Here is a 71,510-nt window from a genome sequence, read left to right as displayed (position 1 = left end):
ATGGCTTCAGCATCATTAATTGTTTTTTTCCCGATCCATCGTAAAAATCTTGCATCGAAGTAATGTAGTTCCATAGAATTTTATTGAGGTAGAAGGATTCAAGGCTTCTTTTGAGTTTTCATGATCTCATAACAGCTCTTTGATTTTTTTGAGTCGTTTTTCGCAACAATTGAAATTGAATAGTGAAATTCTGAGAGAGTTGCTTTTCTCGACCCTGAAAAATGATTTTGAATTTCATCTGAATCACAACTAAAAATAGAAAGCAACTTCACTTCTGTGACAATGAAAGCAACTTCACTTTTGAACAGCAAAAATATAAACGTCACTAAATTGCTATCGACTTCTAGCTTAGAAAATTGATTTCCTCGTTCAGGTTTCCTTGCAAAAAAAAGACTTTACCTGATAATCCAGCTAATTTAAATTGGATTTTTGTTATCACAAAAGTATCAATCATAAGTTTTTCGTAAAATTCAAGAACTTTAAAGACTTATATTTTTTCTTTAATATTCGAAAGTTGATTTTTTCAAAAGTCAAGTAATGTTTTTTCTGTTTCCTTGCGTACATTATTTTTTTCCAATTGTGAGTTGGCTATCTTTACTTTTGCCATTAGCAGAAGTATTGTGACCAATTCTTTTTATTATGAACAACGTTTTATTATGAACAAGGAATGTTTGTTTACATTCAGGAAAAATTCAATTGTTTGTTCACGTTCAAGTTTGTGATAGTTTTCGCGATCTGAATCTAGATTTTTATTTGAAGGTTTATTAGTTTGGAAGCAGTAGCATCACTAGCTCGAAGCAGTGTAAGTTAATTGTCAAAACATTTCTTTCGGAGAATGTAGTTCAATAAATGCTGTGTTTTCAAAAAAAATTGGTTCTTTTTCTTCCTATTTTTTAATTGCTTTTTATGAAATTTACGACCCAAAAATTGCGTTAAAAGCAATTGGAAATGAAAACTACAATTCTTTGAATAAGAATCAATTCAAAAAATTTATTTTTTTTTTGGTTGTTTGTCAGTTAAATTTTAATTCCCCCTCTGGGAGTGACTGTCCGGTTAACTTCTCCAAAACATCAAAAGTTCTCAAAACCCTTTTTTCTCAATACAATGGTAAATGATACACAACTTTCCGTTGCAGTCCCAAGTAGAATTAAATTAGTTTTGCTTTGATATGACCATTGGCGTGTGCTGGAGTTTTTTGGTTGGGCCCAGTTTTTTTTGGAAAAAATTGTCGCAACTTTTGGTCCACCAAACTTATTTTTTGAGCTCTTCCGATGAAAAACTGCGCCTCATGCAAATTTTTCAGGAACTGTTGCAACGAAGGTTTCAAGCCTTTATTGTTTGAAAATCATGTTTGGCCCGCTCTCAAAATTAGAATACATTGGCCCCAAACGTCCTGTTAGAAGTCGGCCTGAATCAAATGCCGTGAAATAGTACCCAATGAAGAACCCGTTGTGGCGAGAGTCGCCTAGCGCAAAATTACGCATTTGCTGACAGTTTTCAATAAGAGACCGCAAGTTTATATTGTTTGTGAAATTAAAAAGAAATTACAGTAAGAGAAAAACATAAAACGACAAATGGTTGAGGTTATTTGTTAGCTTTCTTAAAAACAAAGTCTACAAAAAACGTGAAAGGGATAAAGAAAGCTAACAAATAACCTCAACCATTTGTCGTTTTTGTTTTTCTCTTACTGTAATTTCTTTTTAATTTCACAATCTTGCCTAAATATTTTCAAGTACTGTTAGGCAACCTGCTGCCTCTTTAGTTTTTCAATTTTCGAAGAAGCTAGGCAAATCATAGACTCAAGGTTTTTTTTCTGGACAAAATTCGATTTAATGAAAGTTTTTATACAGCCTGGAATATTTTGATGCTCTGAATTCAATATTGAAAGGATAATTTTACCTGTGATCATTTTTCCCGATTAATTTGTGTGTAAGTCAAGCACGATATTTTACAATTTTTTCATCGCATCGCATGAGCTGTATTTTACTCTGGCTCATAAATCGTTACAAATTAAAAAAAGGAAACTTCATTGTTCCAAAAACCAAGTTGCTAGAAAAAAAATTTGCAAAAAAAAATGAAATTGGCGATTTGCAAAAAACAATGAAAATGGTCAATATTTGCAAATGAAAAATCTGAAATACAAAATTGATCGTTTTTAGCCAAAATCACTTCAGATACTTCAACGGTTTTGTTCTGATTCGAGGAGTCTTGTTTGAATCGTTGCTTCTTAAAACATAGCAAATTTACAGCTGGAAAATAGTCATGAACACAAACAAAAAAACTGCAATTTTTTGCAACATTTATTTTTTGAAATATCAACTTGCGCTTTTCCAAAATTTTGAATGACTTTTAAATGAATTTCAATAAGCAATTATGACTGACACTTATTGAAAAAAAACCCAATTTGTAAAAACTTGATCAATAGTTAGTTTTCATTCTTCTGGGAGAAGTGAAAATTAAATTTCAATTTTTTTTATAAAATAGAAGTCGATCACGTTTTTCTTGACTTTTACACTTTTGCTGTTCGATAGTGTAGTTTTCCTTTGCTTACAAAAGAAAGAAAGTGAACTTGAAAAATCTTGTCAAATCATGGAAAATCAAATTCCAGCCTCAACAAATTTTAAGCTATTCCTAAAAAAATCATCACGACATATATAATAGTCTTCACTACGTTCATCGACTCTTAAACATTTGGCTGCATGCTTTGAAGCCTTTTCCTTCCAGTGAAAACAATTTTGAAGTAATATAACTCAGTTGAATTCTTCGTTTGTGATTTTTGAACATATAAAACAACAAAAGCAAGAAATCTTTTCAAAGTAACGAACTTAAACTTGAAAACACAATTAATAAAGTAGAACTAGCTACCTAAATGTGTCCGATTCTGCTTAATAATTAAAATTGACTGATTTAAACCCCTTCAATTAGCTTAGACTTCATTTGAAAGAGTAGGAAACAACCAAATAAAAATATCGCAACAAAATTCAAATATTATGACATTTAAACTACACAGCACCAAAGAGAGAGTTTTCAAAACTGCGTCAATTTGAGAGCATTTAACAGTACATCACGTCTCTGAGAGCTTTTAAACTGGTTATGAGACAAAATTTTTGAAATAAAACATTCAAAAAAAAATTTCAAAAAATTTTTGTAGGAAAAATGCTTATCTTACAACTTTCTTGTAGGAAAAGTCACTATCCACAACTTTTTTTTATAAAAAAGTGGGTCTTATGCACAAAATGGCCCTAACATAGAATTTTTACATCTTGAACTAAAATTTATGTAGTTGAATCTGATTGGCTTATTCAACAATGCGTGCGTCATTTCAAATAAAATTTCACTCTGATAAAACTGCGAGCCGAAATTACCAAAAGCTAAAAAAAATTTCTGTTGAAGCCATTTAACAATTTGTTTTTGTCTTCGCGAAGTTTCAAAATTGACGTGAAATAAGTTTTATTATTCGACTAAGTTCCACATTTTCATTAATTCTTGCTTATATTTTTATCTGCTGGAAACGTTGACTGAAACGCCTGACTTGCTTGAGTTTGATTGGACCAATCAGATTCGACCTCATAACTTTCAGTTGTAGATATAGAAATTTTGCATAAGATCCAAAAAATTTCTTATTTTGTAGCATTCTTTGAGCCTAATTTTGTAAGAAATTGTAAGGTTCTTATAACAAAAGTTCTAGGATAGCGACTTTTGGTCAACCCGGGATATACTTCGATGATTGATATGTATTATGCTTGATTGAGTATATACGTGAATATTTTAACTTCGTTCATGTCCAGGTATAAGCAGCTTCAAAGTTTTTAACAAATTCGTAGTGAGAAGAACAATTACATAAGAATAAATATATTTGGTTTTGATTGCCCCAAATGGACAATTTTTAAACCCCCATAACATAACAAAAGTTGATCACAGGTAAAGCCATTTCCAAATTTGAGATCAGGACGCCAATATTTTGCAGTTCATGTACAATTTTTTGCCGGAAGAGTGTAGCTAAGATGTCCAATCCTGCTTGAAGAGAAGAACAAGAGAGTTCAGCTTGTATATTAGGGCAAAGTTTTAAGTGATTTGAGTGCACTCTATGTCGCGAACAGTTTTTGATATGGAAAAATTACAATAACTATGAATGTTCGACTGTCAATATCAAATTTTAAATAACGAGCTTTGAGTCATAAAGGGAAATAATACGACCAATCAAATGGCCTCAATTGCAATTTAAAAGGATTTCAAAGGGTTTTTCAGCATCTCGAATAAGATCTATATTATACAAACTTTGAACGTTCCATCGCACAGCTACACATCTCGATGCAATATCAAGCTCTGGATATTGTCGCGATCTCCAAAAATCACCACCCTTTCTGGATTTTCAAAGCCGCTATCGAAGACGCGAAAATTTTCGTGTTGCTTTGGTACTTCAAAATGTCTGTCGACAATGGGAGGCAATGTGGGTCTCTCATTTACCTTCTGTCGATTGAGGGCCCGATTAATCGCCGACCGGCAAGGAAGAGCTAATGTTTCCATTCTTTGTTTCCTGTTTTTTTTTGTAAACTCGTGGCCACCGATTACAAGCGTTCTCCGATTCTGTTGAAATAGACCCCAAGAAATTTGACTCATTTTGGTAAATGTTTTTCCAAGGAAAATTGATATAATGATGTAGTTTTGATTTCATTTTTGTACTTGATTTTGAAAATTGGGGATTAAAACGTGTTAATTGAGACAAATTTCAGATTTTGAGGCTTAAGTTGCGATTTAGTCTTTAGAGCAATATCCTTAATGGAAAGACTCACATTGAGTCCGAAAATTTAGACTCAAATGAATTAACACGTGCTGTTATCTTTCCGATTCTAATTAGGACTTTGAAAGATTACATTAATTATGCGCCAAATTGACACAGGTTAAACTGGTATATAGGGCAGATTAGTATAGGGTATATTAGTAAAGGGTAGATTAGTATAGGGTAGATTGGTATAGTGTAGATTGGTATGTAGGTTATAATGGCATAGGGTAGAATGGTATAGGGTAGTTTGGAATAGGTTAGACTGTCCTGCCACCGAATAAAAACACTACATCATAAATTTTCTGTCGTTTTTTCAAAAGTTGGAACAATAAAAATATATTCAGGAGTAAATATGCGTTTTCACAGATGAAAACAAAATTAGATGTGAAGACATTTCCATTGACGAGAACCATGAATTCAAACTTTTTGTTTGCTCATTCTAAAATTTTTCGAAGTTATGTTTTTGCTAGAAATAGTATGTTTTTTGGACCACATACCAAAAACGGCAAAGTTTTCCATATCTAACTTTGTTTATGATATATTTCTAAAAAAAAATGCTCAATAATGTGTGGTTAACACCGAAATTTTTATATGCCATGAAGGCGCAACTACACTGCACACAAGCAAAAAACCTTAAACAATTTGGTGGGCAGAGTTGCTGTGCAAAAACCAGAAGTTTTTGTCCCAGTCGAATCTCGAAAAAAGTTTTTTTGTCAAAGATGGCTTCAGCATCATTAATTGTTTTTTTTTCCGATCCATCGTAAAAATCTTGCATCGAAGTAATGTAGTTCCATAGAATTTTATTGAGGTAGAAGGATTCAAGGCTTCTTTTGAGTTTTCATGATCTCATAACAGCTCTTTGATTTTTTTGAGTCGTTTTTCGCAACAATTGAAATTGAATAGTGAAATTCTGAGAGAGTTGCTTTTCTCGGCCCTGAAAAATGATTTTGAATTTCATCTGAATCACAACTAAAAAGCTTTTTATACAAAAATAGACCTGACACTTACCTTTCTGTGAGGTAATTGAATTCAGCTGAAAAAAAATTCACCCTGTTTTTTTCCAAAGCATTCAGATCATTACTAAACTCTACCAAGGTACACATAAACTTGCGAAGTTCAAATTTAAATAGTTTTTTCTGCGCTAAAAACTTTTTATTTTGAATTGGGATGAATCATAATTTGTTTAAAAAATTTTTGCACAAATTTTGTCAATTAGTTATTGACATTACTGGCAAGTTAGGGAAAATCAAAATCTTTTCTGTTTGATTTTTTTTGAAAACTTTGTAATGTTTTTTTTTCAAACAGGTTCAAAAGTCATGCATCGAAATAATGATTTTACGAGCTTTCAATTATTGAGGTAGAAGGATATAAGACTTGGCTTAGAATCAAAATGGTTTCAACATTACCTCTCATTAGAAAAAAACACAAAAAATTTATTTAAACTGGTATATCATGCTCTTGGAGTAAGTATGATCGCAGTGTGGTCTAGAAGTACGAAACTATATCTACAAAAAAAATAATATTTGCATTCACAGATGTAGAATTGAATGCTGCCACTGCTTTGCTACTTTTTCGTGTTTGTACTGTTTGATTGGTTTGTTAGTTTGGAAGCTCGCCGCAGTGTAAGTTATGGGTCATTTCGGAGAATGCAGTTCAATAAGTGCTTTTTTACAAAACAAAATCGCCATTTTTAAACCTACTTTTTATTTTTTACAATTGCGCTTGCTGAGAGTTTATTTTAGATTTGTCTTCAATTTTGTCCTAACCCTGTCTTAAAATTTGATTTAAAAATTCATAAAATTTGTTTACGCTCAATTTTGATTTTTCGCGGTTTGACATTTTCTTTATTTTAATTCTTTACTTCTATTATAATGAAAGCAACTTCACTTTTGAACAGCAAAAATATAAACGTCACTAAAATGCAATCGACTTCTAGCTTAGAAAATGGATTTCCTCGTTCAGGTTTCCCTGCAAAAAAAAGACTTTACCTGATAATCCAGCTAATTTAAATTGGATTTTTGTTATCACAAAAGCATCAATCATAAGTTTTTCGTAAAATTCAAGAACTTTAAAGACTTATATTTTTTCTTTAATATTCGAAAGTTGATTTTTTCAAAAGTCAAGTAATGTTTTTTCTAATTCCTTGCGTACATTATTTTTTTCCAATTGTGAGTTGGCTATCTTTACTTTTGCCATTAGCAGAAGTATTGTGATCGATTCTTTTTATTATGAACAACGTTGTCCACAGAACTCTTTGGCTTAAGGTTCACTTTTTTTGAAGCTCTAGTAAAAAAAAATTTTTTTCCTAAATGAGATAAGTATGAAATCTATTGCTTTCTAATTTTATTACTCGTACGGATTTATGTATCAAAACAAAATATTTAAGCATCAGTGATGAGTAACGTGGCTTATGGGCAATATTTCGTTATTCAAGTCAAGGAGTTAGAGATTTTTTTTACTTTTAAAGAAATGTAAGAAATTTATATATTTTTAAGTATCTTTTATAACATTTGATTTTTTTTTTCAAAATACCTATTTTTGTTTGCGCTTAGGAATGCTAATGGCTTAGTTTTTTCGGGTTCTACTATTCTTTTTAATTTCAATTTAGGTTATATTTCTAACGGAGGGCAAAGTATGCTCTCCAATTAAAAATGCAAACGGAGCGAACAATGTTATGATTTCTAGTTTTTAAAGAGGGTTCTTTCTCCGATTTTCTAGTTAAAAATTGCTCATTGAACCAGTTTTCTCTAATTGGTTTGTATTATGTCAAATGCGACAAATATAGAAAATTCTTGTTTTCCCGAAAATTTATTTAAACTGGTATATCATGCTCTTGGAGTAAGTATGATCGCAGTGTGGTCTAGAAGTACGAAACTATATCTACAAAAAAAACTAATATTTCAATTCACAGATGTAGAATTGAATGCTGCCACTGCTCTGCTACTTTTTTCGTGTTTGTACCGTTTGATTGGTTTGTTAGTTTGGAAGCTCGCCGCAGTGTAAGTTATGGGTCATTTCGGAGAATGCAGTTCAATAAGTGCTTTTTTACAAAACAAAATCGCCATTTTTAAACCTACTTTTTAATTTTTACAATTGCGCTTGCTGAGAGTTTATTTTAGATTTGTCTTCAATTTTGTCCTAACCCTGTCTTAAAATTTGATTTAAAAAGTCATAAAATTTGTTTACGCTCAATTTTGATTTTTCGCGGTTTGACATTTTTTTTATTTTAATTCTTTACTTCTGTTATAATGAAAGCAACTTCACTTTTGAACAGCAAAAATATAAACGTCACTAAAATGAGATCGACATCTAGCTTGAAAAATAGATTTCCTCGTTCAAGTTTCCCTGCAAAAAAAAAAGACTTTACCTGATAATCCAGCTAATTTAAATTGGATTTTTGTTATCACAAAAACATCAATCATAAGTTTTTCGTAAAATTCAAGAACTTTAAGGACTTATATTTTTTCTTTAATATTCGAAAGTTGATTTTTTCAAAAGTCAAGTAATGTTTTTTCTAATTCCTTGCGTACATTATTTTTTTCCAATTGTGAGTTGGCTATCTTTACTTTTGCCATTAGCAGAAGTATTGTACTCGTACGGATTTATGTATCAAAAAAAAATATTTAAGCATCAGTGATGAGTAACGTGGCTTATGGGCAATATTTCGTTATTCAAGTCAAGGAGTTAGAGATTTTTTTTACTTTTAAAGAAATGTAAGAAATTTATATATTTTGAAGTATCTTTTATAACATTTGATTTTTTTTTTCTTCAAAATACCTATTTTTGTTTGCGCTTAGGAATGCTAATGGCTTAGTTTTTTCGGGTTCTACTATTCTTTTTAATTTCAATTTAGGTTATATTTCTAACGGAGGGCAAAGTATGCTCTCCAATTAAAAATGCAAACGGAGCGAACAATGTTATGATTTCTAGTTTTTAAAGAGGGTTCTTTCTCCGATTTTCTAGTTAAAAATTGCTCATTGAACCAGTTTTCTCTAATTGGTTTGTATTATGTCAAATGCGACAAATATAGAAAATTCTTGTTTTCCCGAAAATTTATTTAAACTGGTATATCATGCTCTTGGAGTAAGTATGATCGCAGTGTGGTCTAGAAGTACGAAACTATATCTACAAAAAAAACTAATATTTCAATTCACAGATGTAGAATTGAATGCTGCCACTGCTTTGCTACTTTTTTCGTGTTTGTACCGTTTGATTGGTTTGTTAGTTTGGAAGCTCGCCGCAGTGTAAGTTATGGGTCATTTCGGAGAATGCAGTTCAATAAGTGCTTTTTTACAAAACAAAATCGCCATTTTTAAACCTACTTTTTAATTTTTACAATTGCGCTTGCTGAGAGTTTATTTTAGATTTGTCTTCAATTTTGTCCTAACCCTGTCTTAAAATTTGATTTAAAAAGTCATAAAATTTGTTTACGCTCAATTTTGATTTTTCGCGGTTTGACATTTTTTTTATTTTAATTCTTTACTTCTGTTATAATGAAAGCAACTTCACTTTTGAACAGCAAAAATATAAACGTCACTAAAATGAAATCGACTTCTAGCTTGGAAAATGGATTTCCTCGTTCAAGTTTCCCTGCAAAAAAAAGACTTTACCTGATAATCCAGCTAATTTAAATTGGATTTTTGTTATCACAAAAACATCAATCATAAGTTTTTCGTAAAATTCAAGAACTTTAAAGACTTATATTTTTTCTTTAATATTCGAAAGTTGATTTTTTCAAAAGTCAAGTAATGTTTTTTATAATTCCTTGCGTACATTATTTTTTTCCAATTGTGAGTTGGCTATCTTTACTTTTGCCATTAGCAGAAGTATAGTACTCGTACGGATTTATGTATCAAAAAAAATATTTAAGCATCAGTGATGAGTAACGTGGCTTATGGGCAATATTTCGTTATTCAAGTCAAGGAGTTAGAGATTTTTTTTACTTTTAAAGAAATGTAAGAAATTTATATATTTTTAAGTATCTTTTATAACATTTGATTTTTTTTTTCAAATTACCTATTTTTGTTTGCGCTTAGGAATGCTAATGGCTTAGTTTTTTCGGGTTCTACTATTCTTTTTAATTTCAATTTAGGTTATATTTCTAATGAGGGCAAAGTATGCTCTCCAATTAAAAATGCAAACGGAGCGAACAATGTTATGATTTCTAGTTTTTAAAGAGGGTTCTTTCTCCGATTTTCTAGTTAAAAATTGCTCATTGAACCAGTTTTTTCTAATTGGTTTGTATTATGTCAAATGCGACAAATATAGAAAATTCTTGTTTTCCCGAAAATTTATTTAAACTGGTATATCATGCTCTTGGAGTAATTATGATCGCAGTGTGGTCTAGAAGTACGAAACTATATCTACAAAAAAAACTAATATTTCAATTCACAGATGTAGAATTGAATGCTGCCACTGCTTTGCTACTTTTTCGTGTTTGTACCGTTTGATTGGTTTGTTAGTTTGGAAGCTCGCCGCAGTGTAAGTTATGGGTCATTTAGGAGAATGCAGTTCAATAAGTGCTTTTTTACAAAACAAAATCGCCATTTTTAAACCTACTTTTTAATTTTTACAATTGCGCTTGCTGAGAGTTTATTTTAGATTTGTCTTCAATTTTGTCCTAACCCTGTCTTAAAATTTGATTTAAAAAGTCATAAAATTTGTTTACGCTCAATTTTGATTTTTCGCGGTTTGACATTTTTTTTATTTTAATTCTTTACTTCTGTTATAATGAAAGCAACTTCACTTTTGAACAGCAAAAATATAAACGTCACTAAAATGAGATCGACTTCTAGCTTGGAAAATGGATTTCCTCGTTCAAGTTTCCCTGCAAAAAAAAGACTTTACCTGATAATCCAGCTAATTTAAATTGGATTTTTGTTATCACAAAAGCATCAATCATAAGTTTTTCGTAAAACTCAAGAACTTTAAAGACTTATATTTTTTCTTTAATATTCGAAAGTTGATTTTTTCAAAAGTCAAGTAATGTTTTTTCTAATTCCTTGCGTACATTATTTTTTTCCAATTGTGAGTTGGCTATCTTTACTTTTGCCATTAGCAGAAGTATTGTGATCAATTCTTTTTATTATGAACAAAACGTTGTCCACAGAACTCTTTGGCTTAAGGTTCACTTTTTTTGAAGCTCTAGTAAAAAAAAAATTTTTTTTCCTAAATGAGATAAGTATGAAATCTATTGCTTTCTAATTTTATTACTCGTACGGATTTATGTATCAAAACAAAATATTTAAGCATCAGTGATGAGTAACGTGGCTTATGGGCAATATTTCGTTATTCAAGTCAAGGAGTTAGAGATTTTTTTTTACTTTTAAAGAAATGTAAGAAATTTATATATTTTTAAGTATCTTTTATAACATTTGATTTTTTTTTTCAAAATACCTATTTTTGTTTGCGCTTAGGAATGCTAATGGCTTAGTTTTTTTCGGGTTCTACTATTCTTTTTAATTTCAATTTAGGTTATATTTCTAACGGAGGGCAAAGTATGCTCTCCAATTAAAAATGCAAACGGAGCGAACAATGTTATGATTTCTAGTTTTTAAAGAGGGTTCTTTCTCCGATTTTCTAGTTAAAAATTGCTCATTGAACCAGTTTTCTCTAATTGGTTTGTATTATGTCAAATGCGACAAATATAAAAAATTCTTGTTTTCCCGAAAACTTGCTTTAACGTGATGTACTATTTTTTCGAAAGTTAAAAATTTTCAAAAAAAGCCGTTAACATTTTTCCAACTTTCCGTTGGTTATGTTTATTACGGTTTTAATTAGAACAAGAAACTTTAGAAGAAGTCCAGTTTGTAATAATGCTTAAGGCTTTTGAGAGAGTAACTTGTCTGACATAACGTTCTTACTCACACTGAGAACATTTTTAAGCTAAATATAAGCAAACTGAACATTAAGAAATCGCGTAATAGAAAAACATTTTCAATACATTGTTCCCACTTGCTCTACAATAAATTAAACAAAATTTGCGAATCGCTCAACTAAAAACGAAATTGCTCGCTAGCTATACAGACAACAAAGAAACTTTTGACTACAGTAACGCTGAAACATAAATGAAAAAAAACCTAACTTTTTTACTTATAACGTAAAACTTTCATTCATTTTGTAATATTTTGGCCAATTTTTTGCGCATTGGAAAAACTGATGATGAATTTCAAAACAAAAGATGAAATAAGAAAAAAAAAATTGGTAAATCATTTATTTAAATTCTTTTTTCAAAGTTATAATTTCTTCGCAAAAAAGGAATGTTTGTTTACATTCAGGAAAAATTCAATTGTTTGTTCACGTTCAAGTTTGTGATAGTTTTCGCGATCTGAATCTAGATTTTTATTGGAAGGTTTATTAGTTTGGAAGCAGTAGCATCACTAGCTCGAAGCAGTGTAAGTTAATTGTCAAAACATTTCTTTCGGAGAATGTAGTTCAATAAATGCTGTGTTTTCAAAAAAAATTGGTTCTTTTTCTTCCTATTTTTTAATTGCTTTTTTTGAAATTTACGACCCAAAAATTGCATTAAAAGCAATTGGAAATGAAAACTACAATTCTTCGAATAAGAATCAATTCAAAAAATTTATTTTTTTTTGGTTGTTTGTCAGTTAAATTTTAATTCCCCCTCTGGGAGTGACTGTCCGGTTAACTTCTCCAAAACATCAAAAGTTCTCAAAACCCTTTTTTCTCAATACAATGGTAAATGATACACAACTTTCCGTTGCAGTCCCAAGTAGAATTAAATTAGTTTTGCTTTGATATGACCATTGGCGTGTGCTGGAGTTTTTTGGTTGGGCCCAGTTTTTTTTGGAAAAAATTGTCGCAACTTTTGGTCCACCAAACTTATTTTTTGAGCTCTTCCGATGAAAAACTGCGCCTCATGCAAATTTTTCAGGAACTGTTGCAACGAAGGTTTCAAGCCTTTATTGTTTGAAAATCATGTTTGGCCCGCTCTCAAAATTAGAATACATTGGCCCCAAACGTCCTGTTAGAAGTCGGCCTGAATCAAATGCCGTGAAATAGTACCCAATGAAGAACCCGTTGTGGCGAGAGTCGCCTAGCGCAAAATTACGCATTTGCTGACAGTTTTCAATAAGAGACCGCAAGTTTATATTGTTTGTGAAATTAAAAAGAAATTACAGTAAGAGAAAAACATAAAACGACAAATGGTTGAGGTTATTTGTTAGCTTTCTTAAAAACAAAGTCTACAAAAAACGTGAAAGGGATAAAGAAAGCTAACAAATAACCTCAACCATTTGTCGTTTTTGTTTTTCTCTTACTGTAATTTCTTTTTAATTTCACAACCCTTGCCTAAATATTTTCAAGTACTGTTAGGCAACCTGCTGCCTCCTTAGTTTTTCAATTTTCGAAGAAGCTAGGCAAATCATAGACTCAAGGTTTTTTTCTGGACAAATTTCGATTTAATTAAAGTTTTTTATACAGCCTGGAATATTTTGATGCTCTGAACTCAATATTGAAAGGATAATTTTACCTGTGATCATTTTTCCCGATTAATTTGTGTGTAAGTCAAGCACGATATTTTACAATTTTTTCATCGCATCGCATGAGCTGTATTTTACTCTGGCTCATAAATCGTTACAAATTAAAAAGAGGAAACTTCATTGTTCCAAAAACCAAGTTGCTAGATAAAAAATTTGCAAAAAAAAATGAAATTGGCGATTTGCAAAAAAAAAAATGAAAATGGTCAATATTTGCAAATGAAAAATCTGAAATACAAAATTGATCGTTTTTAGCCAAAATCACTTCAGATACTTCAACGATTTTGTTCTGATTCGAGCAGTCTTGTTTGAATCGTTGCTTCTTAAAACATAGCAAACATACAGCTGGAAAATAGTCATGAACACAAACAAAAAACTTGCAATTTTTTGCAACATTAATTTTTTGAAATATCAACTTGCGCTTTTCCAAAATTTTGAATGACCTTTAAATGAATTTCAATAACAAATTATGACTGACACTTATTAAAAAAACCCAATTTGTAAAAACTGGATCAATAGTTAGTTTTCATTCTTCTGGGAGAAGTGAAAATTAAATTTCAATTTTTTTTATAAAATAGAAGTCGATCACGTTTTTCTTGACTTTTACACTTTTGCTGTTCGATAGTGTAGTTTTCCTTTGCTTACAAAAGAAAGAAAGTGAACTTGAAAAATCTTGTCAAATCATGGAAAATCAAATTCCAGCCTCAACAAATTTTAAGCTATTCCTAAAAAAAATCATCACGACATATATAAGAGTCTTCACTACGTTCATCGACTCTTAAACATTTGGCTGCATGCTTTGAAGCCTTTTCCTTCCAGTGAAAACAATTTTGAAGTAACATAACTCAGTTGAATTCTTCGTTTGTGATTTTTGAACATATAAAACAACAAAAGCAAGAAATCTTTTCAAAGTAACGAACTTAAACTTGAAAACACAATTAATAAAGTAGAACTAGCTACCTAAATGTGCCCGATTCTGCTTATTAATTAAAATTGACTGATTTAAACCCCTTCAATTAGTTTAGACTTCATTTGAAAGAGTAGGAAACAACCAAATAAAAATATCGCAACAAAATTCAAATATTATGACATTTAAACTACACAGCACCAAAGAGAGAGTTTTCAAAACTGCGTCAATTTAAGTACTGGCTATGGAAGTTAATTAATCGATTACTAACAATCGATATTTTTGAACGTCAAACATTTACCTGGGCAGTGTTAAAACTAGCCCAGTCATTTTTAAGTTTGAACAACAAAAACAAATAGAACATGTCATGACTCTTTTCTGCAAATCATAAACATCATGGTAGTTTAATGTCATGTTTAGTACTCATTAAAAAATGCTTCAAATAAATGTTTCCTGCAGCTTTCATATGCTAGCTCAAGCATTATAGATTTTTTCTAGAAAAGAGCCAGCATCATAGAGATGATAACTTAAATAGTAGACTCAGCTTTGTGAATTCGAGGTAGATGATTTTAGCCCAGTCAATTTTTTTTTCATATATACCCATGATTGTCCACAAACATCTCTATTAATCGAAACTTCAAAATTTAACAAATTTTTGGAAATTTGACTTGGCGACCGATAATAATTTCTGTGAATTGATAGATAGACATAATCTTATTTGTTGTACAAAGCGCAGCAAATGAACAACTTTCCAATAGGTATTTTATACTTAAATGTTGAAAATAGGACAAAGGTCCCCTTTGAAAAGAACATAGAAATTGACTTTATCAAACAATGAGGCAGTAAATAGAAGACATTTGTAAACATATCAAAACATAAATTTTACTTTGCATTCAAAATTTAGGACCTTAACAAAGTTCTACTGTAGAACCAATTTTCAATACCAGTTTCTGAACTAATACTGAGTTACTATCTAACGAATAGTATAAAAAGGTGAGTTATATCAATAACAAGTTTTAGTTTTCGCATTTGTTTTGAGTGTAATTTTTACACAATTATTTATTTTGGCTGCCGTCAAGTCTTACCATTCTTCTGACTATGTTATGACATTTTGTGGTACCGTTGTTGCCGTCAACAACACAGGGTTAAAACTGTTCTGCGCTACTGCTGACAACGTGTTAGGTGAAGTGACCATCGTCGCGCCGTTCATTTGACCCGCTAAACTCACGCCATTCACACTTTGAACTCCTGTCAAGTTCGGGGGTGGCGACAAATCCGAACCTGCGCCGTTACCTTCAGAGAACACGCCCGACGTAGCGCCGGCTGTGATTCCTCCGTTTCCGACTCCACCGACAAATGCTCCTCGATTGTCGACAGGACTATTGTCGGTGCTACTTTTGCGAGTGGCTTGAAGCATTTCGGATATTAAACTGTTACTCGGTATTTCGGCCGAGTTCTGTTTGAACACCAAGTACTCCTCAAAAGCACCGGCAAGAGCAGACAGTTCTTTCAGCTGCAGAATGAGGAACTGGAACCGTTCTGGTGACTCCGGATGTGTTTGTAAGCAGTAGTCCATTAAGCAGGAATTGATGTGCTGTTGGCTTCTCTCAACGTACATTTTGTCCGAGAGGTTGGCAACATCTAAAAACAAGAAGCAAAACTGAATCCTGCTTAAGCTTAAGAACTCTTATATTGATTCTTGAGTAGTTTGTACTTTAATTCACGAATCAAACAAAAAAGAAGCAGAAAAAATGGACTGGTCAAAGAATGATGAATTGAAGTACAAATAATGATGAATTGCATCGTCTATTTTAAGAAATGGAATCAAAACAGTAAATTTTTAGTATGAGTGTAACAGCAATCAGAAATGTCCTTTTCAATTGAAATACAAAAATTCAACAATTAAAATGAGAACAAAACTACTTTATTATATTAGTTTCATTGTCAAAATTAAACGCATGAGCAGTTAAGCTAACGATACTCAACAGAACACTTAAAAAAGCAGACACAAAGAAATTTATTTTGCTGAAAAAAATCTTGATTTGAAGCGCGGTTATATCATTTCCGCTTGCGAAATGTAACATCTCTGCCTTAATACGATGAGTAAATTGCTGACCGAATTGAAGAAGGATTAAATGAATGACATATTCCTTTATTTTTTAACTACTAAAAAAATAGTTGTATGAAGCACTAAATTTCAAGGCAAACGATAGCACTTTCAAGAGTTAGAATAATAAAGTACCCCGCCAACTTGTAACAGAAGTCTTTCAATAAGAGTTGGGTATTACGGAAAATTAACTAGCCGCGAAATTAGGAATTCCAAATTCCGTTAGGAACCCTTTTAGTACAGTTGCGAATGAAACTTTTTTGACCAAGTGATTAACCAACTTGGTTAACCAAGAGGTGATTAGCCAATTTTTAAATTTATTAGAACAAACTTAATCGAATTTGAAATAATTAATTGTCAAAGTTTTTTGTTACAACCTTCATTTAAAACAGCCTGAGAATAGGCCCTATAAGTTTTTTTTCTGCAGTAACTTAATAAAAAAAAATCAAATAAATTGAGCTGATAAAAGATCAGGAAATTTTCCTTCGTTTCATACATTTCTTATACAAAAATTAATAGGAGATTCATATCAGCGAACTTAAAATACTAACTGGGGTTGAGTAGAAGCAGGAATTTGATGGCTACATATTCATAGAACTCCAAGTCTATGTTTCTTAAGAAGTCAGCTAGCGCAATGAACTTCTCAGCAGCCTCGTGGAGTCCATGCAGCTGCAGAATCCTCACATCTAACACGTGACCTAGAACAGAGGAAGATCATTTAGAAAAACTTTCTAAAATGGAAAACTAGAGGTTTGAGTATCCGGAGAGTATATTGACTGACTAAGGAGTACGACGAAGTTTTTCAAACAGCATATATATTCCGAGCCAAATTTCTAACAGAGAGGCGAAGCCAAATTTCCGAACACGACAAAAAGCAGCTCTACAAGGTTCAAAAATACAAAATTAGAAATAGGCCTCGAATTAGTTAAAACTCGGCTACCTCTGAAATTCCAACCAGCGACCTAGTGATTACGAGCTGACACATTAACCACTCAGCCACGGAAGCTTGATTGGCACCAAAAACTAGCCACAAATAAAGAAGAGTTTAGATGCTATGCAATTTCCTATACTACAGTGAAATTTTCAAATAATAAAACACTTTTGATGAACATTTTTAATTGTGAGTAAGTTCGAAAGAAGGTTCTCAAGAAACTGATCGCAAGTGAAAATAACACAACCTTATGCTTTCTCAACAAAGTCAAACACACGTGTACTTCTGCTTTTTTTTATTTAAACTTGAAAAGTTTTTAAATTTGACAATTAAATTTTTTACAATTTATATTTCATATTTTCCAAAAAGAACATAGCCAATTGAAGATTGGAAAAGAGTAAGGAACACAAGTAAACATTAAAAGAACACTTTCCTTAAAAATCTCAACTTTCGAATTTCAAAAAAAAATAGATGCCCTTTAAGCTCTTTGAATGTCTAGAACAATTTATGACTGGCACTTTTTTGTTAATATGAACCCAACTTGAGAAAACTGGATCAATAGGTAAAACTTTTATTCCGCTGGGAAATCTTAAAAATTAATTCCACTTTCGAAACTAGAAGCTGTTCACGTTTTTTTGCGCCAATTCCATGTTCGTATTTGGAGAGTGCTTTTTACGTCAATTTCATCAAATGAATTACAATTGAGCTCAAAACGTGCATTATACCTAATGGCATCAATGTTTTAAGACTTTTTCCTGAAAAAATTTTTAAAAAAATCAGCAAGACCTATAAAAGAGTCTTCACTATGTTCATTACTCTTAATCAAATATCACCAGATCAAGAACGACCCAGCCATTATTTAACCCTTCCATGATTATTAAAAGCACATTTGCCAAAGTCAAACCAGGCCATGGAACCATGAGAAAAATGAAAAATCTGTTTTTTTATTTGCTTTCAAACATCTTGAGTATGGAAACTAGCAAGCCTAAGATATTTGAGAAAAGGCTCTATCAATTGCTTTTTTGTGACTAAGAAGAAAGAATGCAAAAACAAAAACATAGCCAACCGACAGTTGGAAAATAGTCAATGACAGAAAGTGAACAAGAAAAATACTGACTTGTTTTTTGAAAAAAACCTCAACTTTTGAATTTCAAAAAAAGATAGCCTTAAAGCTCTTTGAATTTCTAGATCAATATATGTCTAACTTTTTGATAAAAATGACCCAATTTGAGTAAACTGCATCAATTACAAATGTTTTTTAGCACTGGGAATTGTGCAAATTAAAATTCACTTTCGAAACTAGAAGTCGATCATGTTTTTCGTGACATTAACACTTTTGCTGTTCGAAAATGAAGCTTGCCTTCCTTTAAGCAAAAGAAATGAACTGATTTAAAGAGTCAAAACTCAAAAAAGTAAAATTTGAGCCTAAAACAAAAATCATCACGACCTATAAAAGAGTCTGTACTACGTCCATCGACTCTTTATAAAGTTTTTTGAAAAAATGTTTAAAAATTATAATAAAAATTTTGTAGTCAAAGCTGTGACAACTAAGTCGACAAAAGCGAACAAACGATAGGCCGATAAAAATTCTTTTCAAGTCGAAAAATTTCAGTTTTACAAAGACTAGCTCGGATTCGAACTCTAGACCTTCATCGCTTCAGGCACCGATATTATATCCGCGTCAAAAGTGCAAAATATCACACTTAAGTTGCATTTTTTTCAATCAAGCTATCAAATGATTCAGTGATTGTGTTAGACAAGTTGTTAACAGGAAAAAGTCTCAGGTGTAATAATCTCTGAAACCTAGCTAAAAGTAAGTTTGACTCACCTGTGATGAGAACAATTCTTGGCGCGTGAGAGCTTGGCGAATGTTTTAGCTGGCGGTAGATGTGGTCAAAAAGAACTAGATTTGACCAGCTGCTCTGAAGTAGCTTCATCTGATCTTCCACCTAAAATGAAAAAAAAAACTATCTTTACTGTCGTGAAAAGCTAAACCTTATTTAAAAAACCCAGATATTCACCTATGAATTTTCAGGAACTTTTTATTAGCTTAGAGCTTATTTTATGATTTTGGCTTTTTAAACACAACTTTATGAAAAAAATGCTGTGAAATAACTGTTTCGAGAAACTCGGATACATTCATAAAACAACAGATTGATTAGCAAAAGACTTGCTACAATGTTGAACATTTTAAGAGAAAACCATCGGTAGTATTTTGTGATGAGCTTTTCATTCAGATGGCAAAATGAACGAACTGTACCTGTAGTTCCTTGAAGAAGCATGAAGACCTTGCCCAGTCCACAAAGCAAAAGAGAAGCTGTTCAAGACCCCTCACGAACATCGAAAACGGACTTCCAGACTCCATGTAGTAATGCCAGGAAGACATCACGCGCGCTCTTATAGTTTCAGTAAGCGGCTCACTGGTCGACAACTCAAGCAGCAGTTTCGGTGGATTAACATTCAAAGCTACTTGCCTCATCCTCGGAATCTGAGAATACTTGTCGCCATTTTCGAAAAACTGATTTTTGCCTTCTTTCATGGGTGGCGATGGTGACATTTTCTGCTTGGAAAAGTCATTGCTTCCGTTTAGAAAAGCAGTACTGCAAGTAAGTGTGTTCGGCGTGGCGCCGTTTAGAGAATTGGCAAAGAATCCGGCTTTGATTTGATGCGTGCTAAGAGGTACTGAGTTGTTGTTCATTGATCCTGTGTGCAAGAACGCAAAGTTCTGTGACATTGAACTGGCCGCTAGCTCCTGTTGCTGTTGGGAAGCCAGAGCAGCTGATTGGATGTAATGCTGGTACTCTGTTGGAGATATTAAAGTGGGAGCTGACGTTTGTGTTTGCAGATTGACTTGCTGCAGGTTTGACATCGAGTAGACATTGCTGTACATTCCATGATTTGCTGCACTGGCGTGATTTGCGGATATTGATGAAATGACTGCATTATGCATGTGGGGTTCCAACTTTATAGCACCCAGCGACTCGGTTGAATCATTGGATCCCATCATTGCTACGGATGTCGGACAGTACCCGGATAGATGTCCAGACACTGGGGCCACTGGCGGGCAAGGGACCACTACTTGTTGGGATGTCTCCATAGTGCCTCCTTGTGTTTGAATTTTGGAACCTGATAATGAAACTATGGAAATAAGACCATTAAAAAGGCAACTAGATAAGGATTTCAAATATATTCATAAATGCTTTTCTTCCACAACACGTCTGAGGATTTTGGAAAAAAATTAATTTACATCGCTTTTTACACCGAAATACAACTCAAAACTTTAAAAATATATATATATATATATATATATATATATATATATATATATTCATCAAACTGTGTAACATTCAGAGTTATTAATTAGGAACTCTGCTAAGACGTTCCCATCAAAATTAAGGACCTTAGAAAAATTATGAAAATTAGAAAATTAAATGGAACTTTGGATTCCGGTGTTTTTTTCGCACGTAAAATCATTTCTACAAAAGAGCGCCAGATCGGATCGAGTTAAAAGTGATATTTCATTTTGAAACTATTATCTAGAAAATCTAGAGCTGCAATAAAAAAATGCCGAAATACACTGCTGAAGATTGAGCTAAGACACTATCGAAACTTAATTTGTAACTTACACACTCTCAGTCAATGACGAAAAAAGTTCGCTACAAATTCCGGAAAAAAAGATCAATATCTGGAATATATTCTTTTTTGAAACATGACAGCGATCGGAACATTCTGTGAAACTTGCACAGATATTCTTTACACCTGTTCCATTTTGAAAAGGTTCGTACAATTTCATTTAACTTATCATTTGAGCAACCTTGTGATAAAGCGGCTTGTATTTGTGCTTGTGCATTGGCGTGATGATGGTGGTGGTGGTGCATGGCTGGACTGTGCATGGCCACTTGTATCATCTGCTGTCGGATGGCTTTCTGTTGCTGTTTGATGGCTCTGTCCCGCTTGTACATGGGCCCGAACTTATTCCTTCCTCCTCTCATTCTATCAGCACGGACAGCTAAAAATGAAAGATTTTAATCAAGATTTATTATGTCATTTCAGACTATCATTTCAAATGATATATTACCGTATTAACGAACTATAAAACTCTTTATCAATGAGACAAGGACCTAACTTGTTTAGAAGTTCATGTAATTGGATGTATTATGAGCAGAGAATTTTTGCCTTAAAATTATGAACATTGCCTCAGATTCGAATTTAGCATCTACTGATTGAAGGCAATATATACGCGTTCGAATAATTTAAATCAGTACTGTACTCGCCAATGAAAAATTCGACAAGTGGAGAAAAATCTTCTGCAGCCATAACACCATAGCCAAGAACTAAACGCAGATTTTGCACTAGTTCAAAAACAATGAAGAGCACACCGAGCGAAAGAGCACAGAACACCCTGCTAAATTAAGACTAAGGAATACGATTTTAAAAAATCTAAAAGCCAACATTTATTGTTTTCCAGAGGGAAGGCGATGGAATTTGAACAAAGCGACAAGTCAATGCTGGGACTTAATTAGATGAGCACTTGGAAATATTCTGTCAATGTTTTGGCAACTCAAGATCACCAATTGAAGAAGCTACTTAAAAACATCCACTCCTTAGAGTACTACCCAGCGGCTAAACAATCAAACTGATTTGAGCGCAACAAAGTACAGCCCAGAGCATACTTTTTAATTACTAGCCATATTCAACTGTTTTTTTTTTCGTTTTTCACGATGCAACAGCTCATTAAAACTGATTTAAAATGTCAGCAACATCAAAACCTAATAGGAACAACGCTAGGACAAAAACTAACAAAAAACTAACTTAAAATGGGATTTATTGAAGATCATAATTCGTGAATTTTGATTCCTGAAACGCTAAACTTTAACTATAAGTTACAAATACGATTTTGATACAATGAATTATACACGATGCAGTTTTAGGATCTGGGATAAGTCTCAAAAAAACTGTTAAACCTTTTAGATAGAGACCAAGTTGTTTTTCCTGAAAAGACTCAAAATTTGCAGTAAGCTATCAGGGTGGTAAGTAAGGTGAAGGTGATGAAGTCCTTGATGAACTCCGCTCTCTTACCCAAAATCACTAATGCTTCAAATAAGACTTGAGTGAATCAAGATCATGCACATCACTACGATTAATTTGAAACCATCCCTTCCATTTTCCTTTTATTATCCAACTGTAGAAATCTACATAACGTTGTACAAAAAAAAAACAATTTACAACCTTTTCAGCTAGGGAAACAGATTATTATTTTTTGGCGAAGGTGTGAAAAGTCAGCAGGTGTTCCTTCACATTACACTTGTAAGACAGCCAGAATTAGCATTCTACGTCTCTTTGAATGACAGTCCTTTATTCTAAACTTCATTTCTCAGTCTAGTCAAGTAGAATGTAACTGATTAAGAGTCTAGGCAATTACAACTCACTCGATTGTTTTTCTGACTTGCAAAGGGCACTTGTTAGATATCCTTCTCATCACTCAAGTATCAGTTATCTGTCTATCAATTATTGTTGCTTTTATTGTACAAATCAAAGTAATCGAGCGCTACTAAAATGTAAACTCATCCTCTTTCAAACAAAAGTAAAGATAAAACATTTGAAAACTATATAACCCATATTTAATCTTGTTTTCTGCAAAAATTCAATGAAAATTTACAGGAATTTAAGGAGCAAAAAATTGTTCCTGGTTACTTCAAAAATAAGGCGAACCCGATTTTTTTAAACCGAGCTCCAAAAATTAACTTAAGATTGAATAATGCTAGCAATAAACTAATCCTCTCTACAACCATTCGTATTTTCCCCGTGTTTAATCAGATCAAAACTACTTTCTAATTAAAACTCTTTAGAAAATGTTTAATTTCTTATTATATAGTGACTAAATACGTTAAGGAAGATGAACTCGGTTATGGCTCTCTGATTAAAGAGCGCTAAATAGAGAGTAATTTGAATAAAGGGGTAGAGCTTAGCGCTTTTAGCACAGAATTTAATTTCTCATCCAATATTAATACATATTTTTATTAACACCTATTTTCAATCTAATAACTTTCTCCTAATTCAACTATCTTATTTCTCCTTACTGACTTTTTTAAATGGACCCAGGGGAAATTCCATAACAAAGATATCATGATACTGTTCTGAAGAGCAGTTAATTTTTGATATTAGATATTATTCCAAACAAACGCAAACACAAAGGGATAGATTCAGTTTCTCCAGTACCGCAACAAGGGGTATTAATGCACATAAAACTGATTCATTGATGTTGGAAGATCATCAAACAGATTGGGTTGATGTTTATCCAGAAAAACTCTGATTGGAGCGTAAAATTGATTGTTTTTTTTCGATTGTGTCTTTTATAAGTTAAATTCAATCACTTCAAAACAAGGTTTTTATATGATTGACACAAAAAACTAACCCAATTTGAGACAACTTGATTCATGTGTAATTTTTAATTTTTCACTATGAAAAAAAATCTAAGCTAAAACTATCTCAACTTTACAGCCAAACACCAAAATTTTTACTAAACCACCAAAACATAAATTTGAATGTGAAGAAAAATGAGACCTTTTTGAACGAAAATAAACAAAAAAATCAAACTGTGAAAAATAAATTCAGCAAGAACAATTTCGCGACAAACCATCATGAACACTAGTTTTTCTAAAGCAATTGACAAAGCATAGCCAGCAAACAGTTGGAAAAGAAGAATGAACAAAAAAATAGCAGAAAAAAACTGAGTTATGTTTTGAAAAACCTATAACTTTCGAAGTTCAAAGAAAAAACTACCTTAAAGCTCTTTCAATTTCAAAAAGAATTTGTCTTGGACACTTTTTTGATAAAATTAATCCAATTTGACTGCGGTTTTTGACTCTTGATACTTTTTTGAAACTTTCGACAAAAAATCAATCACGCTGAAGCGCACTAAAACTCCTATGTCAAACACCACAATTAATTTTCATCCCACAAAAACAGCATTGCAAGATAGCAGAGAGGAAAGAAAAGGAGACCCACTAAGTCCCAAGAAAACAGAAACATTTAGGAAGAAACGACAATTAAAAAAAACACATCAAAATGTAGTCTCGAGCGGCGTTTAATGAAAACTCAAAAACAATTATCAAGCGAAAATAAAAATTTTGTCATGAAAAAATTTGAACTAAAAATTAGAATTTGAGATTTGTAATATTTTGTGCGATGTGGAGAAACGTATACGTATTATGATTCGCTCTAGCGACCCAAAATTAGGTTAGTAGGCTGATAAAATCTAATATGAAATTATTTAAGCCGAAAAAAACTTCTTCTAAGCGAAAAAAAAAGGAAAATATACGAAGCCAAGGTTGGTATAATTACAAATTACTAGAGTAAATGAAAACAAAAAAAAGCAATTACAATGAAAATTGCATACGGCAATAAATCTAAGATGTGGCAACTAAGCCAACAATATATAAGCAGACAAATAATTAGCCGACAACTTTTTCAGCGGAACATTTACAGTTTGAATAAAAATTAATCTAGTCAGATTCGAACCCAGGACCTTTGCCGTCCAAGGCATACTCGTTACCTTGAGCCAAAGTGTGCCTGAGACGCTTAGAAATTTGAATTCAATATGAAATAACATACCAAGTGATTCAAGCTATTCTGTTAAACAAGTTGTTAACCCGAAAAAAGTCTAGATTCCGATCTGACAATGCTTGCTATTCGCAACAGTAGAGAAAAAAATTTTTTCACAACTTTTTTCCTAAAACTAATTCAACTTGAAAAAACTGGATCAAAAAATATTTCATAATCCACTGAAAAACCTATAAACAAAAATTATAGAAACTGTAGAAATCTACATAACGTTTGAAAAACTCTGATTGGAAATCTGTAGAAATCTACATAACGTTGTACAAAAAAAAAACAATTTACAACCTTTTCAGCTAGGGAAACAGATTATTATTTTTTGGCGAAGGTGTGAAAAGTCAGCAGGTGTTCCTTCACATTACACTTGTAAGACAGCCAGAATTAGCATTCTACGTCTCTTTGAATGACAGTCCTTTATTCTAAACTTCATTTCTCAGTCTAGTCAAGTAGAATGTAACTGATTAAGAGTCTAGGCAATTACAACTCACTCGATTGTTTTTCTGACTTGCAAAGGGCACTTGTTAGATATCCTTCTCATCACTCAAGTATCAGTTATCTGTCTATCAATTATTGTTGCTTTTATTGTACAAATCAAAGTAATCGAGCGCTACTAAAATGTAAACTCATCCTCTTTCAAACAAAAGTAAAGATAAAACATTTGAAAACTATATAACCCATATTTAATCTTGTTTTCTGCAAAAATTCAATGAAAATTTACAGGAATTTAAGGAGCAAAAAATTGTTCCTGGTTACTTCAAAAATAAGGCGAACCCGATTTTTTTAAACCGAGCTCCAAAAATTAACTTAAGATTGAATAATGCTAGCAATAAACTAATCCTCTCTACAACCATTCGTATTTTCCCCGTGTTTAATCAGATCAAAACTACTTTCTAATTAAAACTCTTTAGAAAATGTTTAATTTCTTATTATATAGTGACTAAATACGTTAAGGAAGATGAACTCGGTTATGGCTCTCTGATTAAAGAGCGCTAAATAGAGAGTAATTTGAATAAAGGGGTAGAGCTTAGCGCTTTTAGCACAGAATTTAATTTCTCATCCAATATTAATACATATTTTTATTAACACCTATTTTCAATCTAATAACTTTCTCCTAATTCAACTATCTTATTTCTCCTTACTGACTTTTTTAAATGGACCCAGGGGAAATTCCATAACAAAGATATCATGATACTGTTCTGAAGAGCAGTTAATTTTTGATATTAGATATTATTCCAAACAAACGCAAACACAAAGGGATAGATTCAGTTTCTCCAGTACCGCAACAAGGGGTATTAATGCACATAAAACTGATTCATTGATGTTGGAAGATCATCAAACAGATTGGGTTGATGTTTATCCAGAAAAACTCTGATTGGAGCGTAAAATTGATTGTTTTTTTTCGATTGTGTCTTTTATAAGTTAAATTCAATCACTTCAAAACAAGGTTTTTATATGATTGACACAAAAAACTAACCCAATTTGAGACAACTTGATTCATGCGTAATTTTTAATTTTTCACTATGAAAAAAAATCTAAGCTAAAACTATCTCAACTTTACAGCCAAACACCAAAATTTTTACTAAACCACCAAAACATAAATTTGAATGTGAAGAAAAATGAGACCTTTTTGAACGAAAATAAACAAAAAAATCAAACTGTGAAAAATAAATTCAGCAAGAACAATTTCGCGACAAACCATCATGAACACTAGTTTTTCTAAAGCAATTGACAAAGCATAGCCAGCAAACAGTTGGAAAAGAAGAATGAACAAAAAAATAGCAGAAAAAAACTGAGTTATGTTTTGAAAAACCTATAACTTTCGAAGTTCAAAGAAAAAACTACCTTAAAGCTCTTTCAATTTCAAAAAGAATTTGTCTTGGACACTTTTTTGATAAAATTAATCCAATTTGACTGCGGTTTTTGACTCTTGATACTTTTTTGAAACTTTCGACAAAAAATCAATCACGCTGAAGCGCACTAAAACTCCTATGTCAAACACCACAATTAATTTTCATCCCACAAAAACAGCATTGCAAGATAGCAGAGAGGAAAGAAAAGGAGACCCACTAAGTCCCAAGAAAACAGAAACATTTAGGAAGAAACGACAATTAAAAAAAACACATCAAAATGTAGTCTCGAGCGGCGTTTAATGAAAACTCAAAAACAATTATCAAGCGAAAATAAAAATTTTGTCATGAAAAAATTTGAACTAAAAATTAGAATTTGAGATTTGTAATATTTTGTGCGATGTGGAGAAACGTATACGTATTATGATTCGCTCTAGCGACCCAAAATTAGGTTAGTAGGCTGATAAAATCTAAGATGAAATTATTTAAGCCGAAAAAAACTTCTTCTAAGCGAAAAAAAAAGGAAAATATACGAAGCCAAGGTTGGTATAATTACAAATTACTAGAGTAAATGAAAACAAAAAAAAGCAATTACAATGAAAATTGCATACGGCAATAAATCTAAGATGTGGCAACTAAGCCAACAATATATAAGCAGACAAATAATTAGCCGACAACTTTTTCAGCGGAACATTTACAGTTTGAATAAAAATTAATCTAGTCAGATTCGAACCCAGGACCTTTGCCGTCCAAGGCATACTCGTTACCTTGAGCCAAAGTGTGCCTGAGACGCTTAGAAATTTGAATTCAATATGAAATAACATACCAAGTGATTCAAGCTATTCTGTTAAACAAGTTGTTAACCCGAAAAAAGTCTAGATTCCGATCTGACAATGCTTGCTAATCGCAACAGTAGAGAAAAATTTTTTTTCACAACTTTTTTCCTAAAACTAATTCAACTTGAAAAAACTGGATCAAAAAATATTTCATAATCCACTGAAAAACCTATAAACAAAAATCAATTTTCTTAATTTGAGAGTTATTTTCCAGTTTTTTTAGCGAATGAATTTGAGTTGAACTTAAGAAATCAAAAATCAAATAGCCAGAAGTCAAATTTGAGCGTGAAAAAAAAATCATCATGACATATTTAAGTTTCTTCACTACGTCTGAAAAAAAAATAAAACGACTTTCGAAAAATCTGAAGTAATCGCTCTACACAGAAGAAAATGCCAAACTAGCCAACAGGCAGTTATAAACTAAACAAGAAAAAGAGCAACTTCTTTAAAAATGTTTTTCAATTTTCAAATTAAAAAACGAAAAGCCTAAAACATATCATAAAACGAAAAGGGTTTAGACACAGAGGCGAAGCTGCGTTTCGCAAACACTAGCAAGAAACCGACAAAAAAGCAGCTCTATAAAACGAAATAAGAAAACAAAAGGTAACAATAAGCCATAAAAATTCAAACTTTTGCTATTAGGATTGGACGCTACGACCACAGGATTAAGACTCCTTGTCCTCGCATCTGCGATCTGAGCCAAATTATGTATAAATTATGTATTTGAAAAATATTGCGAGATGAATTAAAATGCGAAATTTCTGAAATTGATTTTTATTTTTGTACTGTTACTTGGAACAGCTTTTTTCGGTTCATTTGATGAATTAAAAATGCATCAATTGTGTTAACTTATTACTAATCGAACGTCAAAACACATGTTATCACAAAGCGGTAGAGGAGCCCCAAAAGTGGCACCAATATTGGCGACTGAGGTTGAAAAAAAAAACTGTCGTACCATTACACTACGCTCGCTAAAACTCGCGAAAGATCAGAAATCTTTTTGCTAACATAGGCAACAGACAGTACGAAAGAGTTACTGAAGAAGAAAACCAGCATAAAACTACTCACTTCTGAGAAGCAGTTTTTCAATTTTCGACTCTCTTAAAATAAATAAAACATAGGACACTGGCTGTCACAAGTGTAATCACCATACGGATGGTTGAATTTTTAATAACAGACACAATTTTAACAGCAACAAAGCGTGTAATCTTACCTTCTAGCTTCATACCGACGGAGAGACATTTCTGAAAGCGACAGTAGGGACACCTCTTTCTCTGAGACTTGTCAATGCGACAGTCTTTGTTCTCTATACACTGGTACACTTTGTTGTTCTGCACAGTCCGCTTGAAGAATCCTGAAAACATTTGTCATTAGGTCAAATCATAACATTAACATCATAAACCCAGGGATTCAATTTCTACCAGTAACCGTTAAGTCAGAGGAGATAAAAGGCTCAATAAACATAGTAAACATCAAAAAGACAACTAGAAAAGAGTTACTGAACGTTACTGAACTCAGGTGAAAGAGTTAGGTGTTGGATTTGTTCAAATTAACCCAAATGTAAAGCCAACCTTTGCAGCTTTCGCACGTCATGAGCCCATAGTGATATCCTGACACTTTGTCTCCACAGACAGGACAGCTCTCTTCTACCTCCAATCCATTGCTACCCTGTGAGCCAGCAGCGCCAGTGCCGGCACCACTTCCCCCGCCCGCAACCACTCTGTGGTCCAGTCCCCCAGAGACCGCTATTCCAACCTGAAAGACAAATTTGTATTTTCTATTCATGTTTTCAAAAATGCACTTGCCGAAAACAGAAGACGCTCTTGCTAAAGTAAATAAAAACAAAAAGTAGCATTTCAATTTTGAGCATTTCTTAGGTATTTCAAAAGTAAGTCAAACCTGCATTCCATTGGCGTCCAGAATTGCAGTTGTTGCCGACCCCGGAGCTGATATGCCGTAGTGGGCCATTCCCGACATCAACCCAGTCGGGTCTACCGTGCTGCCGGGTGGAAACGCCAGGAACTCCATGTTTGACGATGAGTTTGTCGTCTGGTCACGAGCAGTTGACTCGGTCGACGACGGACTTCGATGGTGATCAGGTGTTTCGACTTCGCAGTTTTTGTCCGGAGTCAGATCCGATTTCCGTCTACGTTTCTTCTGATTCTGGGAGTTATCTTGAGTGTCTGGTGTATCAATTGACAGTTGTTGCGGGTGTCTGTTGGCACTGGTCTGATCTGGTGATGATGATGAAAGTTGAGGCGAGGTAGATATACTTAAATTAGACGACACGGAACTTAGCCGACTAGTGTTACTGTGAGGTGAATTTGTGTTCTGCTCCTCCTCTTGCAGTATGGAGACTATTTGTGCGTTGGAACTCGTCGTAACAGCAGTCAATGAGTTTGAACGCTGGCTGAACTGGTCGGCAATATTATTCCTCTGATTTTGACTACTGTTGTCCAAAGTACTTGGCGCATCTAAAATTTTATTTTTTTTTCAACTTCAAAATTTTTTTCGAGGAAATCAATCAAAATCGGGGAACTGTTTGCAAATTTAGCTTGCCGAAATGAAAATTGAAGAAGATTAAATTTTTTGTTGGATCGCAATCAGTATGAAGATGAGAGAATTAGTGCTATATAATTGGCCCAGACTTCAGCCAATAGGAGAACTCTTAAACTAATGACAGGACAGGGAAGGTAGGGAAAATCAGTAGTTTTCTTTGAGCAGGAAATCATTGTTGTTTTCATTTGACAAAGGGAATATAATTCAGGGAAGGACTATATTCAAGTACCCATGTAAGGGCATTATTAGACAATTAAGTCGCTATCCCATTTGAATAATGCACAAATTACTTTGAATCGTTTCTTTTTTGTTTTGATTGCCTAAATTAAACGAATGAAAGATTGTCAAGGAATTCCGTTTCATCGTGAAATTGAATAATGGCCTAATCGACATCATTTTAATCGACATACAACTTTCACAGCGACAGACAAATCAACATCTTCATATGAGCTTGTTCTTGTTCCAATTTTATTTTCTAATTCTGTTGACCGGAAACATGTCAACAATAATCGCGTTTATTTAAGCACGTTTATTCATATCAAAACCCATTGATTAAAAGCAATGTCATACATTTCATTATTTATTCTAATACCAAAAAAAAATAGAAAAAATATTTTACTTTTTCTCGTTCGTGGGGCGCGGGGGGGGGGGGGGGGGGGAGTCGACCAAATTGATTCTCTGCGCTCTCACGAAACCTAATTACATCATTACATCAATTTAAGTTAATACTACTCGCTTCAGTTCATAATATTTAAGCAAAAGTGCGCCCTCTTGTTTTTCTTGAGCTTGAGCGCTCATTGCCCCATTAGGATGACAAAAAAAAACTAAAAGTAAATTACTGAAAAATACTTTCTTTCAGAATCTTCAAGAGCTGATATTTCGAAAAACATTTTTTTGAAAAGCCACTCTCAAAGAAACATCAAGATTGTGATCCAGTTTTTAGTCTTCTTTTGCTAACCCTGCGATTAATGTATATTACCTTAAAATTCTATCATCAGAAAAGTTCCAAAAACAGACATTTGAAAATCGAATGATTTTGATATTTAACTAACCATTATTTGGAGATCCTACATGTTCTCGTGGTGACCTGCGGCATGTCTCCGTTTTGGCCGTATCAAACTCGTTTCTCGGTAGCTGTGGCGATGAAGAGAACTCATTTAGAACTTCATAATCACTCGTTTCGTCACCCGACTCGAAATCAAACGTCGGAGTTTGGTCTTTCTCGCCCCCGATAGAGTTGTCGTCGAACACTGGGTCTTCGAATGATATTCCTGAGGTGGAGCTGATATTATTTTGGGAAATGTTTGTCTGATTTGGTCTTTGGCGAAAGGGAGAGTCAAGTAGCTCTGAGCAACCCTGACTATAACTAGAGGTTGGGGTAACTTGGTTGCTCTCGTTGCTAGCCAACCCTGACGTATCCATGAGAAGTGAACTTTCGCTGAAGCAACTTTTAGTCTGCTTGCTTTGTTCGTCTTTAACTTGAACCATAATTTATTATAGACCAGCTATATATTGTAATATAGACCAGCTATAAATGAGGCGAGCGGATAGAATAGTTAAATAGAGACGCTCAGCGCTTTTCCGATTACGACTTTAAGGTAGTGAATAAATATGGGAACGAATAGTCTTGGCGCTAAGTTAAGGCCGCGTCGCATTTGAAGAAAGAAGATTTGATAGAGATATTTGAGATAAAGGTCATTTTAATCGATCAGATCGAATTAATATACGTCCCAGCGCTTAGTTTCAGCACTATGTTTGGAATATATACATTAAAATCTGAAAAAAAAAACAAATTTGTTATTCATTGAATCATTCCGCTGATCAAATAAGTTGAATGATCTCAGAAAGGGAGTTCAAATCCCAAATTGAAGCTAGACAACAAAGCATTTCTAGCTAAGAATTTCCAAAAAAATTCCAACGAATTAGCTTGATGAATTAATATTGAATTCAAGTGTTCCCTTCTATATAAATATGTAATGTGACCTTGCATAGAAAACAGCGTAGAAAAAGTGGGTTTTTATTGGCTCGAAAAAAGACTAAAACTTAGCTAAGAAATTGAAACAACACAGCATGTCAAAACTCCGTTTGATTCAACATTCACTCGCCTTTCCCGATTTAATTATCGATACTAGGTTTCTTTGGTGGGTAAATTTCAATGTTTATATTTAACTGAATAAAACGCTTTTTCCTATCAGTTTTCTCCAAGTTTCAGAAAAATAAAGGTTGGCTTTATGCTTAGCTGTCAAAACGAAGTAACTGAACAAACACAATTTTCAATCCCATGAACAAATTAATTAAGTTCAAACTCTGATCTGGAAGCAAACTTCGACATTACGAACCAGCCAGGGGTCCATCTTAATAATGATCACGAAGCATCTTTATTGGCACTAATTTGACCTTTCACTGTAACTTTGGAAGTCAACCATTTCTGATCTCCGATTTTAGCGAAACCCTGATGAGCGCTTTGCTTTCTTTTCTCGTTAATCAACTTCAGATTTTTGACAAAAAAAGCTTTTAGTCGTTTATCGTAGCTTCTGATTTTCAACTCTCACAAAACTCCTTCCATTGATATCTAAGTATCCGTTGTTTCTTGGTGATTGTTACCGGTCGAATGTAAAATACTGAGCTTCAACTTGTAAATTTGCCTCAACACTTTGAACGCTGACAAACTAGAGTAGGGCTGTTGAGTCAATGGGTCAAAATATCTCGCAGGCTGGCGTGTCACTGGGCAAATAAGTCTACCGCCATTACGTCCAGTTAATTTACCGCTCGAATCGGAACTGGATTGTAAGTTTGGGGCAGGAAAGTTCGCTTTCAACGTTTTCGCATCTGGAAAAATGATGACATTTCGAGATGTTTTGGAATCGTTTCTGAAACATAACCGGTGATCAAAGAAAGGTGTTCTGTTAACGAACAAATAGACAAACAAAACCACACTATTGACTGTCAAAAGTTTATTAGATTTTTGTATATTTAGTTTTCCTTATTATAACGCCATATTAACCCACCAAAACTCCATTAAACTGAATACCAAGGACATTTGGGTTTGTTTTAACTGTTCTAACCTTAATGGGTTATGGAGATCATTAACTTCAATTGCACTTAGAGCTACGAAGCTTTTAGGTTCCATTGAGGCATCGTCTTTGCACGAGTAAGATTTGAAAGTTATTTGAGGTCCCTTGTCAACTTTTTTCACACGTCGCTTCTCCTTTTTCTCTTCCTCTAGTTTGAGAAATTTTTCTAAAAGAAAGCTTGAGAACTTTATTTCAAAATCAAAACTTGCAAAAAGCAATAGCGAAACCCAGAAACTTTAAAAATCCATATCTATTTAATGTAGAAAAAAATAATAATTTTAAACCCACACCAAACTTTGAAAAAAAATACATATCTCGCATTCGCATAGAAATTCAAAATTGCAAGCATATCGCGTGATTCAAACGCCTGATGTAAACATTGAGAGCTTATATTGCTAACAACTAAGCAGCTGCATCAATACAATCTCCTAGAAGCGGCTATGTTTCAGGCTGTAAGCAGAACATTTTGTTTCAATAACTATCCAGATGATGTTTACTCGGACCATTTGAAAAATGTGGAGGAATTATGTTTTCGGGTGTTTTAGTTTTTTCTTTTTTTTTACAAGCGAAACTAGGCACCAAAAATAAACATCGGAATGGGTCGAGTGATATATCATGTTAAGCCTCTCAGTAACTACATTCGAAAATGTTGAAAAATTTTCTCGATGTTGAGAAAAACCAGTTTGAAATTTCCTATTTTTGGTCTAATTTCAAGCTAATAAGGTATTGAATAGCTTATTTGTGCTTAATTTAAGCCGTAAAAACTTCAATTTATTCGAGTAAGTCAGTTTTCGGAGTCTTTTTAGCGCCAATTTGGGAATCAATAACTTTCTGCAAAAAATGAAACAATTTTTGAAAACTTCTTTTCTGATTGGCCTAGTTTATTAAGAATGTCGAATATTCCTAAGTTATGATTTTCTTTTCAATTTTTTATCACACCATACAGAAAAAAAACATACTAACCTGCAAAAACTTTTTTGTAGTTTTTTAACGACTTTGGTCGGAACATTCTGTGCTATTGCTCAATAACCGGATAACCTTGTTTAATTTTGCAATTATCAAAACTGAACATCAAAACAGTCAGGAGGACTTAAAAACCGCAAAAAAGAATAGTTTTTTGAAACTGAATTTGGAAAAAAAATTAATATCACCTTCGAGCACTTTCAATTTCAAGAATCTTTCAAGATCGACGCATTTTTTGATAAAACTGATCCTATTCGCGAAAACTGAATCAGTAGATAATTTTTTCATTCCTCCGGGAATTCTAAAATTAAAATCTATTTTGAAAATGGGCAGTCGCGCTCTTTCAACTTTTGCTACCCGAGAGCAAAAGTTGTTTTCCTTTCATCAAGAGAAACTAAATCGAAATTGAAAAATCAAGTTAAGTCAAATCAAAACTGAGTGTATGCAAGTTTCAAGACTTTTTCTTACCTATAAAAAAAAACAAAGCCTACTTGAGTGTTTTCACTACGTTCATGGACACTTAATACCACTCGAAACACGACGGAGATGACTTTTCTATGGTATATATAATTCAACACATCTGACACTTATTTGTGGCAACTGTCATTGCAGTGGTTTGCGTAGGATTTTTTGACATGGCGATCTTTTGAAACTTTTTCCTGTCGAAACTCTAGAATGACTGTACAAGTCAAAAATCTCGGCTCAATCTTTTGGTGAAATTAGGCTAACAACACAGAGGAGAAGCTGAGCTTCGCACGAATTGCGATACAAAAAAAAAGACCGCGAATAAAATCAAAGGAAAAGAGAAATCAAAGGTCTGAAAAAAAATTACCCGCCCCATTAAGTATTTTACAAAGAACTATCTGAATGCAAGAAAAAAGCCTAACTTTCGAAAAAAAAATCTTTTCTGCGGGACCTAAGTTTACAAAAATAAGCCGACAGACGGACAAAAATCCAATTTAACCAAAAAATTTCAGTTTGCAAAAAAAGCAAGTCCCGATTGGAAAACCCGGGATTTGACGCCAAGCACGAGTGTTACAACAACTTAGAAGATCAATGAAAATCCATTAAAAAAATAACAAGCGGCAACTGCTCTGACAAAACTTAAATAATCTCCCGTAGATCCGGAACGAAGCATAACAAACACATGCTTCCCTTGAAACTACCCCAAATTAGGTCCCTAACCCGATAAAATATGAGCCGAAACCTTTAATTCTAATAAATAGTTTAGAAAAAAACAGCAAAATATACGAAGTAAAATTACAAATTGCAGGAGTAATTCATAGCCTCAAAAGTAACTACATTGAAAAGCCGATAAAACTATAGCAGACAATAGGTCAACATATAGGTCGACAAACAAGAGGTCAACATTCATGGAAAGGCATATTTCCAGTTTCTAAAAAAACGAATCCACAAACTTTGCCGTCCCATGCGTATTCTTCCCCTCCATGCTAAGTGCTCGAGACGAATAATAGTTTGAATTCATTATGCACCAAGATACAAGTGATTCTGTTGAACAAGTTTAAAACCCGAAAAAATCTGCATTCTGATATGATAAGGCTTGCTAATCTCCAGCGTAATAACGTCAATGGGCACTTTTTGGAAGGTTCTGATAAGCAAATAGCACTTTTTTGGCGAGCGCTTATTCCTCAAAATAAGTTTACAATGGCGCCCAGGGTGTCTTTGAAACAGTGTTTGGGTTAGTCACTTCTGGATCTCAATTCTTCGAACGACCTGAATTTCATTTACGCAAAAAACTCTCAGGGCAATAATTCTTCCATCTATTACGAGAAAACATGAAATAAGACAATAAAAAACTAATTCAAAAAGCCAAGCCGACTTAACAAGAAAATTCATCCGGAAAATAACCAAACACGAGAAAGTTATACACGGGACTCTACCTATTTCACAAAGTTCGCTCGCTCTAGCGGTTAGCTACTCAAACCCCAAAAAGATCACAAATATTGGAACATTTTCTCTAAATTGAGAGAACAATTTTTCAAACATAGCCAACTGACCATTAGAAAAGAGTGATGAACAATGAAAGATAAAAAACTTCAACAAAAAACAGGCCTTAAAGCTCATGGAAGACACTTTTTTGTAAAAATCCATGGAAGACACTTTTTCCGGTTAAAATTAATCCCTTTTGAGAAAACTGGATCAATAGGTTAAATCAATCACACTTTTCCGTGAGCTTTGCACCTTTACGTTCCTTTTAACGAAATGAACTGAGCTCAAAAATCAAAACTTTATAACGAACAAATTTTGACTATTTCCTGAAAAAAAAACAAATCACCAATATCAATATAAGAGTACTAAATACCTTCATTACTCTTATAAGTTTGATTGGAACCCATAACATAACCGACAGACAGAAGAAAATGTCAACCAACTCCAAGGGGCAGTTGAAGTAGATTGATGTTTTCTAACTTATTGTCGACTTGTTTCAAAAAATATAACACCTTTAAACTTAGAATTTCCAGAATCGTTTTTGTTAAAGTTAACCCGTTGTGAGAGAACTGGATCAAAATATAAATATCTTAAATCCGCTTAGAATTTTAAATTTCCATTTTTTCAAAATGAAACCAACTATGGTTTTTGCGCCATATAACCTGTTCTTTATTGACAGTAAAATTTGCTTTCATTTAGCAAACGAAATTGAACTTAAATAATAGATTTGAGCGTAAACTTTTCTTCTATGAAAAACAAAAACTCGACGTCAATTTTTGTCAATAACGTCAAGCATCAATATCGAGTAAAAAAACTCAAGTATGATACAACACTTGACTCCTTACAAGCTTACCTTGATCTACCTCGCGTAAATAAACCCACTCTACGCACCAGGGGCGGATTTAGGGGGTGCGGACGCCCCCCCCCCCCCCCCCCCCCTCAGGGATTCGACCCCATGCCGACCCAAAGGGTCCCCTTTGGTACTTTTTACGAAATCCATTTTTGGCCGACTTTATATACTAACTTTGAGCGCGCGCCAAAAAAACGCAATTTTTTGTCACAATTTTCCAAAAAGTGCCCAAAAACGGCGTCTTTTTAGTGCTTTCGGAGAGCTCGGAAAATCAATTTGGTCGACCTAAAAAAAAGGCCGTCAAAATTTTTGGAAAATCCGCCCCCCTTGAGAAAATCCTAGATCCGCCCCTGCTACGCAGTTCTTTTTCCAGATATTCTGAGAGTGTTCGACATACTCACCAATCACACCAGCACGTTAACAAAATTTGATTGCAGAAGCTTCTCACAAGTAAAATCAACAAAATCAAATTATATCTCGAAAAGAGACACTTTGAAAATTATACACACTGTATTAGAATGAAAAAGTGGTAGAAATAGCTTTTGAGTTCCCTTAGGGTGAACTCGTAAAAACGAATTCGTAATTTAACACAATCATTAGCATGTGTAACAAAACAATAAAAGTCAGCTGTTATTAGAAAATAAACTTTCTGCGAGCAAAGATGACATCCCGCTCTCCAATACCGATGTAGCCACTTTATACAAATTACCGAGTGACTCTTTGTTGATGACTTCGATCTTCTCGGCCTCCCTCAGTCTCTCCTCCTGACTCATGTACTGTACTTTCCTCCTGCTCTTAGGCGCACCAGAGGGTCTCGCTGAGGGTATCAAGTCTCTTCGGTCTTTGGTTGACTTTCTCACTGGATAGGAACCCAATTATAGCACATCAATAATCGACAATTCATTCATTACCTTAAGTATAATCTTAACAGCTGAATTTTAATTAAAGACGAAGATCAGCAAGTTGAAATTTTAAGTTTTTGCGTCAAAAACTGAAGAAAAATTCCCGCTTTGTCCCTTTTAAACTTCGTTTGCTCACATTTCATATCAGAAGCTACTGCAATGCTGGCTTCTGAGTCGTTTTCATTCGTATTCTGGCCATCAGTTATAAACCTCATTCTCGGCTTTCTGTGTTGATCTTCTTCCTTGAATCTTTTCGGTTCCTGACAACACAAATGAGTCCGAATAACAAAGCGCCAAGACAAGTTCACTCCACTAAAACTAATGCGTTCGAGTAATGAAATCGTTTCTGCATTAATTTGATCTAATGATGACTGTGGTAGGAAAATTAGAGCTACTTCTGTTCTTGTTCCAGTTTTTTTTTGCGAGTAGGATCATTAATTTTGACAAGATGACTACCACCCAACCTTGTAGGCCCTGGTGAGCACTCGTTTTGTCTTCCGTTTCCGCCTTCCCTCCCCTTCCTCTCCACCACTGTCCCCTCCCCCTGCCCCCTCATCGTCACCTTCTGCCTCATCTGAGGTGTTAAAGTCACTGTCTAATACATCGTCGTCTTCCATCTTATCTCCTTCAAAGTCGTTGTCATTGTCTTCCTGCAAATATAAAATTAGCAGGTTAAGTTCTGAAGTTGAAATCGCGCTTTAAAGACCAATTTTGGGAGGCCACTTATTAAATTAACAAACTTTTCGATTCATCATGAAGTCAACAAATTTTCAATTTTTAACAGATGACAATTCGTAAATGAATGAGCGGCAAACACTGATTCACTGCAATATACTTCTGGCGCCAAATGAAAGAGCAGCGAAGCAGTAAGCAGTGGCTACTTGCCAATGCCTTGTGACTAATTGTCAGTTGTTATTAATTGTCGCCCAACCCCATCCACTGCTACAAATTACATATTTTTTTCATGGGACCACTCATATTCCATTGAGTTTTGCCTAATTTGATGATATATCTATAAAAATAATCGGCGAGTTAATTCTTTATTCTCATTTTGAATCAAATTGTTCATGACAACCATTACATCTTCAGTATCTACACGGCAGTTTATTCGACCACCAAGTATATTTTTTATACCAAGTTAACTTTATATTTGGTTGTCTTAAGATTTCAAATTTATTTTCTTTGTGCTTGATTTATCATTCATTTTCAAAACTTTTTTCGCTTGATTATTTGGTTATTCGTTGTGCAAAAAACTGCAGTCAATTAAAGCAATTTCTTAAGTTGTAGGTTACTTCTAAATTTTTTTCTCGCAATAACGATGGCAGGAGCTACGTCAATTGTAGAGCAACCGGTAATTCTTCAATTCTGTATTTTAAAGTAGGAAAGAGCTCTGACGTACTTCGTTGAAGCCTCCGTACGTCTCCTGGTAGAAATCGTCTTTCAGCTTCTCTAACTCCCCCTGCAGTAACTTCGCATATCTGTTACCAGCTGTAGACCGAGAGGGCCTCTTCGTCACATTGTACTCGACTGATCCCCGCTCAACATCTCTATCTGATTCTGTTTTACTCACCATTTTCGGCTAGCTGACCTATATCATTTCAACTGAAAAACAATATCATCACAATTCGCAACCCTTCAGTTTCCAATCAAATATTAGCCCGTTTGTCCTCGCCAGAATAGCCAGCTGTTATGTGGAAGCCCTTCTTCTATAGGCTTGCCCTTCTTCTATGGGCTTATTGTAACAAAAGTTGACTCCCAGACTGAATTTGCCAACCCGGGAACAATTGATGATTTATATCAAATTTTCTATCCAGCCCAATTGCGATCCCTATATGGCGGCTGCAGATGCTTTATCGGTGAGCCCAATTTTCATATATTACTCAGGTTCAACAACAAAATTATACAGGACTTTTTTAAGAGTTACAATTTCGCAAATATTTCAAGCCTCGTTCAGATCGAAGATTGGCAATTCTCAGCTCAATTTAGTATCATTTTTCTCAGCCAACCTCTTCAATTCTCAAATTAGTTAGGCCAAACTTGTGTTAAAAAATAGTGAAAATTCAACGAGAAGTGACTCAAGCCATAAGAAAAAAAGATGACAGAACTAATTGAATTATCATGAGGTCAAACGATTTAAAATCTGTCCGTCAAATAACAACTCAAAAAGTCCCGGACTAGAAGCAACAAAAACTTGTTTCAAGTCTAATTCAACAGCCGCACTACAACCCACCTGTGCAATCAAGTAATAAATTAATCATCAATCGATGTAAATCAAGGTAGACTTGCGGCATCATCTCATAAACAAGAATAGATAAAACAACAAAAAAAATCGACTGAGCAGTTATAACTAGTAGGAGTTAACCACGGTCAAAGGTCAACCACTAAGGTTGTGAAAGTTATCATTACTCTTGGACCGCTTCAACTCCGAGAGACTTGGACTTTCGTTTCTTCTTCTTAGGACTGGCATCATCGACTGCTGGTCCGACTTCCGGTTCCGCAACTGCTTGCGCTTCGGATTCGCTCGGCCGCTTCTTTTTCTTCTTGCCTCCGGGAGTGGTTGCAGCGACCTCTTCGGCAACCGGTTCTTCAGTTACTTCTGAAAATCACATTTAAGCGTAGTTGTTCAGCATCCGATTTAAAAGGATTAGTCGCCACAACTCGCGACGTAAAATAGTATATAAGCATTTAGAAACAAGGATAGTCCGTTGCTGAGCAGGTAGCACCAAATGTTCCAACCACGTTCACAAAAACTACGAAATATAAACAATGGTAGTCGGCTGCTACGCACGTATCACAAAGTTCCAACCATATTCTAAAAAAAACTACAAAAAAAGTTATTTTTTTCAATATATTTCAATGTTTTTGTGCGAGGTTTGATAAAAAATCTTAACAAAAAAAATAAAATAAGGCAAAAATCGAAATGAAAGTCAAATATGCCAATTGAGAACCAGTTTTTAGAGAAAAATGGCAAGAAAAACGACAAAAAAAAATCGTAAAAACAATTCAAATATTTTCAAAATTTTTGAAGTTTTTTTATTCCCAAGAGGGCACTTAAAATAACTTATATTATTAAATTTTAGGACTTTTTCAGAAAATGTATGGCTTATTCGCTATTAAATGGCGACTATCCTTCTATAATAAACCTCGATTTTCTCGCTCAAAATAACACGAAAAATCAAAAATTTCAAACGGGTTTTTCACAATTTTGATGCCGTTCGAATCACGACTAAAAGGGCTTTAATATGATACATTGCACGCTCGAAATTACACGCTCGAAAATAAACTAAAATTCGAAACTGTCTCGAAGCTAGGCCAACTATCTGAAAGCTTCTCCATGTTCGAAAGCTTCTTAAAAAACACACGCGAAGACCAAGTTCCTCTCCATTTTCAAAAGGTCGGAACAAAAAATTATTTTACTGTACATATGGGTCGCGATGTTATCAACTCGAAAATCAATGCACTCTAGAAGACTTCAACGAAAACATTGCTGCATCAAAATAGCAGTTAGAAAAAAACCTTGCATAATTCAGCATGAAATTTTCTATAATTCACGAAGTCAATTAGTTTGATACACTTCAAGTTGTCAGGTCTAGGAATTCAATTAAATTCTAACTTACCTTCTGGAACCATGCTCTTCTTCTTTTTCTTTTTCTTGTCGCTTGTCTGTCCACCCTCTACCATAGAAATATCATTTTCCTCCTTCACCTCCAAATCACCATCTCCATTGTCCATCTCCTGCACCAACTTTTTCTTCTTCTTCCCGCTTTTTTGCGCAGAATCTATTTCTTTCGGCTCCTCTTTGATATCTTCTTCCTTTTCACCACTTTTAACAGTATTTCCTTTCGCCGGAGTTTTTGTCTCGTCGAACTTGCGTTTTCCAGCTCTAGACTCTAGTGTGAAATCATTTTCGTCATCGTACGTTTTTGGTGCCCTCTCATTTGGCGCGTACTTGGGCGTAGTGTTCATATCTCTGGCGCGTCCGCTTAACTTAAATGCCATTCCAGTTTCCAACTGTCTGAGTCTATACTCCACTTTGCTTCTTAATTCGACTCCCAACTTTCCATCAACGTCTTCTTTAAGAGCATCTACACGAATAGCGATAGCCGACTTAGCAGCAAGCATTCGTGAAATCTTTCCTTTATATTTCATTGAAGCCTGATTCACCAGCGTTGCATGATACATCAGACCGAACTTAGGTGTCGATTGCTTTTTTGCTATCGCCCTAAAAAGCGCCTTTTCTGCACCAAAAACCTGTACCGTTGAGGCAGGGTGTTTCGCTAAATTCAACAAAGATCCAGCGTGTGCTATCAACCGGGCTCCTAAGATCTCTCCGACTAGAACAGTCAAATTTGGCGCCACTGCCATCATTCGGTTAGTCAGGTATTCTGCCAATTGAGCTCTGTACCCGTACATGTCAATGATCTGTTCACATAGAAGAGCAACGTTGGCAATGTCATCCTTGGAAATTTCTGTTCCCATTGATATATCCGCTGCCGATTTTAAATCTTTTTCTAAGTCTTCCGTTAAAAACTCTGAAAAGTCAGTGCTTGTAGCATTGTCACGGGTTCCCATCAGTTTTACTGCTTTAGCGTACGTTACAATATCATTGACAATTTTGGACAACTCTGGGAAATGCCAGCCGTACCATTCCTTCATTCGCATTCCATAATTGTTCAACTCTTTGTCCAAATCGTCCAAAAGATTCACCGCTTGGATTATCATCGTATCGATTTTATCCGGATTGAACTTCAGTTTATAACGCGACAGTCCGTGAGCTAGGCCGAGTTGAATTGCCGCATATTCTCGTTCTGATATGCCTCCAATCAAATGACTCGCTTGAGCTTTTATGTTCCTGTAAAGCTCATTTATAGCACTTGAGGTCACACAGTTTACACCATGTTTCTCTTTGATGATGTTTCCCAGCTTGGCATCAACTACTCCGAGCTCTTCGTGAGCTTCGGAGCTTATCTGTTTCAGAATCTTTTTCAGGCGTTTCGGAACTTTGCACTCCAGAGCTGAGGCTGTTGCGGATAAGGCATCAGTGGCATCTTTGAACTTCTCAAAAAACTGCAGTTGGACAATTTTAGACGCTTTTTCGGGTGTCTGGAAGTGTTGCCAGATGTTTTCCACTTCCTTCAGTTTGGACTCCTTGAGAACTTTAAACACCGCATAGCCGGCGGGCGACTCAAAAAGAACTAACATTTACAAACTGAAAGAAATTTTCAAAATGAATTTTACTCATTTTCAATTAACTTAAAACATCAACTCTATTAAAGATTTTTTTTCCAGAAAATACTTTTAATAGCATTTACTAACAATTAATCAAAAATTGTGAAGATAGTGTTCATTGCAAACAAAACAGTTCTGTCTAGGTTCTGAAAACGAACTTAAATTATACGTCTAGCTCTGCCTCTTACTCCGGCTCACGGAACTTCGATCCAATTCTTGGACTCTACTTCACTCCCTTCAAACTTCGTCGGCAAAACTCCTGGGTTTATTTATGAATTCTTGCTGGCCTTTGCTGATGGTCTCTGGTAAGCTTCTTTCATGCCCCCACCGACCTTAAGTTGGAACTTCATAGCATGTGTGCTATCTACTCCCCAGGGACTTGAAAATTCTGTGGTGTCCTGGTCAACTAAGTGGGTGTATTTGGTCCTGCCTGATCGTCCGAAGTTCTTCACCTGCATGACCTTGGGAAGGACTGTCTTATCAAAGTGGTCTTCCAGAGTCGGTGCTGTGATGTCACGAGTGTACACGTCTTCTTCCTCTTCCTGAAATTATGAAGGATTTTTTTTGAAACAGCGTAGAAAAGAGTGCCAATACATTCTGATAGAAATCAGCGCTGCTTCTATTGCCCTCGGTTTATGCAAAACTTCATCAAAGAACGCTATAACATTTTTTTCAACGAAAAATTTGGACTCTTGTATTAAGATCTGGTAATTAATTTTTTAAAGCTGAATTTTGGAAACCTTATCAAGAATCGTTGCACTGAAGTTCATTTAAATAAATTCGTATGAAATCATTTTTCGTGCAAAATTTCCAAATCTACACTCTCTAACAGTCCTGCCAAAAGGTTCAAGAACTCTTGAAGTCTCACTAACCAAGTAGAATGCTCCTCGGTGGTAGTACTTCTGGAGGAACTTGTATTTGCCCTTTGGCATCTTGTTAGTCACAGTGGTCGGGTTCTGTCTGAAGTAGAGTCTCCTCTCCTCCTCTGTCATCTCATGGATCCTCTCCACTTCGTCTCTTTCCCTCTCCAACTTCTCCCTCATGTCTCGGTCTCGCTTGATACGCTTCAACTCACGCACCTGAATCAAAGTAATGTTTATTTCTTATAGACAACAAACTTACGATTTCTTATTGAATAACTTCATCAATAGCTGCAACTAAAAACAGATCCCAATGATAACTTTTCTTTGCTACTCTTTTGATAAAAGTAACCCAATTTGAGAAACTGGATCAATAGATTAATTTTCAATTCCGCAGGGAAATCTGAAAATTAAATACCACTTTCGTAACTAGAAGTCGATCACGTTTTTCGTGACCTTTGCACTTTCGCTGTTCCATAGTGGAGTTTTCCTTCCTTTTAACAAAGGAAATGAACTGGAGTTGAAAAGAAATCAAACGTCAAACCGCGAAAAATCAAAACTGAGCGTGAACAAGTTTTCACGAAAAAAAAAAACAATAAAATGACCAGAACCTATATATGTGTTACATAGCAGTATTTAGACAACCGCGTATTCAGACTCGTCAGTATTTAGACAAATACTGTTTCAACCAATCAGAATCGAGACAAAGAAGAAATTAAGGATCAATTGAGCAATCTCTTCCGAAATCAATAAATAATTATTTATTTTGGATTATTTATGTCTTTTCTCGATTCTGATTGGTTCATAGTATTTGTCTAAATACTGACGAGTATGAATACGCGGTTGTCTAAATACAGGCTGCACTCCCTATATATGAGCACTCACTACGTTCACTAATCTTGAAAAACGACCCGAATCTGAAGTTTTTTCCGTTCCTCGAAATATCGGAACAAAGACAAGTAAAATGTATTTTTCCTTTTCACAAAAATAATATTTTGCTAAAACCCTCTGGAAACCTCAGGAAAACCAATTCTTTCAAAACATTAGCACTGCATACACAGCTATTGATGTTACCTTCCATGCTTCGTATGCCTCCTCGACATCCTCGTCGTCAGTCTGGATGGCCTCGAGGTCCTCAACTGCTCCTTCTGCGTTGTTCGCCTTCCTCTCTTCCACTTCTGTCTTGCGAATTTGCTCTACGATCTAAATTGATTAATTGACAAACACTGCTTATACATCAGACTAGTTTAATGTCATCGTGTGCAGCAGCTATATTTTACACAGAGGCGAAGCTGCACTTCGCAAACACAAGCGAGAAACGGGCAAAAAGTAGCTCCAAAGGGGTCAAAAAATTAAAGGAAAGAAAAGTAAAACTCTATGAGCCGGAATCGAACTACCGACGTCGAGATTCAACGTCACCCGTCCTAAACTAGGCGCCATTGCCTCTTACAATAATTAAACGCCAGGAGCCCAGATTAAGCTGGAGTTAACAGTTTGATAACATTTTAAATACAAAGGCGAAGCTTCGCTTCGCCAACACTTGCGAGAACACGACAAAAAGCAGCTGAAATAGGCCTCGAATTAATAAAAATTCGGCTACGTTTCGGATTCGATCTATGACCTGGAGAATAAAGGTATCACCCACGGACGCTTAATAAACACAAACACTAGCCACAAAGCAGAGCACAGATGCAATGAAATTTCCAATGCTACAGATCGTGATTATAGCGCAAAAGGCACACAAATAAAAGAACACTTTTAATGAACACTTTTATTGCGATTTTGATTACAAGGTTCGCACTAATACGCTACGCTGATTGCTAGTGTAAAAATGGACTGATGCGATATTTTCAAAAACAAAAAAAACTTCAAATGGACTGTTGCTAAGTCCAACGTTGCTTTTCTACAACAATTAGGGCGTAGTCGCTATATGAAGAGACAGTTCATAGCGCATGCTATTTTTCGATTTTTTCTACATTCAACATTGGTTTTCTAAAAGAATTAGGACTTAACTTAGTTACTAAGCAGATAAAATTCCTAGCACCTGTTCTTTCGACCTTTATCTTAAGATTTTTCAGCATAGTTTTCAGGCAAATTCAAATACTTTCCAAAAAAACGGGCAAGATTTCAGTTGTACATTTTGTATGGCGATAATTTTTTCATCAAAGACCTAGGGCGACACTACATTTACAGAGAAGAGTCACAAAATCTGTTCTATCAATCAAACCATTAACCTTAGTTTTGAGAAAAGTCAAAAAGTTGGCAAAAACGTCCAAAATTTCCAAATCGAACAACTTTTATGGTCATAACTTTTTGCAACAAAAATTGGGTCATATCCAATTAAGCAATAAAGATTCCTAAAACTGGTTTTTGCCAATGAACCCGTAGACTTTGCGATTAAACCCTTAGATTAAATTAGACAGAGCTAAATTTCGAAGAAGTTTCAAACAGAGACGAAGCAGAACTTCGCACCACTTGCGATACAACATTTATACAAGGTAATTGAGTGGGAATTTAGCATCGTAAAAAAATTTACCAAGCGATAACAAAGCCGAAAATACCTTAGCAGAAACAATTTAGGCCGAAAAAAAAACGAGACTTAAGACTTATAAAAAGTTAACAAGTCCCACTCGCCCTCAGCACACACAAACAACAAACTTTCATTGCTCGTCAAATGAACCAATATGAGGCCACTAAGCCGTTATACTAAAATCCCCCTCAGCCTCAAAACACACAGGTACGCACATTTTTTTCGCTTGTCGACAGACGCAATATCAGATAATTAAGCCGATATAATATCGGCCGAAATCAACTATGGCGAAAAAAGCAAAAGAAAAAACAAAAACGCCGAAAAAAACTGTCGGCATAAAAAACTTGAGCTATAATCTTTATTAAGATTTTAGCAAAATGTGCGATCCAGAAGTTACGTTTCACTTGAAACGACTCAAAATTGGGTCAGTAAGCCGATAAAATATGAGCCGAAACTATTTGGACAGAAAAAAAACTAAAAAAAGAAGAAAATACACAAGTCACGAAATTGCAAACAGCAGAAATAAAAACACCAAGAAAAACTACAATGTAAATTGCGCATAGCGTGAAAAACTAAGTCTACGATGTGGCAACTAGACCGACAAAACATAAGCAGACAAATCATAAGCCGACAATTTTTTCAAATGGAATTTTTCCCCGGTCAGATTCGAACTCAGGACCTTTGCCGTACCAGGCAAATTGCTTACTTCCAGGCTAAATGGGCTGGAAACGCTAAGAAGTTGACGTGGGCCGGGAACGCTCTGAAGGTACCTCGAGTCCAGAAGTACACTAGAGATGAGTCCTGTGGACAAAGTTGTTTGCGATAAAAAGGTCTAGTACCCGATTTCACTACCCATGCTGTCGCAAGGGTAAAAATTGGGCCGGAGTAGCTTATGCATGGGTGATCCCCATAACAAGTTCTTGTGACTAACCCCTAATATCAGATTAGGCAGGGTAGTTTTTGAAAAAATGAAAAAAACTCCAAAGAATGGCTCAAACCACTCCACCACTGACGTTTCCGAAGGCTGTAGAACGTTAAGTGAAATTCAAAGAGAATATAACAGCATGCAGGCAAGCAGGCGAGTAGGTGATCTTTCAATTGGTACAACTTTGATCGACGAAGTAGTTCTCGGGGAAAATGAAATTTTTACGATCTTTCAATTGGTACCGCTTCGCACCAATTATTATGCAAAAATTAGTGACTAAGTACGTCATAAAACCAAATGAGAAAATTTTCAAAAAAAAAATTAAAAATGTGCGAGAACTATCAAACACTTTCAAAAAAGACTTCGGAATGCTAAAAAGAAGCCGAAGTTCTGGAGAACGAAGACGGCAAAAAATTAGCAGACAGACAAAAATCAAAATCAGTCGAAAATTTTTAGTTTGCAACAAAACAGACTTCGACTGTAATTGAACTTCCGGGATTTGTCATGTTACAGCAATTTCGAAGAAAGCTGAACCTTAAAAAAAGTCGACATACGGGAACCAAGCCTATAAAAAGAAACAGACGGACTATAATCCGAAAAAGCACGAAAATTCTATTGGCAAAAACTAAGTCCCTGCTGGATTCGAATAACAAGCCTTTGGCATCTCAAGCCCTTGTGTTAACTCTACGCCAGATACCGCCGAATGGTAGATTGAATTTATAATAAGCAAGCGGTAACAAATCGGAAAATACCTGGCCAGACATGCTTCATCCCGAAAAAAAAAACTTTTAAAAAATTGAAATCAATTTAAAAAGTTTAAGCGAACGACAAAATAAGAGGCTTCGAAGCAGATATAAGATGAGTCAAACCAAATAAGCCAAAAAATACAACATAAATTAAAAAAACGAAAGTTACAAACCGCGTAGTTAAAATTTTTAACCAGCATAAAAGCTAATTTCGTTTAGGCCGGATATTTGAAATGCGTCTATGCTCAACATATATGTCTGCAGCAAGATAAAAGTAGATCATTGAATCCAGGATCTAGCAGATGAGTCCTGCGAACGTTAATTTATTTCCGGAAAAAAATCTTGTACCGGATTGTAATACCCTTGCTTATCGCAAGAGTAATAAACATAGCCAAATGACAGTTGGAAAAGAGCAATGAACGCAAAGAACCCAAAAAAGTGATAAAAGCAAAAAATTATACTCTTAAAGCTCTTTGATTTTCGCGAACAATTTATGATTGGTGCTTTTTTTAATAAAAATAACCCAATAGAGAAAACTGACTCCCTAAGTAAAACTTTTGTTTCGCTAACAAATCTTATTACATTCTATTTACGAAATAAGAAATTGATCATGTTTTTGTGCCCATAACATTTTTGCTGTACGATAGAAGAGTTTGCATGCCTTCATCAAAGGAATTGAACGTACAAACAAATCAAAAGTCAAACCGCAAAAAACCGAAATTGAACCTGAAAAAGAAGCAAAAAATCAGCAAGAGCTAATAAGAATGCTCACTACATTTTTTATGTTTCTGTGCGTTCATTGACTCTTTTCCAACTATGTTGGCTATGTTTATATGTTTGTTTCTGGTATATTGGTGGCTAGTTCCTGTTAGATAAAAAACAGGTTTTATGAAAATATATGGGTTTTAGTTATTTGATTGAGAATAATGAAAGTAGTGAGCATTCTTATTAGCTCTTGCTGATTTTTTGTTTCTTTTTCAGGTTCAATTTCGGTTTTTTGCGGTTTGACTTTTGATTTGTTTGTACGTTCAATTCCTTTGATGAAGGCATGCAAACTCTTCTATCGTACAGCAAAAATGTAATGGGCACGAAAACATGAACAATTTCTTATTTCGTAAATAGAATGTAATAAGATTTGTTAGCGAAACAAAAGTTTTACTTATACTTTTGTTTCGCTAACAAATCTTATTACATTCTATTTATGAAATAAGAAATTGGTCATGTTTTTGTGACCATTACATTTTTGCTGTACGATAGAAGAGTTTGCATGCCTTCATCAAAGGAATTGAACGTACAAACAAATCAAAAGTCAAACCGCAAAAAACCGAAATTGAACCTGAAAAAGAAACAAAAATCAGCAAGAGCTAATAAGAATGCTCACTACTTTCATTATTCTCAATCAAAAACTAAAACCCATATATTTTCATAAAACCTGTTTTTTATCTAACAGGAACTAGCCACCAATATACCAGAAACAAAAATATAAACATAGCCAACAGAGTTGGAAAAGAGTCAATGAACGCAAAGAAACATAAAAAATGACTTGATTTTTTCAAAAACTTTCGAACTTCAAACAAAAATACATGGCTTGAAAGCTCTTTGAGTTTTAAGAGCAATTTAAAATTGGCATTTTTTGATTTAAAAAAATAACCCTATTTGCGAAAACTAGATTATTAGGAAAGAATTTTATCCCGCTGGGGAAATCTAAAACCTAAATTTGACTTTCGAAACAAATCGATCATGAAATCCACAAGAAAAATCATCACGACCTATACAAGCGTGTAAACTACATTTATGAGCATTTATATTTAGAACATAGGTTCGAAAAAAGTGGATATCGTAATAAGACACTAGGCTGCGTTGTGTAATAACTTACTAACGTCTTTTTTGTCTCCTTAAGATAATTCTAAGGACCTTACAACTCAACTTTTACTTCATTGATAAGGTCCTGAACATTTTGAAGCTCATATTATCAGTGGCGTGCCGACGAGGAGAGGTGCCACATTCTTTCCTCAGTTCTCAATACTAAATTTTTCTCAAGGGTCCCCCATGATAAAAAATTATTTCTAGCCGAACAACACTCAATTTTTACTAATGACTCAACTGGCGTAAAATTTTGCTGATTATGAGGTGAGACCGCGCCAAAAACGCATTTTTGTTAAAATCTCCAAAAAAATGCTCTAAAACATCTTTCTCTCAAAGCAGCCAGCAGCGCGCAAAATTTTGCGAAATATGATCCATTAGGGGGTTGATAATGCCCGAAAAGTTCAAATTGACTGATTTAACAAAAAAATCAACATTTTTTTTCTCGAAAAAACAACGCCCCCGACCAAACCCAAGCCCTGCGCACGCCACTTACTATGATCATAGCTCTCAATTAGAGTGAGCTGAAATACCCTTGACAAAGACAATAATAAATCCAAAAACACTCACAAAGTCTAGAATGAAAAGAAAACGTGTTCACGAAAACATACCCTCAACGCTTCTCGCCTTCTTTCTTCCTTCACTCTCCTGGCTTCGAACTCCCTCGTTCTGGTCTCTTCCTTCTCTTTTTCCTTTTCCTTCGTCGACAGTCTATCTTGCCTGAAATGAGAAGCCTTATGATGAGGTGAAAATTAGTTGTGTTCACCATCATTTCTCGACCATGAATAAAATGAAGGAAGGGCTGCAAAGGTGAGTTTGCACACCTAATAATAAAAAAATAGTTTCTCTCATCAATATTCATTCAAAAATGACAAAAAAAAAACTTTTTTTTTCTCAACGCACTGCATATCGACGTTTCGCAGTATTATAGATCACTTATATAATTTTCATTTATCTTTTTCTCTATGAATGACAAAAAAGTCGCTCACTTTGAAATGAACACCGGTTTCAATCTTGATGGTCCATCATCGTCTGATGAACTCATGTCCTCGTACTCCGATCCCTCTTCCGAGGAAGACTCCGCCCTTGCCCCACTCACTCGGCCACGATCGCCACCACCAGATCCTAGCGCCTTCTTGTCGTCCTCTTCCTCTTCTACCGCTAGGAGCTCCTGAAACACCCTCTGTGAAGTCAGGCATTTCAATCCAAATAAACAAAACACTGAAAAACATCGTTGAACTAAGATAAAAGCCATGGAAGCATGAATCACTCTTATCTTTCAGTCCTTTATTTGATAATTGATTTCCTCGAAATGCAGAGGATTATCAATGGTGTTATTTCGTCTATAATTAATCCGCTATTTTACTGAAAAAATTGTTTCGTTGAACTGTTTTTCCGACTTAAGTCGATTTTTATTGTGTCCAGCATATTGATACCATTTTTTGGCTACAATTCAGCCAGGCTGTGATAGCCCTAGGAGAAGAAGTCAAGTGAGAGCTCGTCATCACTCACTATTATTGCCATGGTACAATTGTTGCGCGACACTCATTGCAGGAAAGAATCCGTAACCAGCAAAAGCGAAAACTGAAAGGTAGTTTGTTTCTTAAGTAGAATCGGCAAGTATCGAAAACGTCCTCCGCTTCGCACTACAGTGCTTGCATTCAGCGCAAATGGAAATGTGCGCCTGAATCGAAGTTTGTCGCATACTCTTCTTCACACAAAGCATACAATTAAGAGCTCCTAAATTAAGAGCTTGTGACGCATTGTCGCCTCAAATGGCGCAGGACCTAATACTGGATCTCAATTTCAAAAAAAAACGCCTCGCCGCTAGTTGAACTGCCTTTGAAATTTGGTCTAGTCTAAAAGGATCGATTCAAAATCATATTTGGTATAGCGTTTACTTACCTCTTCTTGAGCTTTCCTCATTCTAGCGTTCTGCAACATCCGCATGCGTCTCACTTTCTGATCCTGAAACAACGCATATTTATTCAGAGTGTAGCCAAGTTCTTTGAGAAGGAAGATCCTCGTTAAATGCACTTAAAATAAATTGATATACCTACGACATCTGAATAGTGACATGAGCGAAAATGAAACAAATCACAGAATGCACCGATAACGTTCGAACTTAATCGCTACAAAAAGCAACACGCATTTTAAATTTTAAGTTCAGACTACCTACGAGGGAAATGAGCAGAATGGTCAATGTAGAAATGATCTAAGAGCAGAAAAACAAACAAATATTGAACTGACTGAGCTTATCGATAAAAACAAGTATTCGAATCGTCAAATTTACCACTGAAAAAATTATATTACACATAAATGGGACTTATTAATCGAAGTTTTTCAAATTTCTCAAAAAACAAACTTGATAGAATGATTCAATTTTTGTATAATTTATTGATTAGCCATTCTAGCCAGTTTTCTGCTCTTACACCCTGTCTGCTCTCGGCCCATTTTGCCTCCGAGGGAAAGTACCAAGATAGAAAACTTCAAGAAAAAACAGTCATCTGTGTCGCGAGAAACTAGTCTTAACTTTTCCTTTTTCAAACTAATTTCACTGAGTTTACGTGATTGCTCCGACCATTTTTTAATCATATTTTTACAGCAACTGCCTACTCACTTTGATTAGTAAAGCTTTATTGCTGGTTTTCTATGAAAATTAGGAGTGAAAAAAAAAGCCAAACACTGACCAAAAAATAAGATCCGACAAAAAGTTACAGCCCATTCAGTACCCATCATTACCATAGAATTAAATAAATATATTGTTCCTACCATTAACATATAATTAACTAAATATATTGTTAATTATTGAACTAAATATCTAAATAACTATTTCCGCACTTTGGTAGCAGATTTACCTCTAGCTACTAACTAAGGGTTTGAGGACCACTGTTTTCTCTCAGGAAATCGGACGACTCGCCATACTTTTAGACATACACGCCAATTTCCAATCACTAATATAAACACCATTTATAGTCACTGATTATTAAACATCTAGCTACTCGTTCGTAATCGAAATTTAAAACGAAGCTTATATTGAATTGTATTTAGTATTAGTATCCAACCTCTTCAGATTGCTCGTCTTCATCGTCACTTGGATCTGGGTGTCGGTGTCTGGCTGTACGGTTATTACCTTCTTTATTTCGCGCGTTTCTTTCATCCTCACTACTTCCGCTACTGCTTCCTGACCGAGATTTTCTCCGTCTATTCTCTTTTGGAGGTTGATCGAATCGAGAAATTCTGTTCGGCTTACTGTCTCTCCGATCATCTGATGTATACTTTTCTTCCGCTTCTCTTTTGATTATTTCTGGTTCAAAAACTTCGCGATGAGGTCTTCGCCTAACAAAAAAAGCAAGCACATGCATACCAACAAAATCTTAACAAAAGAAAACGTAGCTTCGCATCACTTGCGATTCAAAACCAAAACAGCGAAAGTTTTCTAGGAAAAAAATTTTAAAAAGCATCCCTAGAAACAAAACTTTCAGCTAAATTTCAAGCCAAAAAAAACACCGGTAACAAAATGCACAAAAAAGGAGAAACTAAACTGGGTTTTTTCGGTTATACCCCCCCCCCCCCTAAATGATTAAATTTGGCATTTGGCAATTCAAATTTCGATTAAAATTGAAAGCGCAATTGAAATTGAACAAACAATTAAATACCATTCGCGTGCAATTAGCAGCTGCTCGATTAGGAAAAAAAGTATATGGCAAATTTATCACAAGGTTTCCTAATCGAGGAGCTGCTAATTGCACGCGAATGGTATTTAATCGTTTCTTTCACTCGCTTTCGCGCTTTCAATTTCAACTCGAAGTTTGAATTGCCAAATTTAACCATTTAGAGGGGAGGGGGGTGGGGGGTATAACCGAAAAAACCCACTAAACCCACTTCGCGCACATTACTGTTTCAAAAAGCATAACCAGCAGACAAGTTGAGAAGAGTCTATAACATACCATTGCTGGCATTATAGATGTTAAGTTTGATAATACGGTTTGGCGTTATCTTCAACTCAGGGATGTGTTTACCGGATAAACTCAATTTATCCTTCGGCGTGGCTTTTCTAAATAAAAAAGAGTATTGATCAATTAATGATCTTTAGCTAGTTAATTTCGCCCGTTTTGTGCTGGTTCTGCTCAACCGCCTCCAGGCTAAGGCATTTCGCTACTGGCGCCGGCCTTAACTACAGGTCTGCGCGCGTAAAATAGGAGGGATTTTTGGGGCAGTTTAAAAAAAGGCAACTAATGTGGGGCCACAATAGACACTTAGGGCAAAGTGCGGAAACTTCGTGGTCTAAGAGGGCGAGGTAAGTGTTTTAAAGCCGACTGTAACCAGACAGTAATTGGAAAAGCTTACAGCGGGTGGTTCCGGCAAGGGACTGTTCAGAGGGGTCGATGCTTGGAGATGGAATACAAAGAACTTTTGAGGGAGGGGTTTCTGCTAGGACCTTGGTTATTAGGTTAGTATGGCTGTTTTAGAAGGGACATGTGGTAGTTAAAACAAAATTGGAAACTTTTCTGAGCCGTAAATGATTTGAGGGGGGGGGGGGGGTAAGAGTGATAAAATGATTTGGGTAATGCGAAGTTTATGAAGTTAAAGGGGAGTGGTGGTTTTGAGCGTTCAGACTCTCGACCACACTGTACTGGTGGGCAGTGTAGCTCATAAGAGTTGAGCCATCGATTACACGAAGGGCTTGATTTGGGGTGACCTGCAGGCGAGTAACAAAAATTTTGCTGGCAGCATTCGCTCAGCTCGGGGAGGCATAACCTCAAATAGAGCGTATTAATGCTTTGTTCGTTAAAAGTAGGGTTTCTTTAGACTGGCACTAAAAAGAACCTGCTGACGCCTTCAGGACTCCTATCATTCGAAGAGCCTTGTCGGCAGATCTCTTGAAGTGAGCTGCAAAGAAAAGTCAGGTAAAAAGAAAACCCCAAAATGTTTGGATTTTTATGAAGAGGCAGCGGCTCGTTGTTTAAAATGACAGTTGGAGTTATGTTAAAAATTTTGTTAAAAGACAAAATCAGGCAAACTGATCCTTTAGAGGACGCGAAAACTAGCTTACGGGAGGTGAAAAAAATGAAAAAAAGGTGGAGCAGATAACCATTCAGTAAGCGCGACGTTGCCTCAACGTCCGGGCTATGGGCGAAAGGGTAAAAATCATCAGCGTATGCGGTGAGACGAACGTTTTCAATGGGGAATACATGGTTGTTAAAAATAATGGTGGCTGGTCGGCCAGATAAGTAGCTGCTCAGCCAGCGAACTATACCTCTTTGCAGCGGCGTTTCATGAATGAGTTCCACAAGTGTTCTATGACATACCATAACAAATGCCTTTGAAAGGTCAAGTATGGTAAGAACAGTACGTAAGGTAGAGCGTTTTGGATTAAAAAATTAATAATGATAAAAAATCAAGTGTGGAGACTGCAATTTTCTGGAGTGGAATGGACGGAACCCGTGTTGGCGTTGCATTCGGGAGGTGCTTAATTAAAAAAAGGATGGATGCGCCTCCAGGGCAGGAGAAGCTGACTCCGGAGAAAGACAGCGTGTAAGGGCGTTTACCACCGGCGGGGCTATGGTGGCGTGCTGCCCTGAGCACCAATCCCTTAAGAACTTCTCCCCGGCCTCAAATGAAGAACATATACTCCCGAAACGAGGACAACTGCCTAAATATGCTCCGTAAATTGCCGCCAGTCCGCCCGAGAAAATTTATGATTTTTTTTTTCGGAGAAAGTAGTTGAAGAAAGTAAAAGGGACTGCGGTGCTAACGAAACATCACACGAGGAATTGTGGCATTATAATTTAAGGGGGCTCTTGTTTGAGTGTAGTCATTCAATGGTGCAAAAGTGAATTCAGTGATTTCAAGAGTTCTTGAACACGTTGATCTTCTTCAATAATTTATTACTGATCATTTTAAACGGGCTCTATCTTTTGTTTACACTGTGTCAATAATCAAATCACAACAATTTAGTAAATTTGAAACGTGACACTTTATAAAATCATGTATTTTAGCATTGACAATTAACTTAATTTGAAACTACATTACTAATGTATGCAATTTAGCACTAGGTTACATAACCGCTCTTGATGATTCTTCCCTGGCCACTGATAAAATGTAGCAAAAAAACGAATTGCTGCCATTTAAGGTTAAGAACTCCGAAAATGCTAAACACCAGGGATTCATTGACGCATTTAAAATGAAGAAAATTGAGGAATCAGATAAATTGAGACACTAGAATTTTTAAATTCGACGAATTTCGTGGAACACAGAAACCGCAAATTCTTGTTCCTTTTTTGAATTGTACAGAACCTATTAAAGTCAATCAAACGTACTTGAACTATAAAAAGTAGCACATGTTCAGTTTATAACGTGAAAATTGCTGGTGAGAATTACACGAAATTATGCTTTTTGGAAATTTTGTCTCCAGAAGCCGGGAAAATATATGCATGGATTAAAGGGACTTCACTGAATATCCACTTAAACAGACGGAGTTTAACCACTTCGTCGCATTCTAGTCGAGATATAAGTGTGATAGAAATGAAATGCATTTAACTGCTTGGATTTAGCTCATGCTTTCCTTTTTATCTTCATCTTTCCTTTGAAATCTAGCCTCCTGCTTTCTATGCCAATGTTAGAACAACCGATGTCCTCCTTGATTGCTCGTTTTGTTCCTCGGGGGGTCTACTTCTTCTTTGGTCAGCACCATGTAATTTTCACGAGATTTCAATCCCTGTTCTTGAAATTTTTTTGTGCGAAGCTGCTACTGGCAAAGCTGGTCTTAGAGCAATTTTCCGTTTTGAAACGGAGTCAATCTTCTGAAAATTGCAGAGCGGTGGTATATGTACACCAGCAGTGCAAGCAGAAAGAGATTGTTTTCAGCATCGATGATAGTCACAGTGGATTGTTGTTCCAAACTGTCCACAAGCGTCGGTTTCAGTAGTTTTATATGCTATGCGATTGGTTTCGCGATAACGCTTAGTTGTGCAATTTTGGTCGAACGCAGATAGACTGTCAATCAATTACGTGTTGACTTCTCGTAGTAATTTTAGTTTAGCGTCTGTTTTTGGCTCAAAAAGGGAAAGCAGTTAATTCGGGCAACTCTGATATGTTGTGCAGGTATTTCGTCGCAGCTATGTAGGTCCGCTCTGACTTCAAAAATTTACTGAGTTCCATAGTCTAAAACTTTTCAGCATTTATAACGGCCGCGTCGTCTTCTCTTTTGAGATGCTTGGTTCTTCCAAGTTTGGATGTTTGGTTCTCCCTGTATAAATTCAGCACTATCTAACGTTATGCGCCATACGCCGCACCCTAAGTAGATTTTTCCGACACTGGGAGAAGGATCTTTTCAGTTTCGCATATCATCAGTGCTGTCATTGACGAATGGAGGCCTCTTCAGCGCTCCGTGTTCTCTCAACTAATTCGATCGTGTGGTGTGTTTCAATGTTGCATGACCGATTTACATATCCATCATGTCGTGAGTTCCTGTATTAATTTCGACGTGAATGTACTTCCGAGCATTCTTTTAGAAACAAAACCCCGTGTCTTTGTAAGTTCTTTTTGCGGCCGTATCTACACTTTGTCAGAGTTGAAGTTTGTCAGAGTTGAAGCAGACAATTCAAGACGTCGTTTCCCGTGAGCTTAAATTTTGAGACCGGCGAATAGAAAAGTCCGACGAAGTTTTTCTGCAGTATATCTCCTAGGAATGATTGAAGTGAGCGAATTGGCTGAAGTGGCAGAGTCTGGGAAAGTGTGACGCATTCTTGAGTTGCACACATGTCAAGCAGTTTTTGATAGTAAAAAAAGACACTCAGAACCCTGGAAAGTGAAATATCTTCCTGACTTCTTCAGTAGCTCTGGTCACTCCATTATGTCCTCCTGTCAGTAAACTGCGATTTCTGTAGATCGTTTTATTTCACAGATGCTTTGTAAGCAACATTGCTTTTGTTTGATTTGTTTGGTTGTTTCGTAACAAAGTGCGAAACAGAATGTTACTTTCGAGTCAAAATCGATTAAATTGTTTTGCATACTTTTTCGAACGGCTGTTCGTATAAGTAAAATTTGGTAGCTCTCCTGTTCGCATCCAACTTTTCACCGTCTGGGCCCTGATGACTGGGTCCTGATGCTGTTTCGCTTTAAGTTGAGTGGCTCATTCCTTAGATGCAGGTCATTTTGACGCGCAAACGAGAATACTCCTGATGGCGGAATTGTTTTTTTTTACAGGAAGAAACTTCTATTAATAGTTGAAACGATCATCTGTTTGACTGATCCCCAGATGTATTGAGCGCAAAGATCCAATGCGAAATACAGCGCTGAAATCGGGAACCAAATGACACTAGTGCATACATCATCATCTCACCATTTTAGTCCGTTTTCAAGTAGTCTTCGAACATTAGGACGATTCCTTTACCATGTTAGCTAGCAACTCAAACTATAACATACTACAATCCAGATTTTGTCAGTCTGAGCGTCAAAGTAGCTGCCTGTATTAAACCAGAATTCAATGTTTTTATGAATCTGTGGTGCTCATCCGTTATTTCGAGGTTTTGTCTTTTCAAGAGTCGATAAAACGGTAAAAAACGGAGTTTTTTGCCAAAGCTCCGCATATAGTTCCTAAAGAACTGAACAAAAAAACCAATCAGTCTTTTTTCTTGTTTCACTGTTTGTGGCAATTTAATTTTGTTTTTGGAACGTCGTTATCTAAGCTTTCTCAGGTGACACTCGTGGTGACACATTTCCCAGGAATTTCGATCTCTGAGTTTCTACTTCACATTTTTCAATGAAAATTTTAGACCTAAATTCTTACATTCGAATATTTTTTCAAGCGTAGGGATTATTTCTAGAAAGCTATTCAAGACACTTCCTATATTATCCATGAACTGTGTACACAGATCTGCCGCTAAGTAAGGATCAAGATTGAGGAGTAAGAAAGAACTGAATCCAATGACCAATCTACTAAACCCTTGAGCAAAGCAATTATATGCGTAGGTTCGCGACAAGGAATTAAATGCCAGGAGTTGGAAAGGTCATCTACCATTTGCACAGTGGTATGCTTGCGAACAGTCCAACTTTGTAAATAGCTATTTCCAGCTAACTGGTTTGACGCATCGGTCATGTTTGAAACAACCTGAGGTCTATCATCATTGAGGGCGTTCGTGCTTGGGTGTCAACTTGATCTCTTATTCCGAATTATTGCCCACGCCAAATTGGTGTTTGGCAAAAATAAACAAGTATTTGTTTATTAAATTTTCCACTTCCCAAGTTCGATCGTCGCTCAAAAGAAAATTCTACAACTAAAAATTGTTTAGAAAGGTGAATCGACCCTGAATGACGTTTTTTAGCGTATTTTGTCTAGGTCTTCAAAATGAAGAATTTGATTATATAAATCTCGCGTTGATCCATTCGAATAACCAGATTTATGATTCCGTTGATCATAAATCTCCCATTGAATAGCGCAAAAGTAGAAAACTTCTAGTTAGAAAAAAAAAACAGGTCCCGGCCAGATGCGAACCACAAGCCCTCGTCGAGCATATGTGTTACATACATCTAAGCCAGATGCGCTGGATAGTTGATTGAATTTGAGTTTTTTAATTAACAAAACAGCCGAAGTTCATTTTTTCTTATTTATTAGTGGGAATAAGAGGCTGCTTTAGATTTTTTAAGAATTAATCGCTAGATTTCAATCCTAATAAAACCGAGAAAAATTGAGAGAACAAAAAAAATTAGGTAAAAAAGCCGACAGAATTAAAGCCGAACGACTGAAAAATCCGATAACATTTATTTGCAAATCTTAACCTAGGCATAAGGCACAAATGCAATCCAAAAAGTAACCATGCTATTAATTAACCATGCAGAGGTTATAATAAAACTAATTAGCATTTCATTTGACTTTTCTGTGAACAAAGTTACTTTCAGGAAAAATCTAGGACAGATTACAAAACCCTTGCTTATCGCATGACTAAAATTTTGAGGGAAAGGCGCTGTATATTGCTTTCTTCAGTGATAAAAAGAAATAAAGATAGATAAAAGTCAAATCTGGGCAATATGAAAAAATTTACAACAAAATCAGCAAAATATCTTTGTGAAACTCAATTTCTCGCAAATAATCAGTTAAAAATGCTCAAAATAGGCGACTTATACTATGCAGACAAAAAAGAAGCAGACGAACGTAGGACTAAATAAAATTTATTATATATTCTGATCAACGAGCTGCCAAACGATTCAACTGAATTTATTTACACTAGATGTTAACATTTAAAAAATCAAGACTGAGATTTGATTACGCTGGCTAATCGCCAGCGTAAATAACTCAAAAACCGACCGGCAATAACCCAAAAATCAATATTGAGCGTGAACAACCTTTCGTCGTAAAACATGACTTCAATAAGGGAAAATGACTTTTTTATGCTGTTAGTCTTTAATTTTTGATTATTCCTTGAACATTCCATCCCCTCATATGCCCTATAAGGACTTAATTAAGCCAAATAGGCAAAGAAGCTTACAAAAATTTACACCTGTTAAGCTGAAGAAACATAGCTAACAAAATGTTTAAAAGTGAAGAAAAAACAAGGAAACAAAAATCAACCCAATTTAAGACAAGTGGATTTAAGTCAAGTGGACGATGCAACACTAACATAAAATAAAAACATACGCCGAAAATAAAAATTATTGGAAAAAAATAGGTCATAAACTTTCATATGTCTCGATAAAACTTCATTCAAGGCAAATACGGCAGGTAAATCAGCAGCAACGGAACAAAATTAACCAAAAGAAGCAAAGCCGCCGACAATCTTTGAACAGACACAAGTTGAGCCCAAAAAAGTATGATTTTATAAAAAAAAGTTTAACGTCCCACCTTAAACAACAATGTACAACAATTGCACTTGCAACTACAATGAAAGTTGTTTACAGTACAAGAAAAACCAGTGATGTGGCAACTAAGCCAACAATCTTTGAGCTGAAACCACTTGAACCGAAAAAAATGAAACTAGAACAATCATCAGTTTCACTTGCAACTACAATGAAAGTTGCTTACAGCAAAAAAATCAGTGATGTAGCAACTAAGCCGACCATCTTTGAGCAGACACCAACTGAACGGAACTTTTGTTTCAATTTCCTTGATACTGAAAAAAAACAAGATCCGGCCACGACTCGAACCCCAAAGCTTAGGGTACAAAAGCAACTTATTTACTTCCAGGCAAGGGAAAAGCAACCTGGAAAATGTTAAGAGAAGGCAAGAAGAGAAGATAAGCAGAGAAGTGAGTCAACTGATTTTGTTAAACTAGTTGTTAACCCGAAAAAAAGTTTGTATTCCAGTTTGATAACGATTGCTTATTGCAAGCGTAATTAATAAGTATGATGCAATTCTGTAGTTATTAGAGCATTTTAAGACCTTTTCTTTAAAAAGCACAAAAAATTATCAAGACCTATATAAGTGAAAATCGTTTTGTTCTGCGGGTCGTCTATCTATTGCTTTCGCCGAGCAAAAATAACCGGAAGTGGTAATCAAACACTGACTGCTTGGATAGACAGACGTCCGTTAGACCAAAAAACAGTCCTACAAGTATCATTAGAGCCAAAAAAAGAATACCTCAACCCATCAGCAAAAAAAACTAAGACTGAATCCGAGTTGGTAATTACTTGACGTTAATATTGGCAACCTTTACATCAAAATGCATGATTCAACGGGTAAATATTATTACCACAGACACTAATTTGTTTGCCTTAATTAACGTTAGGAAAAGATGAGCCCGGGAGATCACTCATGAAAGCCGGCTTCTGACAGGGAAAAAAGTAACTTGTTGCAAAAAGTAACTTGCTACAAAAGAAGTAACCTTGCTCACAACCATGGTAAAAATGATTCAATATGTCTTACCTTGTAGAATCACCGCTCGACGAATGCTGAATATGTTGGTACAATCTTTTCAACCGAGGATCTGCAGCTTCAGTAGATGATTTTGGTATAGGCACTTTTGATACTGCAAGAGCTTGCGCTGAACTACCTCCAACGCCAACCAGATCTTCGATTTTCTTGGCTTGAAATTCATCATCATCTGATTCATCTGATGAATTGACTGCGTAGTCGGGTCTTGAATATACACCAAAATAAACATACCAAAATTTTCAGGACAATGACTTTTACTGGAAAAGATAGCAGATGAGAAATTTCATACAACTACCTTTTTCCTGCGACATATCTAGAAACTTTAACTTTCTCCATAGTAATTTCCCCCTTCTCATTTCGCTTCTGGACTGCGCCACCGGTACCAACTTGGCTGAGACCCCTGGTCTCGTTCTCAAAGTCCATCATATTTGAAACTCGTTATGATGGGTTGGCTTTCTGACACAAAAAAATCTGAAATACAAATTGTTGTAATAAACATTGTCAAATTGTTGGATAAACTAATTAAATAGTTTGATGTAATATGGTACGCTCATAATGCTACGCTTGTAAGAAGGCCCGGGACGGAATTTAGATACAAGCTCGTCAATCTGCGATACTCCCTCTCTACCCGGACATCCCCGCATGAAACTCCACCCGTGACAAACCAGGTTGTAATCGCTTTCATTTCTTTTTTGTTTTCAAAATCCATTTCTCTACAATCCATTTTACAATTTATTCTTTCTCTTATTTTGCCTCTTTTGTACCCTGTTTAGTGAATGTCCGTGCCAAAGTACAGGCAGAAGTGGCTACCCAAAAGATGCCGGAGCCACGGTTCACAGATGCGCAAAGCTAGCCGACCTTGCCGCTACTGTCTCGCGCTACCGCTCGCAGAAACTGAACTGTGTTACTTTAGAAGCCGGCTTTAATGATAACTTCAGGGTTGTCAACTAATTGACCTTTGATGGAATTGAAAATCGACACCTCCGTGGGAATTGAGAATTGGAATTGAGATAACTCCGTGTACAGGAATTTGAATAGGATTTGATTCTTTTTCCGGAATTGCTACAGAATTGATGAAAAACCTGACCTGACAAAAAATTTAACGGCCGACAAGACCGGTAATACTAAAAAATGGCACGGATTATTTGATTGCGCTAGGATTGCGCCAAGATTATTTTTTATCTACAATTCAAGAAAACAATTGTTTTAAAAACCTGACCTGACAAAAATGAGGGGAACATCAAAGCTGCCGTTAGAATAGCTTCCTCGGATAAGTCTGTTGTCCCCCCAAGTGACAAAAGTGTTCTTCACATTCCATCGACACAGGCAACACGTTCCTGGACACTCTTACGGATTTTGTCAATTTGATGCTTGCTGGCAAAGCCCCAGATTTCATTAGACCAGTTTTTGCGGCAGCCAACTTGACGACGCTTGCCAAAAAAGGAAAAGTAGATGACCTGAGGCCCATTGCTGTAGGAGAAGTCTGGCGCAGGATTGCAGGTAAATGTGCTGGTCAATACGAAACAGCGAGGTTCAAGGACTTTTTCAGTCCCTTTCAACTAGGTGCTGGTGCGAAAAATGGTGCCGAAGTTGCGGTCCATGCTGCTCGCTCCTTCTTCGAGTTAGCTTCAGACGATGACGTTTTCCTCAAGTTGGATTTCAGCAATGCTTTCAACACCATGCGTCGTGACAGTATTGCTTTTGCTTTCGAAGAGTTTTGCCCTGAGCTTTTGCCTTTTTTCAACATGTGCTACGAGCGGGAGAGTTTCCTTGTTTATGGTGACCACACTTTGCTATCGAGAGAAGGTTTCCAACAGGGGGACCCAATTGCGTCTTTTGGTTTCTGTCTCGGAGTGCATCGCTGTCTCACTGCAATCTCATCCAAGTTCAAGGTCGGTTATATGGACGACATCAGTGCTGGAAACAAGTGGCAGATAGTTTTGCGTGACCTCGCCAAGTTCATTGACAGTGCCAAAGGTCTCGGGTTAAACCTCAATAACACCAAATGTGAAATCACTGTCTTCACTCAAGACCAGCAAAAGAGCGATATGATTTTACGTGAATTCAGACGTGTCTGTCCTGGTATCAGCAGCGTGAGCACCGAAGACGCTGAACTGCTAGGAAGCCCTCTGGGCCATACAGCTTTACAGCATGCATTGGAAGAGAAGAGAGAGAAAATCGAAAACCTCTGCAAGAATCTTCCGTTACTGCCTTCACACGTCGCGTTTTTCCTGCTCCGACATTGTTTTGCCATGCCTAAGCTCATGTATTTGTTCTGCACTGCTCCTACTTTTGTTTTTATGAGCTCTGTTGAAAAAATCACCTCTTATATCCGTGGAGCTGTTCAAACTGTCAGTAACATTCTGATTACCAACAGAGAATGGGATCAGCTCACATTGCCTATCAAACTCGGTGGTCTAGGCTTACAGTCACCTTCGGACCTTACTTTGGCTGCCTATATTTCGTCTACACTCGCCACCAGTGAAGACGTCTTCAAAGTCATTGCGTCTCAATACACCAGCCAGTCCTTCAAGAATGCCATTGAACTGTGGTCTGAAACTGTTTCTCCTGATATGCCACTGGAAGACAAGCAAAAGTGGCAGAAAAGCTGGTACACTCCGATTGTTTCTCGTAGGCGGTCGTCTCTCCTAGCTAACACCACCTGTGACAGTGACAAAGTTCGTTTACAAGGATGCTCTGTTCCCGGTTCCGGAGACTGGCTTGCTGCTATTCCGTCTGATACGCTCGGTCTCCAGCTGACTGATGACGCTTTCAGAATTGCTACAGGACTTCGCCTTGGTGCCCCCCTTCTTTTTTCATGCAACTGTGCATGTGGCACTAAATGCGACAGCCAAGGCATTCATCCCTTTATATGCCCGAAAATCAAAAGTCGTTTCATCAGGCATCAACTTGGTAATGAAGTCATCAGAGACGCGTTGAAATCAGCAGGAGTACACAGCAAACTCGAGCCGACCGGTATGCTGCGTGACGATGGTAAAAGACCAGACGGTGCTACTTTAGTCCCATGGAAAAATGGCGCAGTTTTAGTCTGGGACTTTACCTGTGTAAACCGACAAGCACAGTCAAATCTATCAACAGGCCTCGAAGATGGTCCCACTGTTGCTAACCATGCTGAATTTCGTAAGCGCCAACACTATTCTGGTCTGCCACGCAACTGCATGTTCGAGCCCATCGCCGTGGAACATCTTGGTGGCATCGGAAGCTCGACATACAAAACTCTATCCTCTATTTCCTATAGAATCAAGACGACCACTGGTGAGAAAAGGTCATTCACGTTCCTCAAACAAAGACTCGGCATTGCACTGCAACGCGGTAATGCTGCCTGCTTACTGGAAGCTTTAGAAGTTAACTCAACGGGCTATAAGCCAACTGCTTTTTAACCTTTTGCTGTATTTACAACTATTGAATTTATTGTTTTAAAAAGCTTTATTTATTTCGCGTAGTATCAATAAATCATAGAATAGCGCCATTTACTTGTTCAGCCAAGCCATGTTTTGTAACATTCGCCCGGAAGATACATATCGACGGATAACAAAACTAAGTCTTAAGACGACTGGCTAACGTCTAAACTCGGAACGTTCTCTGTAATTCGTTGTCGTTTTCTTTAACTTCGATTTTCGTTCTGTTCGCAATCACAGATAAAGTTGTTCTCGTCAGCGCAACTAACGTTGTTGTTGTGTTTTTTCACTCGTTTTTTGTTAAAAATGGCCGTTTCAGCATTTCTCAGAAATGTTACGTCATCACTTCGAAAATTTAAAATTTCAAAATAGCAGAATATCTTGACCTTCACCGTTCTACTAATCATCCGATTAACGTCGTTAATCCTTCAAAATCACTAACTCGGAAGGCTTGCTGCTAAAATTTCGAAGTCTGCACAAATTGCATTTTGGCCATTCTGGTCGAATGTCACATACTCCCCGGACAGTCCGGTCAATGTCCTCATTGAATCGCGCAATATTCGTAAAATGGTTACAGTGCCATCGAACAGAATTTACAAAATGCACGAAATTACTTTTATCCACGTCACATCGACTCACTGCAGAATATAAATGGCATCATACTACATCACTATAGCCTTCAAATTCTCTCATTAACCTGCACTCTGAGGATATGACTTAAGATAAAACATTTTTTCTGACTTCCAGTGTCAATGTCCCGATTAAAACTTCTTCTCTTATATTTAAAAGGTTTTGGCTTGCAGGACAGTCCTGCCAACCAACAAGCTAAAATTATCCTACTACGCTCCTTCCCTTCGGAAATCTTGCTTGTTTATTGTCCTGAATATTAAAACTAAAAAACTTTGTGGTTAGAAAGAACAATGCAACAACCTCCCTCTTCAAGAGATTACTCAAGCCTTCCACGTCACCACAAAGTGATCAATCTTCCTAAGTGATTAAAAACAATCATGCAGGCTGGAATATTTAAATATACTCTTCCCTTAAGCCTTTCTAAATAAATAATAAGTGTCTCTAAAGCCACTTCTGTTAAAATCAAAATGCAAACTTATAAATGCAACAATTTCAAAACTCAACTAAATGTTTCAGTTTTCAATTGCAACTTGGTTGCTTGGTTTCTCACTTGAGTTTTTCACACACACAAAACAATTCTGAGTTTTGACTTTTCTTCATCATCCCTTTGTTCTCTTCTTTTTCGTCGTTTAGAAGTTCTAAAACTTCTAAATTCTTCTAATTTTCTTTCTTGCTGCCTCTTGTTTTCTCGACCATTCGTCAATGCTCCATTTCCTCCTCCTGTGACACTGACTCCGCACTTTCGGTTTCCGTGTCTTGTAGCACGTCATTGACTATCCTGACGCTGTTGGAAGCCGTCCTCCAACACTTCTGCTCTTCCACCCTCTGTTTACAGCAAGGTAGGGGATCCACGTTTGATTCTCTGTTTCTACAGAAGCTGTTGTGGAGACACAACGTCACGTTTCTCTCCAAATCTTCTTTCAGCATCTCTGCCTTCTCATTTCCACTACGCTCGCTCGTCCTGGAAGTTCTTTTCACAGCGGTGGTCACTGCATTCCGATGAGTCACGAAAGCTCGCTTGAAAGCTCCTGCCCCAATGTCCAGCTGATATTCACTGTACACTCTGCCATGTTTACAACACTCGTACAACCATGCAGTCATGTTAGCTCTGAACCATGGCATCAATCGTTTTCTTGCCCATATCTTCTTCACTTCCATCGGAATGTTTAGAACTTTGCACATTGTCTCAAAAAGATCTAAATCTTTCAGACAATCTAATTTCCGCAATTGTTCTCTCGTTGGTGCCTCTTGTCTATTATTTTCTCTCACATGAGCTTCCAGCCATCGTATCGCCATCATAACTCCCACTATCACTATTTTTACGGGCTGTGATGAATCTGGTAAACCCATGGAGAGCAGCTCTCCAGAGTCCCAGATCAACATCAGATTACTACGCTTGGGATACCACCAGGTCTGCAGCAAGCAGTGGCAAGGAAACTCATCATGCGTCAACATGATGCTCCTCCAATTACGTTTTCCCGAAGCTTCCAGCAATGGTTCCACTTCCATCATCACTCGGTGGATTTCATCATTCTCATCTACTGCATTGTAATCTGTGACAGTTGATCCTCCTTGTTTCTGTTTTTCGAAGTCACTGAAGTTCCCGCTCACATATCCCATGAACTTCTTTCCTAGTATTGACTCCAAATCTTCTTTGGTTCTCTCTGGAATTGCTGAGAACATCTTACATAGTAACTCCTAAGACTTTTCAGACATCCTCGCTAATCTCACACACTTCGGCACTGAGAAGGCTTGATCCACAATCGTTCTTGTACTCTTTACGTCCACAGCTACGAAATGTACAGGATATCTGCTCTTGCACCTTGGAGCCAACGTTGAGCCCACCAAATATCGTGCTCCTGATGGTCTACAATAAGTTTCGCTGTGTCTGATGTTCATCTTTGTTTCGATTGCTTCCCTCCATTTTCCTATATACTTCTGCTTAGTCTGCAGAACTCCTGTGAATACTTCTACGCTGGTGACTGTGACCATCTCATGTTTCTGTTCTAGATTCAATAGTGACTCTAAAGAACCAAACATGCTGTAGAATCCTAGTGCTGTCACTAGATTCACATCGGTTCCTCCATGGCAATCTGCTATCAGTTCCGTTTCCGTTCTTGCTTTCATCACTACATTTCCAAACAATACTGTCAACTGCTTGTGTTGTTTCTCCAGGGTTTTCACACAGTCTAGACTTCCACAAACGTGACCCTCTAGTCCACAGATTTCCGCCAGACAGCTACCAGGTTTGACCCAGTCTTCTGGTCCCCAGCCAGGCAACTCCACTTTATCTTCTCCGTTGCTCTTAGAGGCTGTTATCATCACATTATATATGATGTTGAGGTCACGCAGGTTACAGTCTGCATTCAGTTCCCTCTGTACGTCTTGTGTCGCCCGTAATATTGAGTCAGCGTTGGGACTAGGACACCATGATGGCCTCATCAATTCCCACACTGCCATCAAGCTCGTTCTCAGTAATTCATCTGAGAATCCCAACCCAAATTCCACTCTCTTGTCGGATTTTGGTACTGAAGGTGCAGTCACCTCTTCTTCCAAGACCAGTCCCAATTTGGCCTGTGAATTGTTGACGCTTTTAATCGTTACAATTCTGGACGTCCAGAATCTTAGTAACACCGCCTGCTCATAATCAAAGAAGCAATCGCGTATGTCTTCACTCAGGAAAGGATTGTACGCTATCCCTATGATCCCAGATACATAGCTATATGACTTCTTCTTGATCGGTCCACAGTATTCACTGGACTTCGGCAATGCTCCCATAGATTCTTTAGTGAGTCTCAGCTCCTTGTTTGAGAATCTTCTGATCTCATCTATCTTTTTCATCGGTTCCAATTCTTCAAGTTCTTTCATGTTCACCCTCATCGGTTTACTTTGCTGCATGTCCAGCAGTGCTAGCAAGAACAAGGCTTTCGTTCGCTCATCGCCTTCCCTCAACATTTTAACACAAGTGTTTAATGCAGGTACTGAAATCTGCTCTATCAGGAATCTAATGAAACAGAGAGCATCTCTCCGCTTCGCACACGCTACTGCTGCTCCCTCCTGGACTATCAGATCCCTCAGATTCGTCATAAGGAACACCTTTTCTTCTTTTGACCTTTTTCTTTCCTCTGAGTCATATTCTTTGCGAGTCAGTCCCATCATGCACCAGGCGAACCTGAGTTGTAACTCTGTCCTTACGTAAGGTACTGCCACGAGAGTATGTATTCTTGGCGTAGTCCTCATTTCTTCCTCAAAATACCTCAACACTACTGCTTTCCATGGAAGGCTCACTAACTGCTCGATCGTTTCCGCCTCTAAGTCAGACGACGCCAAAGTTCCATACGCCTTCTGCTTGAGGGTGGTGCCTTGCAACATTGTTTCCAGATAACCCTCCATGGCTTTTTCTTCTTCCAGGGCCATTACATACCCTCTAGCCGAGTTTCGGTATTCCAACATCTCCATGTATCCACCGGTGGGTTCATCTATCGACACTGTCTCAGACACTGTTAGTCTGTTGTATTCCACTGGTGTTAGTTGTCCTGCAACACTTCCCTTTCCATGATTCATGGGAGATGGTTTGAAGTCCCTCATTTTACTCTCTCCACATTGACTGAGTATTTCCATTTCTAAAGTTGCTCCAGTCAGAGTGCGGTCACTCCTTTTGGATTTATAACCGGTTGACTTTATCCCTGCCATGAGAATGGGTGGCACCATCGCTATATCAGTTAATATTCTATCTGTGCCAGACAATTGATAATCACCTTGCCCCAAATCCATGACTTCTTCGACTCGCTTCCTTTTCGCTGAGTTACCAGCTTTCATCGATATTTCTGAATCCACTTTTGTCTTTCCAATTCTCCTCGGCATCACTCTGCTGCCTAACTTCATTTTCATCGCATTGATTTTATCAATCACCATTTTCGATCGCATCGTTCCTCTCCTGGTCCTTGACAGGTACACCACCTCTCCTTCATCGTCCTGCGGTGTCATCTTGATGGGAGAATTCGCTTCACTCTCATCAGTGGCTGAGTCGATCAATAACTCACTCAGTCTCCCTTCACACTCATCAAGCTTGTCAAGTACTTCTCTCATCAAGGGTTGATTGAGACCTGTTTTGAGGATGGATTGGGTCCCATAGCTCTGAACCACAGTCCAGACTTCTTCCATGAACGCCACTCTGTCCAGCTTACATCCCGTCCTACTCTCGTGGTCTCGGTGATGTACTTCCCATTCTTCTTCGGGCAGCGTTCCCAAGAAAGGTACTCTGGCTGAGGCCTCTATTCTTCTCCTCCGAGGTGATTCCATGAGGATTCTCTGGTCGTTATTTCTTGAATTGCCAGGAGAGCTGCTCTCCGGCCAATTCCGTTTCATTTCCATAAAGGCTGACGGAGACTCCAGTGTCGAGATGCCTTCATCCGCTGGCTCAGTCGTTTCCAACGTGTCTGCATTATTCTCAAGATCACTGAAGATATTGAAATCCAGGCTGGATGTTCCTCCTCTCGATGCCCTGTCGTCTTCCCCACCAGCTTGATCTTGTTGCATGGGTTCTTCCGTCTGACGGCTTCCACCCTGTCCGTCATCTCCTTCTGACTTATCCTTGTTCGAGCTCGATGGTCCTTGTTCGTCATTGTCAGCTTCTTCCTGGAATCTCGGTATGAGCAATGTACCGGCTGATTTATCTTCCTCTTCTCCATGGACCACTTTGATTTCTTCGCAACCGAAGGGTGCTAGGAAGGTTCTCGTCTGCAATATTCCTACCACTTTCATCTCCTTTTTCACACTGGTCAGGATTAATGAGGCTTCAGGCAATTCTGTCCTGCCTCGCATTCTCATCGGAGTTAAGCCTAGTCCTTTCCATTCCTCATCAAATCTTCCAAGCTTGGGAGTAGCGGCGTTGCTTATTCGCCTTCTCGTCGCTTGATCCGTGTATGCAAATCGTGTGTACTGTAACACGGCGGCATTTCTCCCTACGAAGTATGAATCCATCGTTCCCACAAAATTCCCTACTCTCCTTTCATTGGTTTCGAATGCTCTCAATCTAGGAGTTTGTACTACGGAGACTGCTCCGAGCAGCATCCTTCTTATCAGAGGGAATTCAGGGATTGCCTCCGGTAGCTTCTTGTAATCGCCCCAGTCCTTCGTCTCTTCTCTCACTTTGTGATAGGCTGCTGTGAGACGAGGCACTCTGGTCATTTCACCATTCGTTTTGTCATAGGGCCTCAGATTCCAAAGCTTTGGAAACACCTCGATGTGTCCTCTTTCTACTTCTCCCATGCGGTCACAGAAGTGATCGTCAAAATTGATGACTGTCATCTCCGGCTCCGATATTTTCGCAAACAACAGATCTTCACTCATGAGCTCCCGCAGTGTGTGCTGCTCACACCAGTTCAGTGTACTACCGTCCACTGCCGATATGAGGTTCAGGTGCAGCATCGACCTCCTATATGCTTCCACTTTAACGTCAGGGAACGCAAAGGTGACTGCTGGTCCATAGATCACTGTCACGAACTCCGTGACTCCTCTGATCAGCGCCAAGGGATCGGTCCTCATAGCCAAGCTCAGATCTGTTAATAGCGGCATGCCTCCAACATGTCGTCTAACATCTTCCTCTCTAT

At 36.3% G+C, this 71,510-nt stretch overlaps 4 protein-coding genes across 4 annotated transcripts; all 4 read right to left on the bottom strand.

Moving 5' to 3' along the window:
• Positions 1-14,279: 14,279 nt before the first annotated feature.
• Positions 14,280-31,857, bottom strand: LOC134842046 (nuclear hormone receptor FTZ-F1-like). Its single transcript, XM_063858203.1, has 9 exons — positions 31,138-31,857; positions 29,426-30,000; positions 29,098-29,281; positions 28,740-28,880; positions 21,041-21,235; positions 19,487-20,352; positions 19,055-19,175; positions 16,847-16,993; positions 14,280-15,829 (listed from the first exon to the last, which is right to left on the bottom strand). The coding sequence occupies exons 1-9, from the start codon at positions 31,571-31,573 to the stop codon at positions 15,285-15,287; spliced, it is 3,210 nt and encodes a 1,069-aa protein (XP_063714273.1). The 5' UTR covers positions 31,574-31,857; the 3' UTR covers positions 14,280-15,284.
• Positions 31,858-32,553: 696 nt separating this feature from the next.
• On the bottom strand, positions 32,554-39,448 carry LOC134842038 (vacuolar protein sorting-associated protein 72 homolog). The gene is made up of 6 exons (XM_063858192.1): positions 39,224-39,448; positions 38,289-38,474; positions 37,961-38,084; positions 37,632-37,781; positions 33,151-33,325; positions 32,554-32,955 (listed from the first exon to the last, which is right to left on the bottom strand). Exons 1-6 carry the CDS (start codon positions 39,395-39,397, stop codon positions 32,658-32,660), a joined length of 1,107 nt encoding a protein of 368 aa, XP_063714262.1. The 5' UTR covers positions 39,398-39,448; the 3' UTR covers positions 32,554-32,657.
• Positions 39,449-39,920: 472 nt separating this feature from the next.
• On the bottom strand, positions 39,921-43,040 carry LOC134842031 (nucleolar protein 58-like). Its single transcript, XM_063858179.1, has 2 exons — positions 41,442-43,040; positions 39,921-40,420 (listed from the first exon to the last, which is right to left on the bottom strand). The coding sequence occupies exons 1-2, from the start codon at positions 43,024-43,026 to the stop codon at positions 40,227-40,229; spliced, it is 1,779 nt and encodes a 592-aa protein (XP_063714249.1). The 5' UTR covers positions 43,027-43,040; the 3' UTR covers positions 39,921-40,226.
• A 77-nt stretch (positions 43,041-43,117) lies between these two features.
• Positions 43,118-62,316, bottom strand: LOC134842023 (microfibrillar-associated protein 1-like). The gene is made up of 9 exons (XM_063858167.1): positions 62,145-62,316; positions 61,841-62,053; positions 53,043-53,316; positions 51,883-51,945; positions 50,967-51,148; positions 50,589-50,697; positions 44,988-45,116; positions 43,926-44,132; positions 43,118-43,595 (listed from the first exon to the last, which is right to left on the bottom strand). The coding sequence occupies exons 1-9, from the start codon at positions 62,273-62,275 to the stop codon at positions 43,323-43,325; spliced, it is 1,581 nt and encodes a 526-aa protein (XP_063714237.1). The 5' UTR covers positions 62,276-62,316; the 3' UTR covers positions 43,118-43,322.
• Positions 62,317-71,510: the final 9,194 nt, after the last annotated feature.

Source organism: Symsagittifera roscoffensis, chromosome 1 (genome assembly GCF_963678635.1).
Source record: "Symsagittifera roscoffensis chromosome 1, txSymRosc1.1, whole genome shotgun sequence".
NCBI lineage: Eukaryota > Metazoa > Xenacoelomorpha > Acoela > Convolutidae > Symsagittifera > Symsagittifera roscoffensis.
This window is presented reverse-complemented; position numbering and strand designations above follow the sequence as displayed.

What these genes read in the sequence shown, in the direction of transcription:
- LOC134842046 (XM_063858203.1), bottom strand. Translation starts at nt 31,573, where the DNA reads ATGGTTCAAGTTAAAGACGAACAAAGCAAGCAGACTAAAAGTTGCTTC. An exon ending in TGTAGGATCTCCAAATAATG is followed by an intron (nt 30,001 to 31,137) that starts GTTAGTTAAATA and finishes ATAAAATTTTAG; the next exon opens with ATGCGCCAAGTACTTTGGAC. An exon ending in GACGTGCGAAAGCTGCAAAG is followed by an intron (nt 28,881 to 29,097) that starts GTTGGCTTTACA and finishes AAATGTTTTCAG; the next exon opens with GATTCTTCAAGCGGACTGTG.
- LOC134842038 (XM_063858192.1), bottom strand. Translation starts at nt 39,397, where the DNA reads ATGGTGAGTAAAACAGAATCAGATAGAGATGTTGAGCGGGGATCAGTC. An exon ending in CATCAACAAAGAGTCACTCG is followed by an intron (nt 33,326 to 37,631) that starts GTAATTTGTATA and finishes GCTTTCTTTTAG; the next exon opens with AAAAATTTCTCAAACTAGAG. An exon ending in GATCTCCATAACCCATTAAG is followed by an intron (nt 32,956 to 33,150) that starts GTTAGAACAGTT and finishes GTTATGTTTCAG; the next exon opens with AAACGATTCCAAAACATCTC.
- LOC134842031 (XM_063858179.1), bottom strand. Translation starts at nt 43,026, where the DNA reads ATGTTAGTTCTTTTTGAGTCGCCCGCCGGCTATGCGGTGTTTAAAGTT. An exon ending in GAAGAGCATGGTTCCAGAAG is followed by an intron (nt 40,421 to 41,441) that starts GTAAGTTAGAAT and finishes TGTGATTTTCAG; the next exon opens with AAGTAACTGAAGAACCGGTT.
- LOC134842023 (XM_063858167.1), bottom strand. Translation starts at nt 62,275, where the DNA reads ATGATGGACTTTGAGAACGAGACCAGGGGTCTCAGCCAAGTTGGTACC. An exon ending in AGATATGTCGCAGGAAAAAG is followed by an intron (nt 62,054 to 62,144) that starts GTAGTTGTATGA and finishes TGTATATTCAAG; the next exon opens with ACCCGACTACGCAGTCAATT. An exon ending in GAAGGCGAGAAGCGTTGAGG is followed by an intron (nt 45,117 to 50,588) that starts GTATGTTTTCGT and finishes TAATCAATTTAG; the next exon opens with ATCGTAGAGCAAATTCGCAA.